Source organism: Athene cunicularia (genome assembly GCF_003259725.1).
Source record: "Athene cunicularia isolate RWA chromosome 18 unlocalized genomic scaffold, athCun1 chr18_part1, whole genome shotgun sequence".
NCBI lineage: Eukaryota > Metazoa > Chordata > Aves > Strigiformes > Strigidae > Athene > Athene cunicularia.
Genome location: NW_020799123.1, coordinates 6,494,937 through 6,548,669, shown reverse-complemented (window position 1 = coordinate 6,548,669; position 53,733 = coordinate 6,494,937). Strand labels below are relative to the sequence as shown.

At 48.1% G+C, this 53,733-nt stretch overlaps 4 protein-coding genes across 6 annotated transcripts in view; 2 read left to right on the top strand and 2 right to left on the bottom strand.

Moving 5' to 3' along the window:
* USH1G (USH1 protein network component sans) overlaps positions 1-5,669 on the bottom strand; it is a 17,976-nt gene extending 12,307 nt beyond the window's left edge. For 2 of the 3 annotated variants that reach the window (XM_026861028.1, XM_026861031.1), the window contains exons 1-2: positions 5,566-5,669; positions 69-232 (exon numbers count right to left, since the gene is read on the bottom strand). The gene's annotated coding sequence lies outside the window, so the exon portion shown is untranslated. Of the gene's footprint in view, positions 1-68; positions 233-464; positions 544-5,565 lie in introns of all 3 variants that reach the window. The other variant, XM_026861029.1, reaches the window with a different exon arrangement.
* The window catches only part of OTOP2 (otopetrin 2), a 26,171-nt gene extending 19,299 nt beyond the window's left edge, over positions 1-6,872 (top strand). Inside the window, exons 2-8 of the mRNA XM_026861025.1 lie at positions 1,061-1,248; positions 1,880-2,317; positions 2,797-2,933; positions 3,579-3,637; positions 4,282-4,415; positions 4,869-5,758; positions 6,676-6,872. Of these exons, the coding sequence (XP_026716826.1) occupies positions 1,912-2,317; positions 2,797-2,933; positions 3,579-3,637; positions 4,282-4,415; positions 4,869-5,758; positions 6,676-6,846 (1,797 nt within the window). The 5' untranslated portion in view covers positions 1,061-1,248; positions 1,880-1,911 and the 3' untranslated portion in view covers positions 6,847-6,872. The remainder of the gene's footprint in view (positions 1-1,060; positions 1,249-1,879; positions 2,318-2,796; positions 2,934-3,578; positions 3,638-4,281; positions 4,416-4,868; positions 5,759-6,675) is intronic.
* A 7,802-nt stretch (positions 6,873-14,674) lies between these two features.
* OTOP3 (otopetrin 3) lies at positions 14,675-20,392 on the top strand. The gene is made up of 6 exons (XM_026861079.1): positions 14,675-15,065; positions 16,156-16,292; positions 17,024-17,082; positions 17,721-17,839; positions 18,484-19,415; positions 20,138-20,392. The coding sequence occupies exons 1-6, from the start codon at positions 14,675-14,677 to the stop codon at positions 20,306-20,308; spliced, it is 1,809 nt and encodes a 602-aa protein (XP_026716880.1). The 3' UTR covers positions 20,309-20,392.
* A 2,730-nt stretch (positions 20,393-23,122) lies between these two features.
* Positions 23,123-45,878, bottom strand: HID1 (HID1 domain containing). Its single transcript, XM_026861287.1, has 19 exons — positions 45,711-45,878; positions 43,275-43,445; positions 40,454-40,567; positions 37,521-37,627; positions 36,942-37,058; positions 35,975-36,197; positions 35,517-35,573; positions 35,280-35,420; positions 34,779-34,869; positions 33,977-34,128; positions 32,643-32,721; positions 31,836-32,000; positions 30,450-30,677; positions 29,821-29,954; positions 28,003-28,050; positions 26,691-26,771; positions 26,212-26,303; positions 25,742-25,900; positions 23,123-25,280 (listed from the first exon to the last, which is right to left on the bottom strand). The coding sequence occupies exons 1-19, from the start codon at positions 45,876-45,878 to the stop codon at positions 25,217-25,219; spliced, it is 2,391 nt and encodes a 796-aa protein (XP_026717088.1). The 3' UTR covers positions 23,123-25,216.
* Between the last annotated feature and the right edge of the window lie 7,855 nt (positions 45,879-53,733).

Here is a 53,733-nt window from a genome sequence, read left to right as displayed (position 1 = left end):
TGGGGGGGGAAATGTGTGTCTGCGCTTCCCCTGGGAAAGGCTACAGACAGAAAAGATCAACCGCTCACCCCAGAGAGGACCCCCTAAGGATCAAGGCAGAGCCACTACTTGTAGCAGCCGGCTGGTGGCAGCACGGGAAAGATGCATGAAGGTCTCCCTGAGCTGTACAGTAGATCCTGAGCGCTCTCCCTCACCATCCCGCGTAGTTCGGTTTGATGCTGTGCCTGTAGTGCTGCAAGAAGGAGCACGATGGTGAGCAGGCAGGAATGGGACTGAGAAAATGCACAGCAAAGAGCCCATCTCTGTGCTTGCCCCGGAGGAGGCAAGCAGCAGGGACGTCTCCAAAAGAGGCGTCCTCATGAAGGAATAAAACTTGTCCCCACGCACTCAGAACTGCCCTATCTCTCCCACCAAAATATAACAGCTGGGGTAAAAGAGATCTTGAGCAAAAACTCTCCCCTCACCTGGCAAGTGCTTGAATCCCATCTGCGCTGTGGTTTGCAATGTGACTTCCTTCTCCTTGAAAGGAGAGAAGTTAAGCTCCTGAGGGCCAGAGAAAGGTGATCCCACCCGGAAAAGGCAAAGGGTGCGTCAACAAAGGGGATCATGGACACCAGTCCCCAAATCCTGCCCTGCTGTAACGCTAAACCTTCCTCATTGTTGCCACCATGGGTAGAAAAAGATTGAGCTACCCTTGGCACTGAATAGATACAAAAGCAAATTTCTTCCTTTTCCTCAAAAGCATTCCAGGCATAGAGCATATTTATGGATGGAAATAGTACAGGGTGAGGCACAATATTTATTGTGCTCAGTTAAGCAGAAAGCCAAGCCCAAAATCATCAGCAAAGATAAGTTCATCACCTAAACCACCTTCTCTCAAGGGAAGGGATCCCACGCAGGTAGGGAAGATGGGTTTGACAGGGTGGCTTTGCTCTATCTGTGGTGACCATGACCCTGCAACCGAGCGGTCTGTGCCATGCTTAGCAGTGCTGTCACCTCACACCCTCCCCGGGTAAATAACCCTTATCTCCTCATCTCTCTTCTGTTTCCCCAAAATCAGCTATTGCACAAAATGGATCACATGAGTTTCTCTGAGAAGCCCATGAAGCACTGCTGTCGGCTCCAGACATGGTATAAATCACAGAGACATCCCAACAGGTATAAATTCATTGGCTGACCAAGCTGCAGCAACGGGGAAACTTCTCAGCCTGCCAAGAGCAGAGATTTGGATCCCAGGCACCAAAACAGGTTGGTGGAATGGCTTTGTTTGAATGGTTACTTTGCCTTGTTTCATGCTTTTTGTTGAGAATCAATAAGTCCCCGGTTTGGCACAGGCAAGAGGCTTTAGTGGGAGTGACAGCAGACACAGCTTGCATCCTTCTTACAGGAACTGGTTTAAACCATGATGCGATGCTTCAAAGACTCCCAGGGCTTTCTTACCTTTCAGTGGCCTGTTCCTCAGCCAGGAAGTATGACATTTTCTTCAGAATGTTTAGTGGTTGACATTTAGAAATCAAACCACATTGGCCATTTGCCCCAGGATATTTGATCCTGTAAGTGCTTTCCTGGTGCTTTTCCAGTATCTTGCATCAATAAACACCTAAACGCTCTGTGACAAATTAGGCATGCTTTGTTAAACTGACCTGGGATTCCCCCCCCCTCCCCATGCAAAAGCATCTTAAGCAAGAACTCAGCCTTCAGGGAACCAGGAAGAGAAAGGTTGAAAATGAGCTCATCCCTCTTCTTGCGCTCCCTGTCTCAGCCTTCCCCGTTCCTCTGATACGTCCTCTCCTCCTCATCACATGCTCTGCTTTCGTCCAGCCCTGGACTATTCAAAATGAAGTGACGCCTCCCATTCATGGGGCTCTCCTCCCAACAGCATTAACCCTCAGCTAAAGCATTAGCTGCACCATGACCGAAGAGCCCGTGCGGAAGGACAGTGAGATCAGACGCCCCAACTCCAGCATGGGCTGTGGACACAAGGATGACAAAGCCAGCCTGGCTTCGAGCCAGATAGCATCTTTCAGCCACCAGCCTCATCAGCCCCCCTCCACTCCTGCCTCCAAGGAAGTGTGGAAAAAGGGCGGCCGCATGTTCTCCATCCTGCTGGCTGTGCACTTAGCCCTGCTGGCATGCACACTGGTGAGCAGCGGGGCTTTTGAGAAGATTGCTGTGCATGACTATGATGTCTTCTTCCTGCTGACTGTCATGATGCTGATAGTCATCATATGGATCATCTTCTACCTCGCTGGCACCTCCCGCTCCCCAGATGCCATCCTCTGCAAAGACTCCCACGCTGGGCCCATCTGGCTGAGAGGTAGGAGCTCTCGGGGGCTAGGGCTGGGGGTGAGATGCAGGTGGACCGTTCATGGGGGCATCAGTTCTTTCAAGGGAAACAGCAATCATCTGGGGCACAGACTCCTCCCCTCTTGCCAAGGCCTGGCACCATGCCCTGCTCCTATTTAGTGGAGGGAGTAGGTTAGCTCCTACTCCCTCCACTGGCTTCACTGCCAGGTCTCCCTTTATCTGCAAGGGCTTCTGGTACTTTACACCAACCTTGCCATTGCTTTTGCAAGAGCTGTGAGTCAGACTACAGGGTTGACTGAAAATCCCTTCCAGCCAAAATTATTGCACACTTCTGTTGGTGTCAAGATAATTTGGGTGCTGGGAGAGGAAAAACAGAGGTAGAAGCAAAGCCTCTCCATGACAATAGTTCCTCTTCTTCCTCTCATCTATCTGGATTAGCCCACATATGCATACATCTGTCCAACCACAGATATTTTGGTTCCTCAACAGGAGGCCTGATCCTATTTGCCATTTTCAGTCTTGTCATGGATGTGTTCAAAATAGGATATTACTCAAGTTTCTACAGCTGCCTGTCTGCAATCAAAATAATCTACCCCATTGTGCAAGCAATATTCGTGGTCATCCAGGTGAGAAGGTTGTACTCGGTCTCGGGGATGGATAGAGAGACAGAGCCACCAGCAGAAGAAGCTCTGATCTTGTGGACATAGTTTAGCTCCACCAACAGCAAATGCAAGTGTCTTAACTCAGCCTCTGCCCAGCTCACATCACCCTCCAACCACAACTTCCAGCTGTGGCAACTCACTTTAAGGAATTGATTTTAACTTGTTCCCTTCCTGGGACATTCTGGCTTATGCCAGGGCGGCTTGTCACAAACTCTAAGCAGCTCCCATCCAGCCAGGTCTCCTCTCCCATGAAGAACAGAGGGAGAAGGACAGGAGGACTGTCTTGCAGTTTGAAGTCCTACACAGAGGACCTCCTGCTCTGGGACAATACCCAGTAGGTAAGAGGTCAGATAGGGACAATTTAGACAGGAACAGGGGCTGACCATGGGCAGAGCAATGGCAGTGGGACAGGGCAGGAGGAACAAAGAAAGAACAGACCACATCCAGCAAATGGCCAGGATTATGGGCTAGTAGGCTGGGCCCAGATGGACCCAAGCAAAAGAGGCTCCAACTTGCTCTCTGCTGAGCAGGGAGATCCCTGCTTCAGAAAGATGTGATTTGCTTTCTTGTTTTGTTGGAAATAACTTCTTTTTTTTTTGCCCTTGTCAGACGTACTTCCTGTGGATCTCTGCCAAAGACTGCGTCCACGTACACCTGAATGTTACCAGGTGAGCAACGCCACTCTGTATCCCACTGGCCCAGAAGACCTGGGCCACTGCAAACCTGCAGCACTCAGTTAAGATGCAACAAGCAATCTTGCTTAATGCAGGCCAAAACTAAACCTGCTTAGTCTCCAGTTAGCCTTAGATCCTAGCTCAAGTGGTTGAGGTTCATGATCCATGAATCTAGCAGGGTTGGGATTCAATTCAAGAATACAAGCATTGCTCAAAGCAGATAAGTATTAAATTAATAATTAGTGTTAAATAAAATGATTCATAGCTGACTTTTGCTCCCCTGGGGAAGGCAACGATGCAGTGGGCAAGCCTCAGGCTAAAACAAGACCTTGTCCACTTTTGCAAGACTGGATCCTACTGGAGACCAATCCAGACCTATTAAACCATTCACTATTGAGAAGCTCTTCCAAAACCAACAAGAGAAATCAGGTCTTGCTAATTCTCATGACCATGAACAAAACATAGAGAGTGAGAGCAGCAAAGCAAGGGTCAGGATTTCTACCCTTGACCACTAGAGCCCTTGTACCACTTCAGGCAGCTCCCACAGTCCCTCTGAGCACTTGCACATCTATAACACAGATAGGAGCAACATGGCCTGGAGCCATTGCTTTAATTTCATGAACCTTCTTCTTCTGTAGGTGTGGCTTGATGCTAACACTGACTACAAACTTAGCGGTGTGGATGTCAGCAGTGACAGATGAGTCTGTTCACAAAGCACATTCAAAGTTGAAGAAGAACATGACAGAGGAAATCTTCAGATGGATCCTGAAAGGTAATCTGCCCTTTTGTGAAGCCATCTCGTCCACAGAGGGAGCCCATGAGGTAGAAATTGTTCTGCAAGTCAGGTTTTATCCCTTTTCAGAAGGCCTATTGAGAGCTGAAGGTTCCTTTAACAGAGCTGCTGTATTAAAAGCCAGGTCTTAAAGTTCATTTCTTAAGCTGTATCACAGAGAAGTCTGAAAGGTGGAAAGCCCTGGACAATTGCGATGGGAATGAAGAAGGGAAGGAAAAAGAGAGATTTAACCTGCCACCTAACTTCTTCAGAAAGAACATGAGCATCAAAAAGCTGAGGTTGAAGTGTCCTTGTTTTCAAAGTGGTCACATAGTCTTCTCTCCTTGGTCTTGTTTTTCACTGGCCCCAAGTATCCAGTTCTTCAGGGCTGCTAACGAGTGCTGGCTCCTTGTTTTAACACCACTGCATCTGTATGTTTTTATCTTGTTTCAGCGGGAATGAGAAGTAGCTCAGCCGAAGAATGCAACTGCAACAGCCAAATCTGCCAGATCTTCAAGAACGGCTACTTTTGGCTGTACCCCTTTAACATTGAGTACAGTCTCTTTGCCTCTGCCATGGTCTACGTCATGTGGAAGAATGTTGGACGCTTCATAGACCACCACTCCCACCACATTCACCGCCTGAAGTTCAGGCTCTTCCGAAGGACCTTCTTTGTAGGCATCGTGTTGGGCCTCATCATTCTGGTGAGTGGTTTGGGAGTCCTTATTCTTTATGAGGTGCAGGTAAATTCCAGCACTGAATACAGCAAGAAGAGCCAAGCACTCACCATGTACTACATCTTCAACATTGTCTGTCTGGGCCTGATGTCTCTGGTCTGCATTGGTGGCTCTGTCATCTACCGGTTTGACAAGAGAGACATGGATCGGCACAAGAACCCAACCAGGACCCTGGATGTGGCCCTGCTGATGGGTGCAGCCTTGGGGCAGTATGCTATTTCTTACTACTCCATTGTGGCCATTGTAGCCAGCACACCAAGGGATGCTATCAGTGCACTCAACCTCACCTACGCCCTCCTAATGATTGCTCAGCACACCTTCCAGAACATCTTCATTATTGAAGGCCTTCATCGGCAACCCCCCAAGGAAGACCACAAGCATGATACTCACCAGAAGGATCTCTATGGACTCACCTTTGTCAACATCAACGCAGTGTCCCTCCGTATGCCCGACAGTGGCAGCGCCTTGGCCCCCAGTGCTGCCTCTGGCACTGAGGCCATCCATCCTTCTGACCTCGTGCGGTCCCTCACCGCCCCCAAGAAGATGAACTGGAGGAGGAAGTTCTTAAGGGAGATCTCCATGTTCCTCCTGCTGAGCAATATCATAGTGAGTACATGCAGAGAGAAGAGTTTGTTACAGTGGGGAAGAGGGAAGCAAGCACAAGGGAAAAGTGTCTATGAAGGAAAGGATGTGGCCCATGCAGAAACAGTCCTTTCTGTGCCTCTGCTATACAGAAAGCACATTTACTTACATTTGTATGTGCAGAGAGCTGGGATTTCCTTGTCACTTAAAAGCAAGACCAACTGCCCTGGAGTTAAGACATTTTGGGCTATGCCAATAGATCTGTCACTTATCAGCACAATATCAGACAATAAAATCAGTGGGTACAAGAGAAGAATCAGTTTCAGTATTTTTACTGGGTATTAGCTGATATGTAGAATAGCTTACTAAAAGAAATAAACTACATTAAAACTTCCCTTTACACCCCCAAAGAACAGACGTAAAGTGACAAATACCTGGGATGAAATCTGGGTTTTCTTGAAAAATGGCAGCATATCTCTTCTCAAAACCCATGGCCTAGGAGCCCAAACACTGATCCCCGCTGCTGTGAGGAGAAACTGGTCACTGGTAACTTCAGCTGGGGTTCCCACTTTCATAAGCAGCCAGGTGACCTCAGTTTCCTGCATAAGAAATGTAGGATTACAGCTGCACCTCCAAAGCAGCCAAGCACATGCTGTGTCTCAAGAGAACTTCCAAATCCCCAGCTAGTCAGTCACATCATGTCCTCAAACTGATTTTACACATAAGCTCACAGAGAATAAGCTGACAACCCCCATGCAACAAGATACACGTGCTGGGTGGGCTTCTGAGCAAGATGCACACAACCAAGCCTGGGGAGACCAAGCTGCTGCCAGCTCAGCCCTACCCAGGCTTGCTCCATCCAAGGAGTTTGAACAGGTCAGGTGCTTGTTGTACCACACACCTTTCTCACCGCAGTGTTATTTTCCCATTTCTTCAAACAGCTCTGGATCATGCCAGCGTTTGGTGCCCGGCCACAGTTTGACAATGACACAGAACTGAACTTCTATGGTGATTCCATGTGGCCGGCCATCGTGGACATTTGCCTGCCCTTTGGGATCTTCTACCGAATGCATGCAGTGGCCAGTTTGCTGGAGGTCTACATCATGTCCTAAAGAACTCTCTCACAAGGAAGATGAGATCCTCCTCAACCAATCCACCTTCTTCCTACCCCAGGGCTAAGAGACTGCCCAGATGTCCTGAGGGGTCCCCAGCACCCCTTGAATCATGTCCCCTTGCAGTGTTGGGGCATTTATGAACTGTTAGTGAAGATCATCCAAACATAGTCCAGATTTTATTTTTGCTACTTGTGTGTGGATGTGCATGTGTGTGTCTGAAGTTCTTAGAGCTTAAAAGAAAAAAAGATAAAAAAAGGAAGGTGTAATTACCCTTGGTTCATGTGGAGACTCACCTTCCTTCTCAAAAGCCTGTTCACTCCATGCCACTGATGTACTCCTCAGCGGGTGCTCGGCACCCTCGGACAGTCAGTGCCTGCCTGCACGCGGAGACCCCGCAGGTACGAGGGGCTAACGCAGGCGTGGAAGGCAAAGAAAGGGAAACCACTTCAACTTCTGGTACGGCCAGTCGGAAATCACTCCCCTGCAGAGATGTGAAAAACAAACCGGTGACCACCAAAGGCTTTGGGAAACATTTTAATCTTTCCTCTCTCTATTGCCCATTTATGTTGGCCCTCTTGACTCTTCCCTGTATCAGTCCCTGCTGTTTTCCTTCCTCTCCAGGGAGGCATCACTGCTGCTGAGAGGGTTTGCTCGCTGCAGCCTCCCCTTCCTGAGGGCCAGGTCATCTCTACAGGAGAGCTGTGCATGTGATGCTGGGCTGACCCTGATACAGGACTGCTCTAAGCACAATTTTTTCCCAGTTTTCCTGAATCAGGGCTTGAGAAATATAAAGATCATATGGGCAATACAGTTTGGGGAATGATAAAGAGATTTGTTTTTCTTTTTCTTTTTTTTTTAATAGATAATGATTTTTTTAATATATGAACATTTTTGTACGTGAAGTTATTTATTGATTTTCACTGTAACACTGCACTCCTGAAGGGACCTTCTGTGACCTACAACACAGAAATCAATCTAATGCTTTGGATAATTTGATCTCCCATGCCCTGAAGGGATGCTTGAGCTGCACCCCCAAGCCTGTGTGCGCTTTGAGGCTGAGAGCACAGCCCCAGCACCCAGGCAGCCCTGTGCATGTAGCAGTGGGGCCCCAACACAAATTTCTGGGTGCCTGCAGCTCTCCGTGAACCACTATATGATTGAGGGGGCTTTCAAAGCAGAACTCCTGGGCTGCAGGAGGTAGAAATGGGCCCCTCTGCTGTACCCAGAGTCCAAGTGGAGCCTCAGAAAGCCCAGGCCGCCAGGTCGAAAGGGTGCATGCCAAAATGGCACAGCTGAGCTTTGTCTCAACCCTGAGACATCAGGGTTTACTGTTCCAATAAAGCGTTTATTGTTCTGTCAGGGTTTATCATTCCAATAAAGAACACTGCAGAGGTAGCAGAAATCATCAAGCCTTTTCCTACGGACGTGTGTGCATCTGCCAAAGGAAAAAAAAAAAATAAACGGAAATCACAGTACTTGAAATGGAGTGATGTGATTTTCCACCCGCCAGCCCAGGCTCACATGTTTCAAACCTTTCCCCTCCAAACTTAGATCACCAAACCAGAAGGGACCAGTGCCTCTGGCTGGTCTGACACTAGCCTGCCTGCCAGCAGCCTTTGTCTGAGGCGGGTAAAAGATGGGGTAAACCCTGATTTCCTCTGCCCCCAGAGGACTGCACCAATCCAGCATCTCTGGGGTGGGTCAATCCTTCCTTTCCATTGATCTGATAAAGATACAATCTCTCCCTAGAAACTTCACCTTTCATGAAACAAAAGCCTTATTAATTTCAACTGCAGGAGCCACAGATTAAGGCAGAAAAGAGACGTAAATGGTGCACAGACGTCAGTCTTACGTACACTCCTACACATTGTTTTAGCACAAGCTGCTGAGCTCTGACTGGCACAGGAAACATTTTTAATCACCTACTCTGTTCCTGGAGGGCACATCAGATTTTCCTCCTATGCACTCTTGCTGGTGTCTGGTCCCAGGTTCCCACGGCTGGGCTCACCAAGCCAGGCAGGGCAGAGTCTGACCTGCTCTTTTGTCCCAGACAGTAACTGTAGTGGCACTTCTGGGGATAAATAAACTCAGAATGGGTGTAAGGAGAAGCCCACGACAGCCCAAGCAGCACTGATACAGGCAATAATCCCAAATCAACCCCTCCAGGGTGGCGGGTCAGCAGGAACCACAACATCCAAACACAAGCAATCATACCAGGGTAAAGCAAAAATGCTCTGGGTACAGCACAAGCTCTGCAAGGCCCCTTGCTAACCTGAGGCATCTCCAGGCTGCAAGTGCAGGGGCAGCAGGGATTGCCAATCAGGAGCTGTGTTGTTCTGCCCTCCAGACATTCCTCTTGGGAGAGGCAGCAGATGGAAAACAACCATCAGTGAGCCCTATGTGTATACCCAGAAAGGGGGACAGAGGGCAAGTGAGCACCCACAAGTCCAAAAAGAAAAAAGGACAAAACCAAAAACCCAAACCCTAAGAAAACCCCACTGTAAACACGGGCCCTGCTGTGTGCTCAAGGATTGTCTAACGGAAGGTATCAGCTAGCCATCAGTTAGAGTGCAAAGGGGTCACCTCCAAGGCTGATGAAGAATCAGCCAAATGTCTCTGGGCAACTCCTCCCAAACACAGCCAGCACCCCAGGCATGTCACCCAAAGCTGGGTGCACCCCCAGAGCCGGCACTGCCACCCCTAGTTGCGTGGATCTATGCCCTTCCCCAGGACTCTGCGCTGTCACTGTCCCCTTCACCATGGACTCGGGACACGGCCCCTCACAGCCCAGCTAAAGAGTCTCTCCCTGACAGAGAGTTTTGTGAAAGGGGAGAACACCCCAAATGCAGAGTACCTGAGTAACGTGAAGGGGTCCCGCTTGGTCCTTTGTACACATGTCCTCGTGACAGATCCCTGTGGAAGAGCCCTGCTGTTAGCTCCATCTTCCACACCTGGGAGGAGGGAAATTGAGGCATGGGAGCTGGGCAAACAGAAAGCCTGTGTCAGAGCAGAGAATGAGGCTGAGCCCCCAGGCCCCCGGCAGCATCCTGCATTAGGGAACGGGGAACAGGAACAACGATGTGCCTCAGGGTGACTGTTTAAATGGTAGCAGCTGCAAATGAAGGGCTACAGGAAAGCAAAGGGCTGCCCTGAGGCTCTCATGTCTTGCCAGGGGCATCCAGTCTGGCTCACTTTGGCATAAAAGCCATCTTGGGATCAGAGCACCTGCTGTGCTGTAGAGGTTTGATGGGAGTACTGAACCCCAACAGCAAAAATGACTCCTCAAGGTATGGCAGGGTTAAGAACCCAGCTCTGACCATGCTCAAGGAGCACCAGCCCTGCAGATCCAGCCCCAGGACGCAAGCCACTGGTGTGAGTGCCAAAAAGGTTCTGATTCAGACCCTGGCCTGAGGCACATGGTGCCAGAGCCAGCAAGGGAGAGCAGCAAGAAGGTGAAGAGAAAGAGCAGGAGATCAGAAATCACCACTCAGAAAAAAGTAGGGAAGGCCATAGCCAAGGCCAGAACTGAGTCATCATCCCACTGCTACCAGGGTCTTGCATCCCCTCCTCTGCTTCTTAATCATCTGTTATTTGAGGGTGAGTTTTGTTTTAGTAGTGGGGGAAAAAAATAAAAGCCTTTTTATCTGGGTGATTGGTTCTGAGGCGTGTCAGGGACAGGGGAGGAATCCAAGTTAATTATTATCTGTCAATATGGCAGCTGGAAAGTGGATGCATCGAGAAGGTCACAAGGCTGGAGATGAGGGATGGGTTTGCAGCACAAGGCAAGGTGCAGCCTGCGAGGAGCAGGGCTGGGCCCGGGTGTGCTGGGAGCCAGGGCAGGAGGTGGTGGTGGAGGAGACACTTCCCAGGGACCAAGGCAGTGGTCCTTACCTGTAAGGAGAAACAGCACTGGCAGGAGATCAAAGAGACCTTCACTGAGGGCAAGCAGGGAAAACACAGAGCCGTGCTTCACGCGTGGAGCCAGCACATACCCATGGAGGTACAGGGAGGGACGGAGCTGGGGCCGTGCAGCACGGCTCACCCTCACCCACGCTGGATGAGGCTGCTCTCTACAGACACCCCTAAAGGTGCTCACTCACCAGCCCCACGGAGACGTCACCAGCGCGGTTATCGGCGGGGAAGAAGGAAGGGTGTGGGCCGGCTGGGGAGTCGCGAGGCGCACGGCATTCCTCAGTCGGCCTTTGGGCAAACACAGCGGCTGGGCACCAACCTCCTTCCTCCCCGCGTCCTGTTTACAGATCCGCTTGGCCCAGCCTGAGTGTTATTACTGCTAAGTGCACAGATAACGCCATTAATAAGCACACTGCAGATAGCAGAGGGGCAAACATCGCTCCTAATGTTTAGCAGCTTTCTCTCAGCCTCTGAGTAAAGGCAGCTTCTCCAGGGCAGAGCAGAGCAGTGATTTATGTGATCGATCCAGTTAGTTCAACCCATCCTCTCCCTTCCTGCCTCTCTCCTGCGTGCTTGCTTACTTAATGACTTGGTTAAACCTGTGTCAATATATCCAAGTTAAACAGCTGCTGTTCTTCAACATAAAGGCCAAATTAGGAGCATTAACCAGTCCCCCAAGGCTTTACAACTCCTCTGGGTTCAGTCTCAGCTCCAAAGCCACAAGTGGGCAAGTCAGGGTAGGAAGGATGCCTCATCTTTGCAGCCCAGACACACAGTCCCACCGGCAAAACCACTGGGGCACAGCAGGGCCTGAACTAAAATGTTGGAGTTACCTTTAAAAGAAAAACCTCCTGCTTCACCCAAACTTTTTTTCCCCAGGATATATTCAGACTCCTGGCCTCCATTTCCCAGTTCTGCAGAGCCACCCCAATTTGGGATCATGGCACTGAGAAACAGCCAGGTTTGTTAACATCTTGCATGTAAATCATTGGCTTTTTGTTGAACAAGGAGGCCACCACATAGCTCTTGGGAGATCCCCGTTCCCTGCTAACCTCTAGAATGGGGTCCAGAGAAAAGCCAGGCAGCTAAAGGTGAGCCAAATTGCACTCAGAGGATCCCAGAGCATCAAAGCAAGAACCAAGAATATGGTCGTCCAAGCAGGCTGGAGATGCTGATGCTTCAGAGGAAAGCAGAACAAATCGAGCCATGGATATTCATAACAACCTGCCCAGATGAGAGCGTCCAGGCTCCACCACAGCAGTTCAACGGTTTGGTCAGACATTAAACATGACCGTTTTGCTGGCAGACATTAAATGCAGCAGCTACCCCAGTGCACACTGTGTGTTCTTGCCCAGGAGCAAAGGGCCCCTTTCACTCTTGTTTTCCATCCCTTTCATCACATCCCCACACATGATAACCTGTGCTCCCCCACCCACTCCTACCCCTAATCAGCTTCTTGGGAAGTGTTTCATGGCTCTGAACTCCCAGCTCATGTGTTTGCCAGCTGCAAGAACACCAGGGCTTGGGGGTTCATCCAGGGACACACAAACAACTTCACTCCTTCCATGGAGAGGTGCTTCCTCTCCTGATGGACCCTCTAGACTCCCCAACTCAATCAGGAATGCCAAATCCCCGTTGCCAGCCACAAAACCAGGGGGATCAGCTCACCACAGAGTCCCAAGACAGAAATCAGTTTGCCCTGCAATAGGAGAGGGAACAAGGACAGCAAGCTTGGACCTAAAGCATCCCCAACCCCACATGGCTGACCCTGTGGGGTTTGCACGTGAGTATCTGGCTCTGAGATCAGCATTGATAGGTCATAGCTATCACCCCCAAAAGCAGCAACCCTTCTGCCAGAAGTCCATTAAATTGGCGTGGTCCCTGCACCTAGGCTGGACTCTGAGGTTTGCCTTTTGGGTCAGTCTGGGTATCTGTGCTCTGGATAAAGGCACAAAGTAATGGTATACCTGAGAAAAAAATCTTAAGATCTACCTAAAAACAAGGGAGTGGGGAACTCAAGTGGATTTTAGCCAAAGCAGTGTGGCTAAGCACTCCCAGCACAAGCCTGTGCCAGGAGATTAGCTCTATACTTGCCCGAGCCATGGCACAAATTAGTCACCGCAGCTTGTGGTTTTACCAGTTGGCACATCCTGTGCCGAGGCCGTTGACATGGGGCAACTCAGCAGGTGTATAAAGGAGCTAATCCCCATTGGCTGCCCATGGCAGAGTTGAGAGCTTCTCACTGAGTAATTAGTATAATGACAATAATAGGCCCAAAGTAAACAAGGTGGAAAAAAAAAAATCAATGGGCTGGGAGCAGAGGCCGCAGTCAGTGGAGAGCAGTCCTGACGGCTTCTGCCACCAGCTTGGTCCATCAGAAAGACTCACATGCATCCTGGTGGTACTCCAGCGAGTGGTTTTAACATCGGCTGTAACCGAGGCTGTGCCGGCAGCTGCTCCCACTTGGCAGGCAGCAGGAGGCTGCAGGGAGGTAAGGGCTGGGGCTTGGCTGCTCTCAGCAGCACGCACCAACTGGGTCAAGGGGTTGGGTCCACGGCAGCAGCTACTGTGTGCAGCTTGTCTGGGCACTGGGGTACCTCCTGATGCAGCCTGGATGGGTTTTCATCTCATCCTTCTGATTTTATGGTCTCTCCTCTCCCTCCCCTGTTCCCAAAGCAGAGGAGTTATGGCCCTAGGAGACGGGAGGGCATTTGCTCCTGCACTACTAAGTTAGGAGAGTTTTGGAGCCAAATGGGGAAGAGTTTAGGATCAATCTCCACTAACAGAAGTGCACGGAATCCTCAGAGACCAAAGAGACAGAGCACGCCAGTGCATGTGCAGAGGAAGAGGGAAGCACTGAAACTTCAACCCTCCTCAGACAACTTCTCTCCTAAAGCATCAAGACAACTACATTTGATTCTCCCCATCCTCAAACACATCTCAGGGGTCTGCTTTCACTCCAGCCACCCCCCACTGCAGCCAGAGCGGCTCCCTGGAGTGAAGGCACCTTCCATTTACTGAATCTATAGAGGCTGATCTTGCCCGGTTGCTGTACACAAGCAAGGAGGTTTCTCTCTCATGGGCAATACGGTCCTACTGAGAATTTTTCAAAAGCTGAATAGAAAAGCTCCCAGGCACTGGGTGTTTATCTGGGCCAATCCCTCAAAGTTCTCTGTGTCACTGTGCTCACGATTCTGTGTTTTTTCCTCTGTGCTACAAGTAGAAAAAGAAAGAAAACCAGGTATTAACTTTGTCTCAATCTCATCCTGCTTGGGTAGGAGGTTGAATCTTTTCCTGGTAGCTTAGATCAAAACTTACAGACCCTCATTTTATTCTCTCCAGCTCTGGCACAATTTCCACGTCCATACGAGGAGTGTGGTGTAACTCTCACAGCCCAAAAACACAAGGAAAAGGTTGGACACATCAACCAAAATCAAACAGCTCTGAATTTTAGAGCAGGTCTGAGCTTGCTCTGTATTTCCACCTAACCCTTACTTCAACAAAAGGAAAGGAGGAAACCTGAACCCAGGGCTGTACACAGAGGTGTGAAAGGTGAGAATAGGAACTGTTTGGGCACCTCTGGTCCCAAGGGCTCCAGGTACTGGTGGGGCAGGACAGAGACATCAAATACCCATTTCAATGCAGGTGTCTCTGGACAGTTTTTGGCACAAGGGCCATTCCCCAGTGCCCTGCAGTGACTCTGTCCACCGGGAAATTTTTAATGCCTAATTTGGGCTAAACACCAATCTTTTTTCCCCCTCATCCAGCTTCTGGAGAGGGAAGGGAGGTCACCACACGAGCGGTTTTTACAGCAGAGCACACCACCTCTCATCTCAGCATGTCCCCCACCATCTTTCTTACTTTAAACCTTCCCTTTGTTCAGTGCAGTAGGTGATCCCCGGGCAGATGAACCATGTCGGGCAACAAAGTCTCAAGGCAAAAGCCCTGCCATCACTGCAAGAGCAGGTCCACGTCAACCCCACCAGAGACCTCCACAATACACTATGAGAAGTTCTGGCTGTACCGTCACTGCTCTTCAGTGCAGCAGAGTGACAGGCAAGCTCAGAAAGCTGGGCAGCTCTTCTCAGGGCTGCTGGCCATGAACGTGGTGTTTCTGGGCAGCGCCTTCATCAGCAGTATGATTTTCAACCACGTGGCCATCACACTGGCAGATGTCTGGATCCTGCTCTCCATCCTCAAGGTCTTGTGCCTGTGCTGGATCATCTACTACCTGCTGGGCACCAGCCGGCAGCCGCACGCAGTGCTGCACCGCGATTCCCACGCTGCGCCCATCTGGATCAGGGGTAAGTTCTGCTTTTATTTATCATGCTTTCCCCCTTCTTTGCAGTGCTTGGAAGATAAAGAAATTCTTCCCCTATTACTAAAAGAGCTAGAAGCCACAGAAGATGTAGTTAGGGCACTGGGAATCTCAGCTTGTGGTGTGAGGCTGGGGGAAGACATGGGCATAGTGGAGGCCACAGAGGAACCAGAGCAGCCAGGAAAGCCATGAACTTGGATACCCTTCAGCCTTCAGTCCAACTTTACTGTGTGGCCTCTTCCCAAAGCACAACCCAGGCATCTCCCACCTGCAGCCCAGCAACTGAGCATGGTGGGAGAGATGAAGGTTTTAGGCATAACCACTTTGCAAAGTGAGAGGAGAACCACTAGGTTTACCCTCCAAGTGTGTCAACGGCCCCATGCCACCCGCACCCTTACTTAACATCACAGCAATCCTGTTTCCAGGGAGATTTCTGGCGTGTGAGTCACATCCCAGTGACACCCAGGCTTTTCTGGGAGATTTCCCATCAGTAGTTGCCCCACTTTGTGAAATGACACTTCTCCAAGCAGCCCTGCCTCTGGTCTATTATGGAATTTCTAATTAGCGCAGTCTTGTCAGCTAAGCACAGAGAAGTAAAGGGAAGAAAGCAACAAGGTACCTGAGTACCTAAAGCTGCAGAGAGGCTTTCATCCAAGGCACACGGGAGAATCAATTAAAGGGTCCGAACATCTGCAGACAGGTGCTGTCAAAGGCCTCAGCAGAGCTGCGTTCATCTCGGGTTTTCTCCACAAGGCAGAAACCACCACCTGCCATTAGCTTACCTCTGTCACTCTAGATTACACAGAAAAGGCAAAAAACCCTCTTCCTACATTGTATACAAGCACAAGAAAATACCTTGCATTGTCTGAGCATCTTAAACCAGCCAAAGCACACAACCATGTCCAGGAATGAGGCTCTCCTTTGACCCTTTCTCTCAGAATCATGAGACTTCCAGATGGGAAGGCCTCCAGCTCCACTCAAATCCAAGAGGCATGAGGGCTCCAGTCCCCAGGTGGGCTCAGATGCTCCCCAGACACATCTCTGTTTATTTACTGGTGCTTTTGCTGTTTGCCCAGGGTCAGTGCTGCTGTTCGGCAGTTTCAGCATTCTCCTGAACGTGTTTCAGATCGGCTACAGCGCGATTCTCATCCAGTGCAAATCCAGGGTGGAAATTGTGTTCCCCAGCATTGAAATCCTTTTTATTTGCACCCAGGTATGGCGTGTTACCCTTTTAGAAGCTTGTTTACTTTTTTTTGTCCCATTCCTGGGAGCCCAAGGGGTGGGGGGAAGTGGGGAGACTTGGGAAAGTGGGTGCACGTGAGGCATTCTCATAAGCATTAAAGTCATTAAAGTATCACATGCCATTTCAAATACCACCCCACTCCTCATGTGCCAGACTGAGAAAGTAGTAAGATTTAGAAAGAAATCACTCTAGCAATACCTGACATACTGCAGGATCCAGAGGAGTTTGTTTTGAAGCATCAAAGCAGAGAGAGAGGAGAGGAAATGCCAGATTTTGCCAGAGATGTCTTTGCACCAGTCCGAGACGCAGCCTCTCTATTTATTAACGCATCTTCCCAAACAAAACCCTTTGTGCACAAAAATAGCTCACATTTGCAACTTGTTACCCTGATATTAATCATCATCTTTCCAGGCCCAAAGACATTTTTGAAAAGTAAAGTAGTTCCCATCTCAGCAGCAAATACCCACATATACAGGACAGGGAAAGCAGATTGCCTGGATCTGCATTAGGTGCAGGCACCTAAGGATGCCAGCACATGCCTCAACACCAAGATGCAGGTGCACACATGCCCCAGCAGCACTTGCACAGAGGCAGGTTTGCTCCCACTCAGACATGTGCCTTCTTGCTTGCCTGTCCCTTGCCACCACGTGTGCGGCAGGCTGCCAGCTTCACTCTGCTCACATATTATTATTGATTTGCAGGCTTTTTTTCTGTGGCATCACTCTAAAGACTGCATTCAAGTCCAGCACAACTTCACCAGGTACAAAGAGGGGGGAAAAATTGCCTTCTACTCCTCTAAAGAAACTCTTCCTTTCTATCTGCTTATGCTTATTTCTGCTAGAACTGTCTTCATCTGATCTTACACAGACTCTCTACACTCTGCATCACACAAGAACCAAGCTATGACTTGACCAGACCCATCCTCCCTCCACTGACCTCGGGTTACCAGCTCCGTTAGGATTTCTCTTGTGCCCTGGAGCACTGCAAAGCTTGTTGATTCCTCCTAACCCCAAATACCTTCCTGCTGCACAGCTCAGGGACAGTTCACTGACTGGAGAATGAGGTGGGGTGGCCTCCCCATTCCCATCACTGGGAGATGTCTCAGCTTTCCCACCCTCAACTGCACCCAGACCTTGGCCAGTTTCACCAGCACTGCCTGCCCTGCTCCTTTGGAAATGGCCAAATGGGAAGCTACTCAGCCCTACTTGTGTGTGCAAAGCCACACTCCAACACCCATATGCAGATCAGGCACAAAGGCACTGCGTGCGCACGTTTGTGCACGCATCTGTGTACGGGGAAGTAAGAAGCAAAAGGCAGCACCACATGGCAGATGGACACATAGGTCATAAACAATCTCCACAAGCAACATGCTGTAGAAGTGCCTTTCTCTTCTCCCAGGTGTGGGCTGATGCTGACCATAGCCACTAACCTCCTCCTCTGGCTCTTGGCGGTGACCAACGACACCATTCACATGGAGATTGAGTCTCAGCTGCGTGAGGTGGAGCAGCGATTTGCAGGCAAGGCTCTTTTTTTCACGTCCCTCTGTGTTAGGCTGATTTAGATGACTTCTAGACAGACAACAGTTCTTGATCACAGCAATTCAGATATCACAATCAGTTCCCCCAAATGCTGCAACTTCCCTGTTACTGGAGGTTGTCTCAAAGAGATGGGCTGCAAGGGGAGAACATCTTCACCTGGAGTTGAGGATCTGTTATAAAACCCTGGAACTGAGGGCTAGGAAAGGAAAAACCCACCATAAATTAGCATTTTTGCTCACATTTACCTATCAACTGCAAGCAAAAGATTGTCAGACCAGAAAAGACTCAAACGTAATTGTTGTGGTTTTCTTTCTGAGGATACAGGGGAAAAGGGGAAACTAATATTCCAAGGGAAGAGATAGAGGAGGCTTCACTATGAAGAAAGGGGTGTCTCTCTCATCCAGCACCTATGTTATTGTATTTAGGAAGAGACATTTGCTAAACCCTGTTGTTCTGAATCCTGACAGCCTTGAGGGCTGAGTGGTAATCACTTCACTTCCTACTGATGGCTCTTTCTGAGATAGAGACAGATGTTGTGCCTGCACTCAAGAAACTCCCAAAGATAGCCATGAAATCCAGGCCATCTCCCTCTTAATTGTTGCCTTCCTCTTCTCATGCTCCAGGCAATGAGACTGCCTCATGCACATGCCCAAACACAACCATCTGCAAAATCTTTCAGAAGGGCTACATCCTGCTCTACCCCTTCAACACCGAGTACTGCCTCGTCTGCTGCTCCGTGCTGTATGTCATGTGGAAGAACGTGGGGAGACGCATCAGCCACCACCACGTCCCTCACATCAAGCCCAAGTTCAAGCTCCAAGGGGTGGTCTTTGGGCCACTGCTGGGCGCCGCTGCTGTAATCATTGGGATCTGTGTCTTCATGATGTACCAGATCCAGGCCACCGGCTCAGCCCCCAATCGCCAGGTCTTCGTGATGTATTATTCCTACTACATTGTGCTCCTGCCCCTGATGAGTGTGGGCGCAGTGATTGGGACAATCATCCACGCCTTGGAAAAAAGGGAGCTGGACACACTGAAGAACCCAACCCGCAGCCTGGATGTGATCCTGTTGATGGGGGCAGCCCTCGGCCAGATCGGCATGTGCTACTTCTCCATTGTTGCCCTTGTGGCCACTGACCCCAGGGACCTGTTGAACAGTCTCATCCTGTCCTATTCTGTTCTCCTCATCTTTCAGAACATCACCCAAAATGTCTTCATTATTGATGGGCTTCACCGGCAACCCTTTGTAGCAGCAGCTGAGGCCATACACACAGGACACATTGGGCAGCATGCAGCAGCTTCAGAGTTACCTAGTGAAGAGGAAACCACGACAAGCAGCGAACAGGAGCACACGCAGATGTCTCCTGGCAAAGAGGAAGAAATAAAAGAAGAGCAGAATCACGAAGCCCACAGCCAGAGACGAGTGAGCATGCTGGAGCTGGGACAGGAGATTCGGAAAGCTTCTCTGTCCTATATCCACAGCTACTCTCACCTGAATTGGAAGAGAAAAGCATTAAGGGAGATCTCGTTCTTCTTGGTTTTGTGCAACATCATAGTAAGTATTGCTCTCGCTGCCATGTCATAGCTTTGCTGAGCCATGATGACCTGTGATACCAATGTGCTCTCTTTGTCTTTCTCTTGAACTGCTATTCCAGACAGAAAACCTTTTCCCAGTTTCAACATACTGGTGAGGCAAGTCAAGACTGGTTTTGCTGCTTATCCCCCACTCATAAGGTCTCTCTTTTAACCCAGAAGTCAAATATGGCTACGTTTCCTGGGTGCAGGAAGGAGACAGCTAATAAAACTTAAGTACCAAAATTTTAAACTCTGAAAAAGTTAGCAAACTCATTAATGGTGTTTCATGGAGAAACACGAGGCACAAGCAGTGAATCTTTGTTAAGGACAAGTCTCCAGAATTGAAACTCACCCAATAAAGTACACAGTGCTCTGGGATCTTGAATTAACAAGGATCTTCACTGAAGCCTTAATCCAGTGGAAACAAATTGGCCAAGGAAATAGTGAGATTCTGTGAAAAGAGGAAGCTGGCAGGGGCAGAATGAGGCTATCATTAAGTTTCCAGGAATCTGACAGGATTTGACTTATAGCAAAGAGTCAGCAGCATAACTAGGGGATTCTCCTTCTCTTCCCTGGCTAGGAGACTCCTCTGAAACCCCTGAAATATTCCTACAACAATTTAGGCCAGCGCTGAGATTAGAGTGCAGGTAGGAGACAGTTTGTCATCCTCTGACGTGCTCTTTTTTCCTTACATCTCTTTAGCTGTGGGTCATGCCCACATTTGGGGCTCACCCTGCCTTTGAGAATGGACTGGAAAAGACATTTTACGGCTACTCCACCTGGTTTGTGATCGTGAATTTTGGCCTCCCACTGGGTGTGTTCTACCGAATGCACTCCGTCGGGGGACTCCTGGAGGTCTACATCACAGCCTGAACCAAGCTGAATCCCCACCCAGAGGCTGGGGTGAAATAATGATGCTGAACAAAGATGCAGTAAGCAGCAGATATGTACATTGAATTTTCCTCTTCATCTTCTACTTTGACTTCTTGCACAACATCTCCATGAGTTTCAGAAGAAAAGGAAGTTGGTTTATATGGCTTTGAGTCTATGGTGAAAAAAATAATATAAACAAACTATCTTACTGCTCTAAGGAAGTGTGCATGCTGGTACTTTTCAGTAGTCTGCCAACAGATGCCCTATGGTAGCTACTGGGACTTTATCAGCTCCTATTGAAATCTTCCAGATAAAAGAATGCAAGAGCAGCCTTCAACAAAAGCAACAAAGATTGACCTACACTCCACAGAACTTCAAAAATCCACAGTCAAGGACCACCAGCCCCACCACGGCTCAGCAACCCACCATCCTGCAGCACAGAAGAGACATATCAGCACCAGCCACACCAGAAGCACATACAGTTACACTCATTCAGAAATGAGCCAAACCTACACTTTTTATGTGCAGTTTTCAAAAGATGCTGGTAGCTGCTTTAACAGTCAGAACAGGGACTACTTCTGTTTGTTCCTGGTGCTGACACCTGGCACATCAACTTGTACAAGTCTCGCAGGACCCAGCCCCACTGCTTTTGCAGCTCTAGGTACCAAAGAGCAGGACAGGCCTTCAGACTGGTTCAGTGCATCTCCTCCCATTCTCCAAAACAGAAGCTCTAACGTTACCTTGCCATTCTGAGAATAAACACTGTTTCTTCTTACAGGCACTCACAGAGCCTCAAGTGAGAAGCACTAGAGAAGTACTGTGCCTGGTCCCTGACACCACACCAGTGTGTGCTAGCAAAGGGCCCACCCTTGCACACAGAGCTAGTTCAAGAAAGAGCTACTGCTCAATCTACTGTGAATCCCTCCCTACCCCAACACTTTGATCCACAAATCGTTTTGCAAGGTGCACTGTGTGTAAGGGAACACAGCTGCACAGCGTGGTGCGTGATCCAAGACCCGTTAGTACTTGTTGCACAGGAGATGCTGGCTTTGACAGCACACAGGAGAGCAAGGGGGCTTGTGACTGTGGGTCCCAGATACAGATCCTGGTGAATGGAAATAAAGAGAGATTCATTTGTCATGTGTATCCTGTGAAATCTCTGGGCCTGCTCTGCACTCAAAGACCAGACTCAAAGTCTGTTGACATTGACTTACACCACTCCTGTGATCAGAGGTTGTATGAGATTTAAGGGCAGGCCTCGTTCTACAAATCAATCAAAATCTTTCATGACTCTTAAACAAGGCAAAATAGCACAGTACAAAAGGCATCTACATTATTGCTTCTGTTCCTCTATAAATCAATCCCAGAAGCAGTGTGGGTTTAGAATCAGAGCTTATTTATGAGGGGGATTTGCAATCCCCTAGAAAAGCAAACTCTGCCAAGACAGCAACAATGATGAGAGCTACAAACTTCTAAGCACACATGTCCCACTCCCCTTAGGATTCAGCATTCAGGCAATGATAGCACCTTTCTGTGAAACTGTGAGAATGATTGCATGAGCATGAACTTTGCCCAGTAAGTGTTTTTACTTAGGCCTATGTCAACAGAAATATGTCATGAGAAATAACAGCTGGATAAATTAGGCTCCAATAAAGTTAATTATTATTCTCACGTCACAGTTTGTACCAAGGGATCTACAGGAGACATATGTGAAGGTCTGGCCCTTTTAAATGATGAATGGGATCTCAAACCCTCTTCCTGGTTATTGACAGCTTGGAGACAAGAAATGCTGTACTTCATGGGCAAACCCATGACCTGGATTTTATTTGCAGTGTAATAGATAAAACTCTGTTTAAGTTACTGAGCCTTTGCTGAGCACGTAACTTTGGATGTCTCCCACTAAGGTATAAATACTGGGTCCCGTAGGTACTGTGTACAAGTATGAACTGAAAGAGAAGTCAGTTTGTGATTGCATGCTGGTAAACAGATGGACTGCCTGAATACATGATTAGCACAAACAGGGATGAAACCCACCAGCTCTAACTCTTACTCACAGCCACTATAGATGAGGGAAGAGATCAAGGCCCTCTGCATCATTTCCTGTCAACACCCAGTTCTAACAATTCAGGTGAAGGTAAGAACTCCCACGACAGTCAACAGCAGAAGCACTCTTCCAGACCAAAGTGAAATGTAGGGTCCAAGGTTTCAGCCTTTTCACTTAGGAGGGTTCTATCTCAGGACTGATCTGTGTCTACTACCTCCAGGAGGGGTAAAACCACGAACACATTGTTTGTATGCAGCTAAAACTGCCTTTGGCTCTTCACAAGACTGACAGCAGGGCCAGGCACAGTAATCCAAAAACCTCGTGAGAAGTGAGCTAGCTGTGATCCGTGAATCCGACACAGCCGTGACATGCAGTGGCCCACCTGCTCCTTTGTCACCTGTCACCTGTGAGTGACATCCAGAGTTCTCCCAGGGTCCTCCCAGGGCCATGGTGCCTGGTTTATGGGTGCAACTGCACAAAGGTTTTAGTACATGGTTCACAAAGTCAGGAGACTTGATCCTGTTTGATCCAGTTCTTTTTCTGTGCCTTCTAAGGCCATTGCCTTTGATGATGTCTCATGCCATAAATACAGAAATGGCCAAAACCACACAGTTCAGGCTCATTTTCCAGAGTCCAGTCTTCATTTCTGATTCCAAAATAAATCCACACACCACAGAGGAAGCCAGCACATGGTGTGTGTAGCAAAAATCATCCCAGCATAAGACAAACAAGATTATAAACATTTCTGGGAAAAAAAATAAGCAACCAACTGCATGTTTCAGATAATCTTTATCTTTCTCTCTGTAAGTAAGCAAATAGTTTACAGTGCAAGTTGATTCCACAGGACAAGGATCAGACTCCAAACACCAAGAAACAAACAAGAAGGTTTCCAGAGAAAATCACAAAGAAACAAAGCAGAAAAGAGAGGATGGAAGAGATCATGAGAACCAGCAGATCCATGGGAGGGAAGAGGCAAGCACGTGGGACACAGGATGCCCCATTCCAGCTGTGAGCTGCAAGTGCCATACAATCAGAGGCTGGCCCCACCAAATCACATTCTGATATATGAGAGAGATTCCAAGTAAAACAGAGACCTCACCCTGCTTACATCCGAACAGAGATGGGGTCAGGATGGGAGTAGTGCTAGACGGCAAAGTGGGTTGGAGATGGGAGGCGGGTGGGGGAATAACCTCTATTTCACATATTTCTTATCCTTCAGAAAACCATTCAGGTTTTATTTCAGCTTTTTACTGGCCTGGGACTCCAGTCCACTTTCAGTGCCCCAAGAAGGAAACCACCTGACTACAAGTTAGCAGGAGCCAGCAGTACACTAGAGTGGCACTCTCGAGGAGAGCATGGTCACGTTGCTATCGCTCTAGCTTCAAAACTTAGGCAAGGGTTACAAGACACAGAAGTGTGCACCATATCTGTCCCCTTACTTTAAGGTGTGAGACCAGTTTCCATGGAGTGATCCACTGGTTCTAGGCTGTGGCAAACAGCACATAGCCAGTGACCCTCCCAAGAGCCTGAATACCAGAGCATCAAGGACTAAGCTTTGGTGGAAAGGGAAGGGTATCCATTCATGACAGAACCCCTAATGTTTCGTTGTCTAAAGACCACATGGGTCTAAAACAACAGCCCCTCCCAGCAGAACACAAAATTTGACTCAAACCCCAGGATGTCTCCACCTACCAATGTGCAACCCCATGCTGCTGAATCAAGCCAGCAACAGCAGGTCTCCCACAAATTCTAATTCTGGCTTCCCAGACCTTGCATGCTTGGGACCCAATACATTCAAGATCTGGTAACTTGGTCACTAGCAAAATGCCCTGAAGAACTGAACTTTGCTTCAGCACTCTCCACTCCCTACTGACATGGAGATGCTTTTCCTCCTACAACTTCCCTGAGTGCCTCCTTCAACCCCCTGCCTTAGACAGTAGTGTGCAAAAGACCCTTCCACTCCCTGCACTGCATCAGCCTGCCAGGCAAAGATGGAAGGATATGGTTCCTTTCAAACCCAGGTGACACTGCCCTTTCAGTCAACGGGAGAAGACTAGAAGAGCTGAACAGTCACATCTCTTCTCCTTGCTCTCACTGAGCCAGTCTCTCCCTCCCTGTGTGCTCAGATGGATTAAGCAGGGCTTGCCAAAGTGACAAACAGCCCACCATGAAGGACAGGGTGCTGGGCCTGAAAGCCAAGGAAAAGTCATGCCACACCAAAGCACTGGCTACTACATAACTTCTTAAGCAGCTTTCCAGGAAAGGAGTATAGAGATTCAGAACTGAGACACAAAGTTTTCCTTCAGCAACTTCTCCTTTCATTCAGATGGGAAAGACTTCCCTACCAATATGCAACTGAGACACCAGGGAGACACCTGCAGCCAGAAGGGATGCCCCGGAAACATTATGGAGCCACAGGAAAGTAACTGCAGCTTCCAAACCCCATCTCCTGCAGGAATAGCAGCTTCTCCCTTGAACCCAATTTATAGCTAGTCTTTTTCAATTAAATGCTGACTCTGACCAGAGCAAGGACAGGGTCAGATTGGTTTCCAAACCACATCCAGGAGCTAAAGAGTAACAGAAGAGCTAAGAACAGTCTGATTTCTAGTGCAACCACAACAATGGACAATCCCTTCAACATCTTTCACTCAAGGTTCATGGTGAAGGGTGAGGGAAGAGAAGTGAGCTGGGGGGAGGGATGTCCAAGCAGGTCCCAATTAAAGCTTTAAATGACAGGGAGGTAAATGAAGTGATTGTCCTTTTGGTCTCTCAGCTGGATGTGAAATGCAGGAATAGCTGTGACGAAGCAGCACACAGCAGTCCTTAGATCCAGTGTATTTCTCTTAGTAGAGGTAAGTGCTCTCTTAGACCCGTTGAATTTCAAACAGCTTCACATCTGTGTCATACCAGATAGGGGGATCCACATTCCTGAGAGAGAAAGACAAGCGCCACGTTACTCTCTGTGGCCAGGTACATAGAATTCAAACCTCAAAGCCAAGATTACAGGAGCTGGCTACACAGAATGCCTTCCACTTTGCAAAAGAGGAAATCATTGTTTGACAGACAACGCACCTTAAAGGGACAACAGAATCTACAACATCCCACAAAGCCAGAGCTTTGCATGAAATCTCTGCACCATCCCCTCTAGGCAGCTTTTCTATTGCCTGCTGTTGCCAATTCCCAAACAAGCAGTACTCCCAGAACAACCCCCCACAGATCACCCCGCTCAAAGATTTGAAGCGGCTGATTCACCCTAGTGTCTTCCAAGGGAACAACATCTTTCTATCCTGTAAACGTAAGAATCCAGAGCTGGCCAAGCATGCAATTCCTTCTCCAGCCCCCCCTAAAGTTTGGAAAAGACCAAGTTAGACTGCACCCAGCTGGTTTACCTCAAATAAATAACTCCCCACATGTAGGTCCGGAACCACATGGCAGTGCCCGAGTTAGCCTGGTACTTGCGAATGAGGATGGGGTGAGGTACAGGCAGCAGCCCCACCAGTGTGCCATGCTGCAAGAACTTGAGGATCTCTGATTCATCAGTGAGACCCCTGCAAAGAGAGAGAGCAGGAACATCCTTAGCATGTCCCACAGACACCCCCCAAAACTGCTGCAGCGCAAAGTATCACAGAGCTAGCGACCATGGCCACCAAGAACACACATCCTCTCCACTGTAAAAAAGAGTTGAGAAGGGATCAAAGAAGCAGCTTGGCAAGAAAGTAACAGATACTCTGCTGAGACTGTGATGCTCTTTCAATTATACTTTACAGGGTTTCCCCTAGAGACCCTCCAAAATCCAACTGCCAGCCTCACAGAGCTCTTTACACACTGCACAGCCCTTTCTCCCCAAAAATGTACCTACTTGTCAATGCAGATCTTCTCCACCTGAGGGACCAGCACCTGTAAGAGCCGCATGATTGTCTGCAGAGGAAGCTTTGACTTCCAAGACATCACCTGTAAGGATGAAAGCCCGAGTGAAATCAGTGCAATGAATTAGTAGTTTTTCTACAGTTATCTCCACAACAAATGAGGTTGACAAAAATCACAAAGGTGGTGGATGAACTGCACACACAACAGCAATACAATAAATCCTGAAACTTTAGAATTATGAGCCACTCAGTGAAACTAGCAGGGCTTTGGTTTAAAAAAGGTAAAACAAAATACTTCTTTGCAGGTGGTAGTAAACTTCTGGAGCTTTAAGCGCAAGTCAAAGACACTCCCCATGAGGAAATGCTATTCTGGCAAAGTCTCTGCTGACAGGAGAGGAGGAGGGGGTGGGGTGGCATTTCTGCCACAACTCTTTCCCCTCATTATTTATTTCCTCTGTCCAGATTCCCTTACCCAGTCAGGAGTTGGGGTCCACTGTCCACTGGAAGATGCACTAGAGAGACGCCTTCGATCCCGCTGGTGATGTGATGCCTCCTATCAATAAGTAATAATTTTTTAAAAAACAAAACCCAAAGAAACTAACAAAAGCAAATAACACTTAAGACCAAGAAATACAACCCATTTTCTGCTGACTTTCCACCACAGTTTTCCCAGAGCACTGCTGGGAAACAGTTCAGTCTGTCCCTAGAACAGATCAAACCTTTGTTCACCAAAACCATATGCTTTGTCCCAGTGAGTGTCAATGTTTGATGGGGTTAAGTTGCAGTACCCTGTGGCAAGGTCACAACTCATGTCACCACCGCTGACACTCTGTTGAAACAATCCACAGTGGGAGAGTTAGAACAGGATAGACAAAAGACATGCTTGCTTCTTTTAGCACAGAGATTAAATAGTTAAAGGGCACAGCTTTTCAGACCTCCGTCTACTGAGTATCTTTAGGATTTTTAGTGCCCAAAGAGTCTTTTTCCAAGGGTGGAGTCTCACCAATTCCTATGTAACAACCTCTGCCCCTTAAGGAACAACACACTCATACCCCACAAACACAAACACCATCACTAGTCACTTTTTGGAAAGCTCTGGTCAAAAGTCCAAGACCCAATTTTCTCTTACTCTTCTCATCATCACCATTTTCATTTCTCTTATGCAAAGACACTACTAACACTCCAGCTTTCCATATTCATGGAGGGAAGGAAGGAAATAACCCTTTAAAATCACTATCAATCACTGCAGGAGTTAAAATGAAGAGGCTTTTCCCTTTTGCAATGCACCCTGACCAGTCATTACTACAGCCTAGAGCTGACTTTTCTATGAAACAAATAGGAACAGCACTTCCTTCAAACAGGCATCCTACACCTCCACACACATGGACTCATTCACACGTCACCTTCGCAACCAGAAACAGCAGGCTTGGGGCAGAGCTGTGCTGCAACCCCCTGAAAGCTGAGAGTGTTTTACCAGTGCTTTTCTGACTGGGGAACAGCTCAAGCCAGCTGCTGGACACAGAGATGTAATGACCCATGATGATGTTTCAACACCTGCTGGAAGAAAACCTTTCTTCTGCAAGTTCTCAGCCAAGATCTTACTTAATGATAACATAATTAATTGTATGCTTAAGACATCTTGATGACCATGGGCCTTCATCTGGTATCAGGGAAGGCCAGGAAAGGTAAGGAAAACTGGTCCTGGGATATTCAGGAATTCCGTTCATTTCAGTTTATTCAAAACCTAAACAGCAACATTATTTTGCAACGTTTGCAGCTACAACCTTATCGTTCAGCCTGTTCAGCTTCAGTGCAGTGTCCTCATCAAGCTTCTAAAAATAAAATTCATAAAAACATAAAAAACTGATTTCCTTCAGATGATCCCACTCTCTTCCTCTTTTCTTCTCACTCTCCCACAGCCCTTGCCCCCTCACAGCTGCCATCCAAATGCTGGCAGCCAGCTGACACATTTAGAAGAGGTAAGATGGAATTACACTGACATATGAAGGCTGTTGAATGTTTCACGAGACACTTTTGAAATGGTTATGACTGATAAAGGAAGAACACTGCAACAGATAAAGGAAGAAAATTAAATCAGTCATAAGGGTGGGTATCCTAAAATTTATCCAGTATCTCTTACTAATTTATCTTAACTCAGTAGGTTGGAACCAGGTTGGAATGTAGAAAGAAGATAATATTCAGATAGTCTGAAACACCACAAACCCTGGAGACAGGCATGTGCTACCTGAAGCGCCATGTGATAGCAGCGACGATTCTCCACATAGCACATCCCACACCCACTTTACTGCCCCTCACCTCCTGTCTGCTTTTTGGCCCCCACCCCCCAAACACTGAGACATGCAAACATTATCGCTGCAGCCAGGTGGGGCAGTGAATGGCAACTCTGTGTGTAAGACCAAAGACCCACGTGCACACACACACAAGCAGAACAAGTGGAGGATCGGGACATAAGGGTGTAACATCGGAGGTCTTCAGCCTGCTCCACTGGATTGCGATGCTGCTGCAAACATCCCCCTTTTGGATCCCAATTGTGCAGTACTGTCCTGGCCAAAACCATATCAAGAGCGAAACAGTCTGAAAGATTCTTGTAGCACCACCACAGCCCATAGCAGCCCATGATAAAATGCAGCATCCCAGCTCATGACCTCCTGCCCACACCTGGTGAGAGCTGGTGGGCCAATTTGGCCATCCCAGAGAAAACTAAGAGAGGAAGAGCCGGGAAAGTTATGCCTTTCACCATGGGGTAGCCACACCTCCCTGTGCAAACAGATACATATTCTCACTGCAATGAAAGGGCTCAGCAGACAGTGAATGTCAGGCAGAGCATGAAGTGGCACCAGGTGTATAAACGTGGCCTTGCTGAAGGAGGAGAGGACAAGCAGCACAGCCCTTGTAATACACCTCCTGCAAGACAGCCTAGAGGTTATTGATACTGGACAGGAAAGGACACGGACTGAGGAGTTAACAGAGAACAATAAAAGACTACTGCTCCACTGAAATTGGAAGACAGCTGGTTTATAGCTCTCGATGGGGAAAACCAGCAAATGCCAGAAGGCTGACATTACTCCAGGGCCTAGGAGGGCAGCGCAGCCTTGATACACAGACTGCAAAGCCTCTGTGTCATCTACATGGCGAAGCAGCCACCACTCTGAGAGCAGCACCCAAGCCAAGCCCTCACAGGAACACACTGTGCACACCACCAGCTAGCCAGAAGATTCTAGAAGAGCTCTCCTTCCCAGAAAGGAGAGGAGAAAGAAGCAGCAGTGAGAACCTGAGCTGAAAAAGCCTCTGGATCAGGAATAAATCCTTTGCAATTACACACTTGCTGCTCTATCAGTAACTTTCAAGGCGGAAGAAGCTCTAGCGTCCTAGCTCTTGTGTCACTAGCACAAATGTGAAACACCCAAGATGATGCAACAGTACTTCTGAACCACAGTGTTTTCTAGCACAGTGCACATGTACATATTGCCTCTAATATGATGCCCTTCTTCAGCGGGCCAACCAGACCTCTCCTTCTGAGTCCCTCATTTTAGTTCATTTCATACCCCAGACCTTCCCTACACACCAGTATCAGGCCTTACCCCACTCCAGGGCTCGCCATCGCTCCCAGCTGAGGACGGGTTACTGTCTGGAGGCGGCTGTGAAGACTCAGGCTCCAGTGAACGCATGGTCCCATCCTCTGATACCTGCGACTTCTCTGTGAGCTTGTCAATTCCTGTGTTCAAAGAGAAAAAGCTCAGAAACACAAGTAAATTAAATTCGCTTAAAAGAAGGAAGTTCTCTGCCCTACCATGCACAGACACCCCGTGCATCTGCTGACATCTGAAATGCTCTCCTTTCAACACGAAAAGCAAGATCTAGACTTGATTTCACCACCTCAAAGGAGTTCGTTTGTCTCTAGGAAAACGCCCCCTGATGCAAGAGAAACACGGGTTCACATGGATACAGTTAAACTGAGGCAAAATATCAAGATTAGGACAAATGGCCAGGTGGACTCTAAGTCTGAGAGGAGAAAACCTCAAGGCAGTTTACTTTGATTTGTTTGTGATCAGCTTAGGCAAACTGATCTGAAACTCAGACTGGAAGGCAGTAAGTCATTCACAGATGTAAACTCTTAATCTCTCCCACGCCCAGTGAAAGGGTGAGTCTACACCGTATCTCACAGAGAAAACAAACCTCTTCCCTGTTACAAAGGTAAACTAAAGCTGACCTGGAGTAGCCACCAAACTTGTCTTCAGTGTCCCTGGTTCAGCGGGGGCAGCAGGACGTGACCCTTCCATGGATACCCCATCCTGGGAGTTGGTGCGAGAAATAGGCTCAGGCGTTTTCTTCTTGCGCTGCAGACCCTTCTGGATGGACTGTGAGTCCGTGGGTAAGTTGGCCAGCTGGTGAAATACATTCCGCTTGCGGATAACAGCATAGACCAAATTCGAGTTCCCTGGGAATCACGGCAACAAAATGAGCAGAGAGTAAGACTCAAAGAGCTCTGCCAATATAGCACAGCTCACAGGGTACACAAAGCATGATTGTGGAGACCCCACAAGCTCAGAGAACCATGCTTCCACCCATAAAGGCAATGGCACAAGAAAGAAAGAGCAGAGCTCGATATCCTCTTACCAATTACAAAGCAGTACAGGAAATTCAGTTAAATCCTTCCTAGGCTGGAAGGCTGACAAGAAATGGCTTAAAAACTGACATTCAAACAACTAAGAAGGAAAAGGGCAGTTTAAACCACATATCAGCACCTATTTTGGAAGAAAAGGTTGTTAGCCAAGATTCGACATTTCTCCATCTTCAAAGGAGTTCACAGAACAAATCAGAGGCATTCCATCTGAGGAGAAACAGGCTTGAAATAGCAAAGCCAAAGGGCCAGAATTCTTACTGTCTGCAAGGTGGCAGAGAACAGAATGAAACCATCCCCTAAAATAAAACACAAATCGCAGCCACAAAAGCTGTTTTAGGACCTGGTAACCACCACTTGCAAGATTTCTATTAGGGAAGCAGAATGGCCACTCTTGATTTGCAGTTTTAAAGCAAAACATCAATTCTTGAGCAGGTTAAAGGACCTCACTCTATTACTTCCTTGAGGTAAAAGGCTGTCATGCTTTTAAGAGGGAAAGCAGAAGGCATTTCCTGGAAAGGTGTTAAGTGCCAGAACTTTGTTTGGATGGGGCTGTTTGATCTTCAGCTCCAGTGACCTGCCAGAGCAGAACCAAGAGGCACTTTTAAGAAGAAGGAAGTTGTTTTGTCCCCTCACCTACGTTGCTGAGCAACATGAGCAGTCTCACAGAACCATCCAGCCAGTCACAATTTAAGTGTTACACACTAACTTTCTCTTCTCCTTCCCTTCCATCACACATCTTATCTTCTGTTCTGCAGGAGACTGAGGTTATGCTGATATCCTACCATCTCATTTTGCTCTAACTCAATCTGCCTGGGTCTAACCCAACTTCTCAATCCTAGGCAAGTCTCCATGTAGCTGGTTTCTAAACTTCTCCCCTTCTCTCATCTGTTTGGACCTTCTCTGAACTTCCATCTCATGTTCTCTTGGACTAAACCAGTACAAACCCACTAAATACAGCAGTCAGTCTCTTACCATCAAACTGGTACTGAATGATGTTGTTGAAAACTTCCAGCAAGAAGAAAACGAGATGGTGGTTCTGGACAGCAGAGAACAGGAACCAGGTGGTGGAAAAAGCCTCCAGGAGATGCAGCAACTTGTTAGCAGCCACCATGGAGAGAGACTTCAGATACGGAGACACTGTGGAAGGCAAACTAATGAAAACTGGAGAAAGAGCCAAGGTGAATGTATTCACATAAATACACCACTAAAATGTTGCTCTTACCATCCTCCCACCCTGCATTTCTCGGAAAGCCTCATGGAATAGCTGAGCCCAACAGGGTTCCACAGAAACATTCCCAAATATAAAAGAAGTGAAACAGAAGTTAAACTACTGCCTAGTAAAAGCAGGCAGTTCTGCTTTTAGAGGAGAGGGTCGTGTGTAGTTTTACACTAGTAACATCGCTTCTGGTGTGCCTCCTGAAAAGCTTACACAACTGAAGCCACCTGGACACTCACTAAAGCCCAAGGGAAGCTGCTGCTACCGTGGGGAGGTGGCACTCCCTGCTGGAAAGGGACAGCACTGCCAGCCACGCTCACCAGGCCTTTTGGCAAATGCCACCCCAGAGTGGCTCCAGGGCTCTGCTGTCCCACCCACTGCTCCATCTGGCTGAGCCCAGGCTGGCACCTCCAGCACAGACTGGAAAGAGTTAGTCTCCAGCAGCAGCCACTGACACTGGTCAGTGTTAGGGGGCACAGGCAGGAGTGCAGGGAGAGGGGAGTGAGAGCAGCCAGAGCTGTCCCCCATGTGGGCTACAGCTTCACACCACACACAGTGCTTACCGTTCACAACGATGGTGAGCAGGCAGTCAAAGAGAGGCTGCAGCCGCTGATGCCCACTGGTTATGATCTTGTGAAAGACCTATGGTAAGGAAGGGGTTCTTGAGCAAGGTAGCACACCTTACTGAAAGTGCCTTCTCAACCAAAACCAGTGCCACCCCCACACTAATCAGTTCCTGACACCATTCCTTCCTAGGCAGGGCTCTGCACACTCCACAATTACACAGGTGGGGAAGGCTGCTCTCACTGCGGACTTGCACTCTGGGAGTACAAGCTTTCATTTACAAGGAATTCTTCGGGGATGTGATGAGGGCTCTACAACATTGCAAACAGAAACTGACTGTGAACTGTTCCAAAATGCACAGGCAGCCTGAGACAAAAATAAACTACCAGGAAGTAAGAAACATCTTCACCTCCAATAGATTTTGACTCTTGAACCCTGACAATAGCTGCTTTAAATACCACGGAACTAATAATTTCACATTTATATTTTAGTGTAAACTTCTAACTCAAATGTTTGTCCTACTTTTCTTAACTATACCCTCAGACATGGGAAGATCCAATCTTGGCCCTCCCACCTCTAGCTGGTATGCCTGTAGAGAAGACCTTGCAGCATAATGAAAATACAGAGATGATCTAAAATTAATGGAATGTAATAGCAAAACACAGAGTGTCAAGAACAGTTTTGGTGGGCACATTTCTTCCTACTCCTTCTAACAGGAATCTCCTCTTGGAGGTTTATCAGAAGCTGCTGAGAGATTCCTCTCTGGCAAACGAGCACTAACGTGACAGGAGGGTAACTTGAGTCTGGTACTGTTACACACACAGCTGTTTGCAGGCAGTATTGTGGCCCTGAGCACTACAGACTGAAAGATAAATGAAACTTTGCAGCAACCCAGAGCTGTAGGGTTACGCCTGGTATCACTGTTGTTCCCATTCTGACAGACATGTCCCACACAACTCTGGTTACCTGGGATAGAGCCAGCAATGCAGTCAGATCTCCTGCCTTCCCCACCTGCAATCAAGTCTGGTGGAGATCATGCACCCATCCCACTCATACCAGTCCCAGAGTCCTCCAGACATCAATCCAGCACCACCTGGGATCCTGGTTCTTGGGATCATCTCATGCAGATGGAATTGTGGCTTATGCATACGCACCCTGACAGACACCACCTCAGGTTAACACCCAGCAAGGATCCCACCAGTGCTTGGATACATCCCACATACTTTCTAGCTACTTAACGGGCTGGCCATCTAGGATGGACGAGTATATTGAAGGAGATCAATCATTTGTGGAGTTAAGAGGGACAGAAAAGAACTGCTGGTGCTAAACTCACTATGATGAGCAGATCTGCATGTGTCCCTGTAAAAACAGGGATGTCCATAGGCACTCGTACGGAATACGGCTTGTTCAGTCGAACCCCAAAGTTACGCTCCCCACTGAGAAGCAGGAGGATAAAGACCCCAATGTGCATCAAGCCCACTCGCGCTGTAGGAAAAAAAAAACAAAAACAACCAAAATCCACACATCACAGTGAGGCCAGTGGAATCCTGAAGACAGAAGGGCAGTGAGGAGAGAGGAGAAACACTACAGGACTGAAAATAAAACGACACAGACCAGACCATCCTGGTAAGAGACATGCCACACACAGCTCCCTTCGTTGTCAGTACCAGCGTCCTTCCCAAGCACATGTACAATGCTAAATCTTGGACAGATCATGTTTTTCTTCATTATGATCCTGTTGTAAACTCATCATCATAGTAGAAAAGATCTGATGACTTCTTTCCACTACCCAGTGATGGAGTTATATCTGATTTACACCCAAGGCAAGAGCAGATTGCTCATTTCTCCCTCTTCATGTGATCAGGGACACAGTTTTTGACATAAGGACTCAAAATAAGTTAACACATACTAAGGAGCTCCCTTCCCTAAGCTGTAGTATAGATCACATCCTGCTTCTAGTCTGTTACAAACATTAAAACCCAGTTAACTGAACCACTCTACTCCATGTCTGTAGAAGGCTATGAACACGCACTGGAAGTGCTATCACATCTATGTGGTAGGGAGGAAGCATCTTAAATAGTGTAGCTCAACTATTAAGCACAGATCATTCCAGATACTGAAAATAACAAACTTACACTGGTCTGCTCTGGCATCATTGAGAAAATACAAGATTGGGACAAGGATGTCCAGAACATCACTGCTCTTCAGCACAAAGAAGAGGAATTTCTGGAAGAAAGGGGAGGATTTCAGACAATCACAAGCATATTTGGTTTTCTGCATCATCCGCAGGACTCAGGACAGGTATCCTCAAGCTAATTAGTCTCTTGAGAAGATTAGAAAGGCTGGTGTCTGCACCAGCTCTTCAACCCCAGTGTTACTTGTAGTTCTTACAATACTTGCTCCAGCATTTGCCTCAAACACTGACCCTGAGGGGCTGTAGGCTCTCTCACAAGCTGTCCCTACAGCCAGACCCCCCAGCCCATGCAGCAGGCTGTGGTGCTGCTGACGAGAGTACCACAGAGTCACTGCTAACTACCTGCACACAACTCTTCACCAGGGCTTGGCCCAGTCACAGCCACACCAGGCTCTGGGCAACAGGAGAAGGGGGCCAAGCTCAGCAAGAAGCAGATCCACACCTTGTTGAAGTCACAGAGTTTCCAGAAGAGGACGAGTAGTTCCTGATGGAATTGGATCTTCTTGGCAGAGTTTGGCAGGTAGGTCTGGACCAGCGGGTTTGATAACAAGCGGGCCACTCCTTTCAGGATGAACTGGAAATCCTGCCAACAGACCAGGAAAGAGACTGTGGTGGGCCCAGGGCTCAGGCAATCAGCATGGAATCAGACAGGAAATAGTTCAGGACAGGAGCATATTACCTCCTCTCGGTGTATTCTTGAGAGGTAATTCACAAACAGATTGTCTGGTCCAGGAGGCTGCATTCAAAGGAAACGAGTGAAATGCTTACAGGCAACAAGGTTTACTCAGGAAGTCAAAGTGTAACAACTAGCTCTGGGGGCTAACATCTCTCATTTCAGCTTTCCTCTCTGAATGGTCCAGTTTTAAATGCTAGTAGACAGAGCACCTCAGGGAACAGTAAAGTCAGGGTTTTTTCACTTATATGCACCTGATTCAAGTCAATGACCAAAACGTAGTGGCTTGGTCATGTACAGCTGTTTAACAACCTACAGGAAAGAAGGAGGACTGGCCCAGAGACAGCAGACTGCAAGGAGAGGAGTGGTGCTGGGCCCTACGGGTCAACATTCAATGCAAGCTGGTGTAAGAGGACCACAGGGAGTACAGGACTGCAGCAAATACAGATTCCAGTGTCACTCACATCCGTATCATCCATGGCCGTGCCAGTGGTCGTGCCATCCACGGTGGGGCTGGAACTGGTGGAGCTGTCATAGTCCAAGGTAACAATCAGCACCTGGGCTGCCTCCTCCACCAGTGGCTCACGGTAGTCAGAGAAAAGCAGGTGATTGTAAGGAATCCCATAACCCACTGGGTCGTAGGCACAGACAACGTTCAGAAGTGAGGTGAAGAGTGGGAGCGCATGTCTGGGAGGAGAAAACATTCTCAGAAGGCAGAAGCAGGAAGCAAAAGGTGCAGCCTTGGGGAGGGACAGACAACTCTCTCCCCAAGAGTTTGTGTCATGACAAAACACTAGTGTCTTCCCTAAGAGTGGCCCACGACTGAGCCGCCTAGAGACAAGAGCTGATACTCCAGCTCCCAGCTGGTCTCCTGGAGTACAGCCGAGAGGGAAGAGAAGTTGAAAAAGGCCGTGGGGCCTCCCAGAGGAATCCTGCGCAGCAGTGTGAAAAACAGGACAGGACCTCAAAGCCCTCTAGACTCTGGAAGGACAAAACTGTCTGGCTTCAGCCAAGACTGCGCTCCCTGAGATGAACAATTGTCGCCTGAAGAGATGAAAGTCCCAGTGAGACAATGTCACTAGAGGGCAGCATTCATCCGCCACCCACACCACAAACCACCCGCGGCGGGGCCACGCCACCATCCCCACGAGGGAACGGGGTCTAGAGCAGCGAACAGGATCTGCCATGTACCACAGGGCAGGGATCAGTCCTGCAAATTCCAGCGAGAACCAAGCTGTCCCTCCTTTTGCTGCCGAGGAACAATTCTCACCAAGCAAAGATGCTAATAGAGTATATGTAAGACAGGGACAAAGAAAAAGGACCACAGCTCCTTAGCAAATCCTATCATGCCCATTACGAACACACTCCATGGAAGATTTGAAAGCATTTCTTCCTCCCCCTGGCACCCAGTCCCCCATCCTGCACACTCACCTGTTCTCCGTAGAACAGAAGAACTGCACCCAGGGGTTGGCATTGCTGCTGTCCGAGGAGGGAGGCAGATACATGGCCTCGGAGAAACAGGTCAGCAGCAGCTTAAGCAGCTCTGTCCTGAAAGGAGGGAAGAAGAACCAAGGCCATTCAGGAGCAGAGACTGGGCACAGGAGGCCCAATCACTTACCACAATAACACATAAGGAAAGCTCAGTCCCTCCCTACAGAGAGCTAAGCCCATTTCATTTTGACAGTAATAGTGCTGTCACTGGCAAAAAGCTCAGCAGAATTGCTGCCTTATGAAAAAGAAATACAGTACAGAGCTCCTAGGCATTTTCAAAGCAGCAATGTTTTGCCAGTTCCTGTTGCAGACACCCTGACTCCCATATGGTATTACGAAAAGCTATTCAAAAGGTCAGATGTTTGGTGGGTTTTTTTGTGTGTTGCCAGTCCTGTTAGCTCAAAGGAGCAAAGAGAAAGCTCCTTGGGAATCACAGATACACAAGCAGAGCCCATCTCCCCTAAATCCCACTCTCCTGAGCCCAGTTTCTTTCCATTCTGCCTTTGCAGACCCTCTTACCTATTCAAGTCATGGATATAGTTAGGCTGTGGAGAATGAGCAAAGCCCACTCCTGCCTCCCAGATGTACTCACAGCTGTCAATGGAGTGGATATCTTCTGCTGTGTCCTGTGGGAAGAAATAAGAGGTTGGACCACAGAAGGCAAGAGCAAAGATTTGACAGCACTAGGGGTATCCAAGGCAGTTCAGTCACTGTCTATAGCAAAGAAACCAGGAGAAAAGCATCCAAACACTCAGACTGTACATACCAGCCACACCCAGGGAGTATCCCTGACAGAGGACCTCTCATCTTTAACAAGTGCTGAGCATCATGCAGAATGAGGCCTTTCCTCTGCATGCTAAGGTGCAATGTTAGCCACCACCACCTAGAAAAGCCACCCAATGCCAAAGGATCCAAAACACATCCTGTTCTCATTACTGGATGTATCAGCATCTCCTCTGCTTTCCTCCACATCCCATGAAACACAGCCCAGGTCAGGTCTTTTCATTTGCAGATCAAGAGCACTACACATGGGGTTCAGTCCTGCTCGACACCTCAACCCTATCTCGGAGCACATCGTGATGAGTTTACCCACAAACAGTGACTCGCAGCGGCTGCACCCCAAAAAGGCAGAAGCAGCAGCACATTAACCCTCACTGATAATAGAAGCGGATATAGCTGTGACTTGCTTTTCAGAAGGTAAAGCAAGAAGGTGACTGCGAATATGTTGCTTCTCCTAGCCAGAATGCTCCCAGTCCCTTGCCAGCTGCTGGCATGACTCCCAAGCTCTTGCTTTGCAACCTGAGGAAATGAATCACAGCAGTTTGCCCTTCTTTGTCATGGACAGTCAGGTCAGCATTGAAGCAGCTTTGTGGAGGCAAGCAGCCATTGAAAACGACCTGTCGACCCTCCAGGAATGACCAGGAGCAAGGGCCCAGATGTTTGCATCAAGTGCACTTAGCACACTTTGGCTGTCTCTTTTCTGAAGCTTAATTAAGAAAATTCTACCACCTGCCTTTTTTTCTCCCTGCACTCGAGAAAGCAGATCAGAGGGCTGTTTCTAATTGCTCTGGGTTCCTATTGCATAGCCTCCAGCTCTTCCTCCCTCTCAAAGGCACTGATCTCAGGACAGCAGGGCTTGAGGGCAACCAAGATGCACTTACCACCCTAACCACGACTCCCACAAAACCAGTGTGCTGACAGCAGCTACTGCTGGCAGAGGCAACTGCAGCTTCCTCCACAGACCAGGCTTTTCCTGCCTTGCTACTCACTTCCTACAGATAGGCTGGAGTTCACCTGCTGTCAGGTTTCTCACAAGCTCCTCAGAACAACTCTTGCTGAGACTGAAGAGCCCAAGACCTCCCTTCACAACCAAATCTCCTGCCAGGCACAGGCTTCATGGAAGGAAATGCAATTACACCCACAAACATGCTTCTACCATGTGTGACTAAGTAGGAACACTGGGAGGAGACAGCATGTTACCAGCCATCATTACAGCAGCTCTCCAAGCCTAAAAAAGCAGATGCTGATGTCTTCAAAGAGCTAAGCCTTCGCAAATGATAAAACAGAGATGCAGGCACTGTGTATGACAAAGTGATCCCCAGTTTCTAGCCATAATTCCAGGGCTGACTTCAATAGGAAGACAAAAGCCAAAAGAGTATGGGTCACTCCTGGGACTCCTTTGCCCATTCCCTCCCAGCTCTTGCTCTTCTCTTCACTCAACTCTGCCTCAGCAATTATCCACCACAATCTGTACCTTCAGGGCCATACACTGTTCTGCCACAAGCAGGAGATGGTTGAACCCATCTCTGCTCTTAACCTGACCCAAAAGCATAGGTCAGACCAGATCAAGGGAGGAAAGACAGCTAAGGACAGACTGCAGAGGCTGCAGGCAGCAGACAGACAGCTAACAGCAAGGAACATAAAGCATTCACCATCCCATCATCTAATTCAACTTGCCAGAGCCCTGGAAAGCCAGGCTGGCTGCTGCTAAGGGAGAAATCACAGGTGCAGTGGTAGGGGTCTCTCCCAGGAAAAAGTGCTGTCACCCCAGCAAGACAAGGCCATCTCTTTCAGCCACACTCCCACTTACTCGTAGCACATACCTACGTGGCTCTGATTCAGCCTCACTCCCTCTTTCCCAGGTGACAGATTTTAACCCTGTTTCTACCACCCAGAAACCTCAAGCAAGCAGTTTAGTACTCAGGTTTGTCAGGGATTTTTGCAGCCATCAAATACACAGTGGTCTAGCGGGTTCACTTTTAATTTACTTCATAGCTGTATCCAAAAGGAGGGCTGCCCAATTTTGTTTATAGACTGGACCTACAAGAAGCACCAGAGTCGGTGGTGGGGAGAGAGAGAGGGGGAAGGAGGGACATGCACCAGAATTTGTCCTTAGCACACCTGGTAGGAGACCCCTGCTTCAGGGAACTCCTCTGAAGTAAAGACAGTCACCGCAAGGATCAGAACACATTTGTCTTTGCTACAGTGATACAAAGAGGGAGAGAAGGTGGAAAGACACAACAGAGACCAGCTACTCATTCAGATCACAGCACATCTGATCAGGCAAACACCTGCTTCCTGCCCCAGACTGCACCAAATTGCCAGTGAAAGGAACAAGGTGCTAAAGGTCCCTGCTCAGCTGGCAACAACAGAAGAGCAATTGTTTGCCAGCATAACCACCTTTTCCTGAGGGGCAAGCTGTAGTGCAGGGGTAAGCACCAGCCACTCCAGCTGAGACCCACCCAGCTGTCTCAGAACATCTGCTTTAGAAGCACTAACACCACACAGTGAATCCAAAATGTTGATCAATATTAGTCACTGTGGGTTCAAGCTCAGCGACTCCATATTTTCCTGGATGAAGGTTTGCAGAAAGCTGCTGGAGTTTTCCAGGATATCCCCCCTACCATGCAGCTAAACTACCTCTACACAGATAATCTCATGATTCAACTTACCACTGTGCTCCTCCGGTGGCTCTGCACAGTGAAATCAGGACAGAAGAGCAAGTCTGCAACAGCAAGGAGCAATGACTCGGCCAGTGGCCGGGCATTTTCATCATCTTCATCTCCCTAAAAGCAAGAAACACGGAAGAGTATTGTCAGCCAAGGTTAGCAAAGAGCACACAGTAACGCTAGTATAACACATCAAGAGAAGATACACTCCCCCAAAATACACAGGGAGTCAAGAAGTTACAAAGGAATAAGAGGGAGAAACACGCAAAACCTAGCCAGTACAGGAAAGAAATTCACCCCTGGAAGGTGATGACTAAACAGGAACAAGCTCTTTAATGACACCAAACTGAGCAGACAAAGGCCTAGAGATGCTGGGGAAACAGAAAAGTAGCACTGGACCTTGCCACATGGAGATGCTTGACTTCCTGAAGACAAAAGGAAAAGGAACCATTTACAAAGAGGGTTTTACAGTCATGAAGGAGAGTGATTTGGATGGTGCACAGAGACAACAATAGGAAGAAGCCAGCCAGCAGCGATAAGGTGTAAAACCTCTCCAAGTCCTGCATGGGCTTCCCAGAACTGGAGAGGCTGTGTGCACCACACCAGGGGCTGCCTCAGCCTGCCATGGCAGAGCAAGCACAACAGCACAGGGGATTTTGTCATCTCCAGTGTTCAAAGCAATCACTCGAATCATGCATGGCTACTCCTCTACAGCCGTTGCCATGGGAAACCTTGCCAGATCCTGCCTGTCAAAGAGCATCCTGGATAGGAGGCCTTCCCCACCACACACTGGGGCTGAAGGACAAGGCAGGGAGCAGGAATGGCAGGAGCTTATCTACCTCAGCCAGGCCTCTGTCAGCCTGTGCCTGACACACAGCTCTTAAATCACAGCCATCAGCGAACAGAGATAATAGGCTGTGTGGCTCTGACGTGTGTCTCAGTGATAGCAGGCTACCACTGAATAGATCCAGGATGTAAGGAGAGGCCCAGAGAGGATGGATGGACCCAGCAAAGCTGGCTTTTACTTGAGCTCGCAGTCAGAGATGAAATGACAAGCATTAGGGTACAAGGGGGTTTCTTTCCCAAGAATGTTCTTTGCTAACATTGTCTCAGCTGCCAGAAAAAGTCCCTGCAGACTCTGGGTACCACCACATCCAAAATGGTAACACACAACAAACCAACTGATCTGTACACAATACAGACTCCCTTACAGGGAGAAGACACCCACGTTCCAGGAGCTCTGCCATCCCTCACTGCATCATGAAGCAAGCCAAGGATAAGCACAGAGATATTTACTATCTGATGGCCCAGGCATACCATCATCTTCCCCTTCAGATCCCAGGGAGAAATCAGCGTTCAGGCAGCAGAGATGTTGCTCCTAAATTAGACGTGGCCCCAGCTTCCCTAACATCTCAGGACTTTATTTATTATCCCCTGCCAGCCTTACAGCTGCTTCTGCACATGGTTAAGTGATGGAGCACACTGAACCACAACAGTTTCACTGATATTTAGGAGGCACAACACAGCGGGAGGGCTCCCAAACCCAGCACACACGCACTGGGCTGGATCGCCTTGGGGTGACTTCACCACTCCAAGGCTGAAAAACTCTCTCTTCCAGGTGCTGAAGAAGGTGGAAAAACAATTCTAACAGAAGCTTGGCTGGATCAGAGCACCAGGCACCCCACCTGTCCCTTCCCCAAACAAGCTCCTCCATTGTTAAGCCTCTATATAATTCCCTGCAGGGATGAAAGGACGGACAACCACCACCCTCCCACTCACACAGATCACACAACACAGCAAGGTTAGGAAAGACTTCCCTTCCCACCAGCCAGAACTTCCCCTTTAAGTGCCTTGGGCAAAACAGATTAGAGGTGACAGGTAGAGACAGCATAAGGTGCAAGGTCTGTACTGTACCAGCCACTGCTGATCCTTTATAACCTCCCTAAACACACTGGAGCACACTTATTGTTCAGGGGAAACCACATGCTTCAGCACAGCCATGCTGACCTGCAGATTCAGAAACTCACAGGAGAGTGCTCTTTTATGCACAGAGCAGCAGCTGCCAAAGGAACAAGCAGGCAAATATGTATTCCTGGTCTATTTCAACACTATTTCTATTTGGTAGAGATCCTAAAGCACTTCCATCCCATTCCTTTGAGAGACACAGAAGAGGACTACCATGCCTGCTCTCCAGACAGAGAAATGCAGGGAGGTTCAGAGACTCCCCTGAGGTTAAACACATCACTGACAGAGCCAGAAACAGTACCTAATTCTTTAATCCTAATCCTTTCGGTACTCTTGCTCAGCTGTGGGCTTCACCTATCAGGCTAGGCCCCTGGTTAAAACTGTATCCCTCAGTTCAAAAGCAGGGTATTGAGTCATGATGCTGAGAATTTCTCTTGCTTTAAATGTGACATTGTAGAATCAGTGGAAATGACATGCTATTTCAGTTTGACCTGAATCTTAAATCAACTTCGGTTAATGGAATAAGGTCATTTTGGTTTAGAAAAGTCATACAGCCTTTAGTACTGGTCTCATGTCCGATTCACACCTTCAGTTATACCTTCCCTCACATATCAGTGCTCTTACCAGCTACACACTCAAGTGAAATATTCAGATGATACAGCAACCTGTGCTAAACAAAGCAGCTGAGGGTGAGAGGAGGGCAGCAAGAAACAAAGGAAGGAAAAGAACTTAGAAGGTGCCACCTAATTTCTGACCAAATAGAAATAACTGGAATAAAGTTGCCCCAAAAAGTATATGTCTCCTCACTGCAGCCTCCCATTCACCCTCCAGGAAGAAGAATAAGTGCCAAGAGACAGACCCCTCCTCGGCCAGCCCCAGGGACAGTTGACCAGAAGAAACCTCTCCAGTCTGGGTCCTCGAAGATGTAAGGCAGGATACGGGTGAGGAGCCGGCAGCAGTTCAAGACGATTTGCCTCTCCTTCTCTGTGTGGCAGCCACTCTCTGCTCCCTGCACCAGCTTCTCCACAGCCTGAAGGAAACAAAATCAAGGCAGGTAGCATTAGCCTGGACACAACTTAGCAAGAGTTGAGCAGGTCTGTCTTGCTGGTGACACCCTCATGTAGAGTTATAAGCAGTTCTTGGAGCCCATTTTCTTGGGAGTTCAATGGTATGGGCGCTATTGCTGTTTGTAACACTGCAGAAATAGGGTTAATGATCTTATAACAGACCTTCCTGAATTTCTACTCTCCCCTGCAAGAGAGCTCAGATGCCAGGACTGATCCTGCAGCACACGTGTCATGCCATGTGAGACAGACAGCCAGCACCAGAAGGCTCCTTCCAGCACTGCTCCATGACACCACACACTGCAAAAAGCAGATCAGATTAATCAGCCACATCAGGCACAGGAGAGGCAGGCAGAACCAAGGCAGCAGCACTGTGCTGCACGGCGTGAGGCGCTGGCAGGGGAAGACTGCACAGGAACACACAAAGTCTGACAGATCTGTGTGTGCTGTTGTGATTACAGTGGGGACCTCTCCTGACTCAGGAGGTGGGAGCTAAGCTGCTGTCTGTGACTCTTAAGTGACCCTGGGAATAGGACTGCTGCTCTGGAAAGAACTTCTGGGTCTCTGCAGTCCATCCAGTCACTGCTGAAACTACCAATGGGAACCATCACACTGAGTTTTTCAGAATAGGATGTGGGTCTTGCCAGGCAACAACCACAGTCCCAGGAGGCATCGGCAGACACAGAGCAAAAAGGGCAGCTCCTTTCTCCAGCAGCTGCACCCACTTGCTCTTACTCCCTGATCCCAAGGGGAAACTGAGAGGGAATGAAAGCCAAAACATTTACCAAGAATTCACTTGCTGCTTTTTAATTCATGAGGTCATGTGTCCCTGCTTATTTTCATAGCAGACTGTCTGGGTCACTGACTCCACTAGCCTGCATCATCGCCTTGATGGCTACTTAAATGCTGTTTGCGTAGTCTCAGTCTGTCCACACACTACTCTGTGACTAAGCTTAACTATTTTTTTTCACGCACATTTATGACCACACAGTCCGAGTCTCCAGCCATGACTGTAAATGACATTTCAGCCATGCTGCTGTGCTCTCCACGAACATGCAGCATTGCTAAGTCCAGTGGCACACTGCACCAGGCACAGGACAGGGCCCTCAACCTGGCAAAAGCACTGCAGGAGTCTGGAGGCTCCTCTGACCTGATATCCCAAGATCTAGAGCTCCTGGATAAAAAGCCCTGGAGTCACCAGGTCTCCCCCCAACACATCTGCTTTCAGCAGGGAGAACAGCCCATATTTTAGTCTTGGTTTGGGGGAAAAAGGACACAGTCAAAGCAGCTATGTAGGAGTACAGGTCTCCTCAGTCCTTCTCAATTCCCAAGTTGCTGATTGGCAGAAGCCAAGAGACAGCACTAGGGAAGAACCATTGCATTTTTACTCATTTTTGTATTCCTTCTCAAGTATCCACTACAGGCGTCTGCCTGGGGCATGACTCTCAGTCAGAGGTACTTTGGTATAATTCAGTAGGTTTCATTCACATTTTGTAGAGCAGGAAAGAAAAACAGGACAGCAACAACCATTTAAAACTGGGAAAACACCATTCCAAATGTTTCCAATACTACAGATTCAAAGCTACTCTTTGCATGGCTCAAATCAGGAGCATTATTAACACCTGCACTTTCCCAGGCAGAGTAAGCCTCACCAGCTTGAGTGCTGCTCACCAGCTTGACAATTTGCCAGAGCTGGCAGGGTAGGAAACGTGAGTCAGTGTCCCTTATGCTCCACACAAGGACGTGGCAACACCAGAAGCAGCATCAGGGATGTTTTGATGTCACAGCAGAAGGAAGAAAAGTCTTAAGATCTCTCTCAAACTTCAGCCAGGCACTTGTACAGTGACAATCTCCACATACCTCTGGATCTACTGGCTTGAAGCCAGACTGATGCACAGTGAGGAGCAGTCAGATGCAGACAAGGGATCAGATGTACCAGCCTCGCCACAAGTCCCCTAAGCAGGAAGCAGTTTATATAGCAGGCAAGATCCAAGAGGGTAGAGTGAAATATAGGAGGGGACAAAAGGAAAAAGGCTCCAAAGTGAGCAAATGCCAGCTGTGGTCTGTGCTAAACCAAGAGAGGAAGGGCTGAGAGTCACCACCAGGAGGAGACAGGGACAAGCAAGCACATCATGTGGCACAAGGAAATAATATGGTACCTGTCTCCCCTTGGGAGCCACAGGACTGGTTATCCAGGGACAACCCCCTACTTAGCACAGCACCAACCTTACCTTATAACACAAAGTCGCCAAGTTTGAAGGTGATTCTTCTCTCACTGCTCGGATCTCTGCAGCTGGTACAAGGGCAAAAACATCCTGCACTGAAGTGGCTGTATCTGCCCAGAACTGGTCCCAAAAGGCATCATCTGTTGCCTCCACGGGCTGTGGAGAGACAAACATGGTTACAGATGCAGAACTACCATTCTATGAGATCCAAACATCACCCATTATGGCTGGCTTGGGGATGGGACCAGGCACAGATGAAGTTCAGTAAAACAGACTGGCACTGGTTTTGTATCTCAATCTCTTTGTTACCAGGGCTGTAGCCGATTTTATCGCCCAAACAGAGCATTCCCTCAGCAAGAGGGTGAGCAGCAAGACATTTATGTGACCAGCTGCATCAGACTGGGACTCCCCAAGTCTTTCATGGATTCACAAGATACATGAGACCTCCTGCTTGTCTGCAATCTAGGGTGTGTATTACAAGATCTTTACCAACGCACGTGGGCCAGGCTGCTCTCGTGCTCTGTCACCTTCAGAGCAAGCCAAGGATGCCCTGAGAGTGCACTGGAATGACTTCTGTTGTAACCAAAGTCTTGAGGAAGCAATCAGAGATATCGCACTTAGAGCACAAACAGACCCACAGAACTGACAGACCCACCTCAAAGCACTTAGAGATGCAACAGAATTGATCTTTCTGAATCAAATATTTATAGGGAACTGGACTCGGTGCAGCTGGTCGCAGCCAAGGCTTTGTTCTTAAAAAGCACTAAGTGTGCAATTCAAAGAGTTAGATGGAAGGAGAAGACTGATATACCAAAAAAAATCAATCCATTTCAGACCTGTGGTCTGAGAAGCCCAACCTACCCCACATGCCTGGGAATAACCTCTTTCCATTACCTGTTCTGGCTCTGCAGGTGCAGACAACCTCCTCTTTTACCAGCACTGCTGTCCCCTTTTCACAGTGAGAGAACAAGGATTCTCCTCAAACCCACTCTGAAACCCCAGTGATAGGGACACTGGCCATGAGGATGGTCTGTTTGCCAGACTGCAGCTGGAAAGACAGCTCTGTACAGCTGGCTGCAGAGCCCCAGTATTATTCCCCCATGCTTCTTCCTGATAGTGTGGTATCTAGTCAAAAATCAAAACAACAATGATGACAGCCTGGGTATCAGGTTATATGTAGCTGAACAAAGTAGATTGGACCTTGCTTTGCCTTTTATGGCTCTGCAGAGACAGAGAGCAGCGCTGACCGTTCAAGGGGAAGCAGAGGCTCAGACACAACAGGCCAGCGGTGCCTCCAACCCTGCAGAAACACAGCCATGACCTGCCACTCCCCAAAAGGTGAAAATGCCAGCACTGTTTGCTGAACAAGAAGACATCTCTATTACACAACATCTCAGGCATCCAAAGCCTGGGAGCTTTCAAGAATCAGGAGAGATTGAACTTTTCAGCCAGTCTAAAACTAAGCACAGCTCTTCCCATCTGAATGCTAATACTTGCCAAGATCCAGGCTTCACCCAGACAAGGCTGGGAGTGCTCATCCAGACCCAAGGGTCCAGCTACAGGGGTGGGATAAATACATGCCTATTTATACCAAGCAGTGTGAAAGAGGTAGATCCAAAATTCTGCTCAGAAGAGGAAAATAGCAGCTTTTCCAGAGGAGTTTCCCCAGTCAAGCCAAGGCACGGTGCCACGCTCGGCAGGTCAGGAGAGCCATCTGCCTGAGCAACCCCAGCACTCAGCTTGGGGTGAGGGGGAGCCTCCTGCCTGTGACGTGCACCAGCTCTAAAGCAAACAGCAGCTCTTGCTAACTGCGATAATCAGCACCGTGGGCGGGTCTACCATGTCAGATGGCAAAAATACGAACATGTGTTTAACTTAAACAATTCCTGCCCACTCCCAGCTCTGCTGCAGCAGGCAGAAAATTTGCCCAGCTTTGCTAAGACAGGAGCTCATTCGCAGCTCTGACACTGAGAAGTGCTGCATTCCCCCTTTTGCTATCACCTCCTGAATTAACAGCCACAGTCTTCGAGCAGGTGATGTGTCACTACCACCCAAAGGCCAAAAAGTGAGAGGGGCTGGCAGGCAGGCCGCCCCCAAACTGGTATAGCAGGTTACTGCCCTGCAGCTCTCTGCCTTAACGCTCCAGTGCCACTGAGGCTGCTTATTGCTTGTTCTGGTCCTTCCAGCCATGCAAAGCCCAAGCAACATTTCAGTCTTTAAAAACAAAAACAGAAAAAAAACCCCACATGTTTAAGCATCTTCTTAAACTCTGCCCTAGTGCTGAAACCCTCTTATCACCTGGCCACCAAAGCAAGTTCCCACCAAACCTCTTCCCAAGGGAAGAGCAACTTTTTCTAAATAGTTCAAGATCACAGCTCCTCAGAGGGGATCTGTAGGAACAGCTAAGTGTTTACAGCCTGACTTTCAGTTTCCTGAGCGTGTGAAGAAGCTGTGTGCTTTGTAACCTGGGCATGAAATACTTAAATGGAAGCAAAACTATTTTGCGTATTTCATCTCTAATTATACTCCCCAAAAAGAGCCAAGTATTCGGAAATCCAATCTATGTAATGCACAAAACATCCTACACTTCCTACACCCCCTTTCAAACCATATACCACAACCATATGTATAATTGCCACATGTACCTACTGGCTGCCTGCCACAGCCACTCCCACCAACAAGAGTGAGCAGCAATTGCTGCTAATTGGAGATCATGCATAAATAATGGCTTCACTCTCATCTAGAGGGGAAGCAGAAAACCATTTCCCTCCAGTAGACACCAATCCCTTTACCTCCCACTAGCCTGAGGCCTTCTCAGAGGCTGAACACAGCCGCTATTTTACAGATGGTAACACAACAGCTAAGGCAGACTTAAGAACATGGTCTCTGACTAAAACTACACAGAGGTAGAGAAGCATAGCAGCAATTAGCCAAGCTGCAACGTTGGATGCTGCAGCCACGTTAACGTCACGGTTGCCATCTTGGCAAGCAGATTACTCTAAAACATCATTTCTTTCATTTTTAATAGCTGCAGCAAGTCAGCTCCACATCAACAGATGGTATCCCATGCACAATTCTGGGACACGGTTCAGTACTGAGTCACTCACATCCCCATAGCCCCCCTGTTTTAATTAACAGTCTGCCATCATGAAGCTACTCAATCCACATAATATTCATCTCCTTGACAGAACATTAGGGGATGTTTTTAAGCTGATTGTATTCTGCACACAGCATCTCTGGGGATCTAAATATCCATTTCCTCATGCCGAGCTCACCCAACAGCCTGTATCTAGCTCACAGAGAAGAGAAATATAAAGACCTAGAACAGCCTTGTTCACCAGCCATGGATATCTTCATTTGGAAATGTCAAGATTTAGTTACAAGCGTTGGTTCTGCACATGTTGCAGTAACAAATCCCACAGCACTGCAACTAGCCTTGACAGTGCTTTAACCAGAAGAGCTCACGAGGAGCTGAATTCTCACCAGCAGTGCTGTGAGCTGAGGCCACTTCGGATCCTCCACATCAGCAAAGACCTGTCCCCTTTTGAGGAGGGAGCTGCAGCACGGATAAGAGCAAGCCTGATGCTCCTCCAGAGAGCCAGCTCTGCACCAGTGGTGCAATGAGAATGAGAACTTCATCACTGTCAGAAGAGTTGAGGGATCAGTAGCTCTGGAAACACAACCCACAGATCTGGAGAGAAAAGAAGTTCCTGACCTCCCCCCACAGCCCACTGCAGAGGCTGCTGAAGTTACAGAATTAACTGGCAGAGACCCACTGCCTGAACCAAGTTCTCCACACCAAAGGGATGAGATGACCATAGCACAGCACAGTTGCCAAGAACACAGTGGGCAAAGCGGAGGTGATGTGACATCTCAGAGTGGGCAAGGAGGGAGACTTTTGCTTTCAGTTCACCTGGGCAAGGTGTAAAGACCTTCTACCCACACAAATGCAGAACCAGTCCTACTGGACACCTCCAGTCTTTATTTCCCAATAGTTTTAAATGTTGGGTTTCAGGTTCTTTAAAGCACGCTACACACATGTTGCAGGAGTCAGAAAAGGAAGACACTCATCTTACCAGCTACTGAACAGAAAATCACGGCCCTGAACAGGCAGTCCCCAGGAAAACAGGATATGTCACGGGAAACAGGAAAACAGAGGGGAGCTGACCGTGTCCTATAAACAGGAAAAGGTCCCAAGGCACAGCCTCCCCCCATTCGTTACTGTCTTCAGCCTAACGCGAGCACCACCTTCGCTTTCTCTTTCAGACACCATCCCTCACAAACTCAAGCAGGGTGAGTGCACCTTCCTCCTAACTAAGAGCTCTCTGAGCTTACACGTTTATATTGAATGCCTATTCCCAGCAATTCCTCCAACAGGGCCATACCTATGGACTGTCCTTAAACCAGTTGTACAGTTGCTGCAAACCATTAGCAGAGAATCCAGGGGCCAAGCAGCCACTTGTCTTGCTTCTTGACAACACACCGAGTAACCCACCAGCCAAGGTAGCGAGGCATCTGGGGCAGGGACTCTCCTTTTTCTGCAACTCAGCAGCAGAGAAGGTCTCTCATTCCTGACCAGGGTTTTTAGCCAGGACTATGCAAGCTCAGATAACGTGTAACAGCAGCGTGCTCCTTTCCACCATAAATAAGGTCGAACTGTGGACTGTAATGACCAGAGAGCCATTCATGCAGCACTTGACTGAGCTCTAGGAGATCAGGCAACCCTGCAGGGCCAGAGCACTAGTCTTGAGGCAATTCACACACTTTTGTATCACCTGTTTGTGAACCACTGTGCAAGAGGAAAGGCTGGGGACAGATTTATTCAAAATGTTAATAACTAGTAAGATTTCATCCCTGCTGCCAAGGACAGCAGCTCCACACAGATTTCAGAGCAATAGAAAATTTTTCTATAGGATCTTTGCAGTCAGCAGTGCAGAATCAAGGAGAGACTCCACAGGAGTCTGTCGCCAGTTCTCTGCTCCCACAGCAGAGACAGTGTTACAAAAGAAACTGGAAAATGGGATTTGTAAAGTCTGGCAGAGAAAGTCTAAGACAAAAGTCAGCTGCGTGAAGTGTTAGTTACAGCTTTGCTTTTAAGACAATAATTTTGGTTTTGATCAACCTAAGACACTTAGACACTGGAGTCAAGCTTGAATACTATCAGAAACAGGCTACCAGAAACCAACCACTCTTAAGTGCAAGATGTGCTTTTATCAGGCTGAAAATAACAGCCTGTTGTACTACTGCATTTCCACATCAGGGAAAAAGAAAGGACTGGAGTCTGTCCCTCCTATTTGATCCTTTCTGTCTCTTTAAAAGCAGCGGAATAGCTAGCATCAAAATCTAACAAGCTGGTTCACAAGATTAAAATGTCTTATCTTCCAGTCAGTTGCTTGCAGGAGCCATTTAACCGCCAAGTGGCTGAGAAAAGAAAGCCCGTTTCCCCGGCTGGTAAGACTCCCAGCTTCAGTTCCCTGCTCTGCCACTGACTGGTTTTCATTTCATACAGTCTGTTTCCCTTCACCTGTTAAGTTGACAGCATTTTTATGGACAATTTAGTAAGGTTCACACATTCTTTATGATAAAGAACACCTGGTTTATTATTAAAAGGGTGGGCTCTATCAATTTAAAGGAGTACAGTGTTATGTAATATATACGTACCATTTAAAAATCCAAGAGACCATTTCACCATGTGTGGTTATAAATATACATCTGTAGCATAAGATAATTCCTTCTTTCTGGTACTACTGCCCTTTTTTAATGATTGAAATAATTCTGAAGTGATTTTTCTTTTTTAATACTCTTACACCTCACAGTTTCTCTTTGGCAATTAAAAAAATCAATTAAGTCAGTTTCATTTGCGCCCATACTCAGTTCAGCTTTCAAGTTCTGGGCTCCACATGCACTACAATCATTCAAGTGCTATGTTCCTTACAGATTGATTTTTTTTTTTGAATGTTAACACAGGAATACTCATTTTTTAATTAATGAAAACCTGGAGATTATAAGAACTTATTTTTTAAGAAAAATTTAACTGCAGTGCCAACTCTGAACCTTTACCAGTGAGCGAACAGTGCTTTCTGCTCAAGTACTTCCTTCCATCAGAGCCTTAGGAAACACCACATAGTGCATTACTAAACTCGTGGTTTCATGTTACCAATGATTTGACAAAAACCTATTTGTCCAGCTACCTAATGTCAGAGAAGAAGGCTGCAAAAAAGAAGACATCCTGCTGAGGAAGCAAAGCATATTTTGAGCTAATAGCTTTGAAGGATTTGCCTCTGTCCATTATTGCAGTCTGGTTTTGAATCCAGGGTCTCATGGACTAGGAGGGTACATGGAGCTTGCTGCTGGTATGAGCTCAGAAGGCTCCAGGAAAGTCCAGTCACACATCCTGCACAAGCAAACACCAGTGCCCTTCTACGGTATGTAAATATGGGAGCGCCAATACCCCACCCTTTTTCCACATGGCAGCTAGTCTCACCTAGACCACAAAGATGTGAATTAATCCAACCAAGAATGAAGCTTTTTATCCTTCCATTATTCAGGGCCCCAGTGAACCTTCTTTCATTACACACATCAATAAACCAGGGGAGGGGAGCACTCTCTTCTTGGCTGGCGATGTGAAGGATTGCCTCATACAGGATTTTCTTTGTGAACAGCAGACTGAGAAGATCCCTGTAGGCTTGATTTCCCACCCCCCAATCTCACTTATAAGCAGGTTTCCCAGTGGAGGAAGGATAGTCCAAAGCTGAAGGCACTCTGATCTACTTGGCATCCAGAAGAGACTTTGGAAGAATCTTAAAACTTTAATTCATCCACTTTCTCTTTTTGCCTAGGGATGTTGTGGAACATCCACAACTGGAGGTTTTTAAGAACATGTTCATAAAAGCCATTTCTGAACAATGCAGGTAGAAGTGATGCTGCTTTAGAAAACATAAACATGGTTTCTCAAAGGCTATTCCAGCCTTACCATCTGTGATTCATTTCCCAGTCCCAGTCTTCATCTCTTGAGTTTTCACAGGTTTTCTCCTATTACCTTTGCCTCTTTGCATCCATTCCCTTTTCTTCTGAATTCATTTCCCATCGTTAAATATCTTTCTGCCATCATCCCCCAAGTTTTCTTAGCAGCTATTAATCCCTCACCGCCAAAGGTGGATCATAACAGCAATTCTCCATTGTAGCTCAGAACCTGAGATGTGATTTCTCAATACAGCAAAATCCCTCTCCTCCTTAGACAGAAGGACAGTCTGCTAATTTTCTGCTAGTATGCTGCTGCTAGTGGGCTCTCAACTTAAGACAAGAACTAAGCTAGGTCCCAGGACATGTGCAACATCTGTTGGACCTCTAAGGAATCACCCTCCCTATACACAGTCCTGACTTCCTTTCACTTAATTCCTTCTCCTCTTCAGCCTGCAGAAATAAAGCATTATTTCACAGGTCACAGATGGAAACTGCTTCTGCTGCAAAAAGCTCTCCCAACAGCATGGTTGGCCAACAGCTCTTTCAACTGACTACCACCGAAAAGCAGGGCAAGGTTTGAAACCAGTTATCCAGGAAGAAAAAAAAAATATATATATACAGAAAAGGGGGCACGGGCAAACATTGTGGTGATGCAAATCTGCAGCTGAATACATGAGGAGCTGTGGACATCCCTTCCGACAGCAGCCTCTCAGTCTCCTACCACAGGACGCCGTTTAGCGAAGCACAAGATGTCAGAGGCGAGGAGTGCCACGACACAGGCACGGCCCTGGCAGACCTGACACAGGCACGGATCTGGCAGACCTGACACAGACCTGACACTGTCCCCCGGGGCCGGCTGCTGCCCCCAGGTACAGCCCGCGCCCCTCCACAGACCAGCGACTCGGAGGATGGCACCTGCTTGCCCAGACCCCCCAGCCTCAGGGCAAGGCCTCATCGCCACAGCCTGGCCCCGAGCCAGCCCCGGCCGAAGCCCCGGCGGTGCTGTCACCGCCGCCCCGAGCCCCGCGGGTCCCCATCAACCTTCAGCCCTGTCCCCATGCCCGAG

Excerpts from the sequence above, each read along its gene's own strand:
- OTOP3 (XM_026861079.1), top strand. The coding sequence starts at position 14,675 with ATGTCGGGCAACAAAGTCTCAAGGCAAAAGCCCTGCCATCACTGCAAG. Across the intron at positions 15,066-16,155 it reads TGCGCCCATCTGGATCAGGG|GGTCAGTGCTGCTGTTCGGC; the intron begins GTAAGTTCTGCT and ends CTGTTTGCCCAG. Across the intron at positions 17,083-17,720 it reads GTCCAGCACAACTTCACCAG|GTGTGGGCTGATGCTGACCA; the intron begins GTACAAAGAGGG and ends CTCTTCTCCCAG.
- HID1 (XM_026861287.1), bottom strand. The coding sequence starts at position 45,878 with ATGTTTGTCTCTCCACAGCCCGTGGAGGCAACAGATGATGCCTTTTGG. Across the intron at positions 43,446-45,710 it reads TGGCGACTTTGTGTTATAAG|GCTGTGGAGAAGCTGGTGCA; the intron begins GTAAGGTTGGTG and ends TGTTTCCTTCAG. Across the intron at positions 34,129-34,778 it reads TGATGCCAGAGCAGACCAGT|CGCGAGTGGGCTTGATGCAC; the intron begins GTAAGTTTGTTA and ends TTTTTCCTACAG.